The sequence below is a fragment of the Nicotiana sylvestris genome, chromosome 4 (assembly GCF_000393655.2).
Source record: "Nicotiana sylvestris chromosome 4, ASM39365v2, whole genome shotgun sequence".
NCBI classification, from domain to species: Eukaryota; Viridiplantae; Streptophyta; class Magnoliopsida; order Solanales; family Solanaceae; genus Nicotiana; species Nicotiana sylvestris.
The window spans coordinates 34229284-34301372 of NC_091060.1; the positions used below are offsets into that span (position 1 = coordinate 34229284).

The 72089-nt window shown below is 39.4% G+C and overlaps 1 protein-coding gene across 1 annotated transcript; it reads right to left on the bottom strand.

The window, feature by feature from the left end:
• Positions 1 to 28007: 28007 nt before the first annotated feature.
• LOC104230701 (kirola-like) lies at positions 28008 to 29176 on the bottom strand. The gene is made up of 2 exons (XM_009783566.2): positions 28955 to 29176; positions 28008 to 28423 (listed from the first exon to the last, which is right to left on the bottom strand). Exons 1-2 carry the CDS (start codon positions 29139 to 29141, stop codon positions 28164 to 28166), a joined length of 447 nt encoding a protein of 148 aa, XP_009781868.1. The 5' UTR covers positions 29142 to 29176; the 3' UTR covers positions 28008 to 28163.
• Between the last annotated feature and the right edge of the window lie 42913 nt (positions 29177 to 72089).

Consider the following 72089-nt stretch of genomic DNA (forward strand, 5'->3'; position numbering starts at 1 on the left):
GGTGAGTTTGGGGTTGGTTGGTGTAGGTTTCCGTTTGGCTCGAATCTTCAAATGAAGATTCGAGAAGATGGGGGAAGATTCGAACCAAACGAGTAGCATATTTGGAACGGGGGTGGTCAGTTGGTCTTATGGTGTTAAGGTGGTGGCCGATGGCGTTGTTGCCACCGGGTTTTAGGCGAAGAGGATCTAGGGCGGCTAGGGTTTAGGGTCTGTCTCTAAAAGAGACGATGAACAGGAAAGGGGGGTGTTTGGTTGGGGGGGGGGCTGGGGTAGAAGATCAAGTTTATATAGGGGAGGGGTGGATGGATCCTGGCCGTTGGATTAGGTGAGATTGATGGCCAGGATTTCTTCACTTAAGGGAACGCTGTCGTTTTGATTTAGTGGGGATTGGGTCGGTCTCAAATGGGAGTGGGTCGGGTCATGAGGGAAAGTCTGGGAGCCATTGGATCAAAAGAGATGAACGGTCCTGATCTGATCACCTAAAACGGCGTTGTTTCAATTATGCAGGGGCTGAACTGGATCGTTTGATTGAAACAAATCAACGGCCCAGATTTGAGACTCAAAAACGATGTCGTTCGAGTCTTCTGAGGGACTGGCTGAAATAGACTGGGTCTTTTGAATGTTTGGGCCTGATTTTTGGGTCTAAAATTTTGGCCCAGATCCGATTTGCCTTATATTTTTAACTCTTTTCATTTTCTTCTTTTAATTAACAATTTAAAAACAATTCCTAATTAAATTGTAAAATCAAAAATAAAACTACACAAATATTAATTAACACTTACAACAATTAACACACAAATTAAGACCTTAAAAAAATCACACAATGACAACAAATAGAATAAAACGCATATTTTTATGATTTTCCTTTTAGAGCCAATTAATGGTTCAATTAATTCTTAAATGCATAATTAAATCCTAGATATGCATGCAACATGTAATTAATTTTTTTTATTTTTCAATTAACTACAACAAAGTAAATATTTACGGACAAAAACACAAATAATTATCTAAAAATGCCACGCAAATCCTAAAAATTGCACACCAAGAGAATTTTGTTTTATTTTTGATTTCTTTTGGAGTAGTTTTTACGTGAAGCAAAAATCATGTGCTCACATATATAAACCCATTCCCCTTTCCTTTTTGAGACAGACGAAAATCACTAAAACCACTCATTAAAAACTGAGGTTTCTACTCTGTAGTTGTTTACTATTCTGTTTTGTTTGGCTCTTGGCTGGCTGAAAGCCAAGTCCACCGGATTTCTTACTTTTCCGACCTTTCTTGGGTGTGAGCACTGCCCTAGGTTCTTGAAACCCTTGGGAACTTGACATATTTGAGACTCTAGGTCTTGATTGCTGTTTTTTTCTTGTTTATCGAACAATAACTTGTTAGTTTCTGAACCTTCGCAATGTTTATTCTATTATGTTCTAATTAGCATGTTCCCTGAAATTGCATGACTTAATGAACCCCCTAACTCTCTTCATGTGTGATTCTGCCTATAATTTCTAGCCCTAATAATGTGTTTGTATCTAACTTAGGCAATCTGGACAATTCGAAGCATGTTTAGTTTTATATTGATGATAATCTGAGTGTTCTGCCTTGATTGTTTGGCCTAATCCTGTTCTTACTTGATTCTAAACTTCTCTAGTGATTAGTTTATGTCACTAATGTGCCTTAATTTATTTAAGACCTTCACTCTAAATGTATAGTGTGTCCCTATGACTATGATTGTCACTCTATGTATTCCTTCCATATCTAATTTTGTTCCTCTAACAACCTGTTATCTTTTAAACTAATCTTCCTTGACTGATGTCTGATCCTGTTTGTATTATACTGTTTAATCCTTGAGTTTGGTATAATCTGATCCTTTAAGTTCTAAATTGGTTGCATTAATTGTTTTTACTAGTCTAATTCCCTTGCTTGTTAGCTTTGTTCAGGCTCCTTGTCTCTTATTATATGTCACCCTGTCCCAATGTGTTAGTTTGTTTCTTGAGCTCATGTTTATTACGTGATTATCTTATAGTGTTTTCAAATGCTTTTCCAAATCTTTTACTTTATTACTATTTTTCATTGATTGTTTCTTGTTTTGAGTCTGATTCTTGGCCGGCAGAAAGCCAAGGCCCCCTAAATCTCCTCTATTAACCTCCCTAGCGTATGCACTGCTCGGGGTCCATTTTGAGACCCTTGTAAACTCTGATATACTCGGGTCTAAGTTCCTTGGCACTTTGTCCTAACTGCTCCATTCTACCCATTTCTACCTATTGAATAAGCCAATTGGCTTGTGTATATGGTTGTTTTCTGGATCCTATCGATCAACTATGGCTACTAGGTTTTGGCTATTTTGTGTTGGATTGGCTGTGACTTCTAGGCTGTGGTAAAACATGTATGGATACGAAATTGAAGTCCTGGCTGGGTTGGGTATACTTTGGGCCTATTTCAGGCCCACTATAGTTGTTTTGTAACTCTGTAATTTATTTCATTCATTGGGTCTGTAATAATGTTGTAATAACAATTGGGGTGTTAGTAAATTGGGAAAATGGGTCTATTCTAATATTTGCATGAAAAGGGTAGAAATCCTACCTATAAGTATTTAATTCGTTCAGCATGTTCTGCTCCTATGTGTTTATTAGATAAACTGCCTATAGGACCTGAGTGTTTAATTCATCCAACATGTTTTGCGCCTATGTGTTTTATTAGATATCATGCCTATAGGAAATAAAATGGCAATGACCATTCTTTCAATTTGCATAACTGCAGCATATTCATCAGATTCTATGACTATGAGATTATGTTCTACTGATATTCATCTAGAAATCATGCATATAAGTCTTTAATTGATTAATTTGATGTTGTTATTATACTGATCACCTAGAAGATATGCCTATAGGAGTTAAGTATAAAAAATCAGTTTCAATCGTTAATCATTAGAAATCTTGCCTGTAAGATATTACCACTCACTTTAAAGTGTTAATATTGAACTTTCAAACAATCTTTCGTTGCTTACCTATTCCACTATTAGAAAGCATGCCCATAGGATCAAACTGAGTAATTCTCAGTATTTCTAATGGTTACCACTGCCAGCTACTACGTAAATCACCCAGAGATCATGTCTATAGGTTTAATCACATATAATTTGTAATTTCAATAATAAGCATGCAATACTAGATTTCCCTAAACTGAATAGTAGTTTAGAAATCACGTCTATAAGATTGCACCTTGCATCTGAAACTACATGCATGAGGTCACATAGAAACCAAGTCTATAAGGCATAATGACTTTAATTTGGCCCAATTTTGAAACTATCTAACGCTAAATATGAGAATTTGCTCGTGTGCATTTGTTGTCTAAGTGTGGATGTTAACTTGAGCCCTTAATTGATTTTACATGAAGTCCAACTTGTTTTGTGTGTCGCCTAGTTTTATTATTTTTGAGCAACCTAATTTAATTTTAGAACTATCCAAAATAGATGCCCAAACGCCTGTTGGGCCATAGGTATGGGACGAGTAGTGCATGCATAAGACACGATTTAGAATCAATTAGTGCGCTCCAGGTAACAAACTTAAAGATAGTAATCAGGTAGTAGGAAATTATAGTCTGTGCCCGTTGAATAATACGAGTAACACCCCACCTTGAGGGAGTTACGAAGTATTATTTATGTTGCACTGGGTGATCCTTTAGGCTAAAAAAATGTAGGACCCCCCATCTTTTCTTTAAATTAATTACTTGTGTTTACTCAAAGTCTTTAATAATGAATTTTCCCAAACTTCTTGTTTTCTATGTCTTTGTTTGTCTGACTAATTTATATAATTCGAGTTCAGCCGTGATCCACAGTTGTGGACCTTGAAGAGTGCGTAACACCTTCTCTTTGAGGTAATTTGAGCCCTTACCCGATCTTTGGTGACGCAAACTGGTTAAATCAGAGTTATTTGCAAATAGGTGCCCTAACGCACCTCACACCCGTTAGGTGGCGACTCTCTCTTTTAATACCTTCTTTAAAAGAGTTGTCACGTGTCGAAGCCCGATTTTGCGAGAAAAAGGAGCGCGACACCCGGTCTACCCAAAACTCAATCTGAACATACTCTTAAGTCCAAAATTATTATACAAATCCATTGAAATCTTTAAATCATGTTTCTGAGGTCGTTTTGTCAAAGTATTGACCCAAGTCAAACTTGGCCACCTTAGGCAACTATTATTATATTAAGTATTCCGAATTCAATCTGAACCCTTCCAAAACCAGATCAACCATTCTCGGAAGTCATAAAATAGTAAAAGCACATAAGAAAAGTCTTAAATAAGGAAACAAGGATCGAGAAAGTAAAACATGGTTGTAACAATCCAAACGATCCCACTACATCAGGACCCTTTCGACGTTGCACAAAATCAATTACTTTACGTTCAACTATCACTAAAAAGGCTACGCCTAATAGAAGTGGTAGAATTATTTCAAGTATTTCAGCTGAAATAGCTATGTACATTTATTTTTTCTATTCACTCATGATCTGGCATAGTCGACCCGATCATGATATTGAAGGAGGTAAAAAAATGGAGATACAATCTATACCCAAATAAAAATTTATGTTTTCATAAGGAAGTCATCGAAGGATTTCCACAAATTGAGATTTGGCCGTAGAAGGATCGAATCGTATCCGAAGATTATATCCCATTATTCATCAATTCTGTAAGAGTTAAATTCTTCTGAATCAGGATTATATCCAAACTCATTTCTCTCCTTTAAATTGACGATATAGCAATTTTGCTTGGATTTATCAGTCGAAGCAGGAGACAATATACCTTAATATTCTTGATCATTCTTTGATTTAAAGCATCGTTCCATCTCAATTGAAAAAGCAAATAACGTTTCAAGATCAAATCTAGTTCTGCTTCCGTGTTGCTTTTATATTATTTTTTCTTTTTACCCTTCTTTGTGTCTGATTCCGCATAATCCTTTTTAAGAGCATTTTGATGTTTTGAGAGAATACGACCTAGATCATTATAGATAGACTTTGAGATGCTTGAATAGTTGCAGCCTAGCCTTTTCGTTAACTGGGTCTCCTAACTCCACTGTTAATAAGTGGCGGCAGGAATTTAGTTTTGCTTTCTATTACCTTAAGGAATAGTAGGGTTTAATATGAGAGTATAACTAAAATAGGGTTAGAATTGGACTATCACACCCTGTATTCTATCTTATTTTTTGAAATACTCTACCTAGTAGAAAACTTCAGAGTCTAGTTATAAACCAACTCTCTTCCCCTGGAACAAAGGGTAATAAAAATCTTTCTCCACCCGTTCGAGGAAGCAAAAACTAAAGCACATGGTATCAAAGCCAATAAGAGAATTAGGGTGCTAAAAAAGAAGCCAAAACCTGCTTGTTTAATGAATCAAACTGTTCTTTCTTTAAGAGGTCCATATCTTGGCCACCACATCATTTTGAAATATTCAAGGAATGGTCCAATATTGAAGCATGTATCAAATCTATATGATTGTAGTCTTAATTTGAATACCGCTCCGTGGGAATCTCGAAGAACATATTTTTGTAGTCCAAGTAAAAGATAGGCATACATCAAGATCTATGGGTTCGGCTACACAAGAAATGTGTCTGGGTTCATTTTTGAAAGATGGTCCCCAATCTTTCCATGGTATAACCATTCTGACAAAAAGCATAGTTGACAGCACTGATCCCCTCCTACTTACCCACCCACCGTAAATGATTACTAGCAGACTTGGAATACGAATGAGATAAAAAAGGCCATCATTAGGGCAAACGATGCAATAACTTCGATTAGATCAAAGCCCAAAATGGTATAACCAATGGGAATAAACACTAAAACAAGATTTACTCATTCTTCAGTCCTCACGTAGACATGAAGGGGGGGGGGGGCGTAAGACGCCATTAATTCAAGCCGTCCCAATCTTTTTTATTGTTTTTTGATCGGACTTTCTAAATCCATATGGTATGATATGGCTATCAAGCTTCCTAGCCTGGGTTTGTGTGAAGAATGAGAATCTGGTGAAAGGAAAGAGCGGGGTCAGCTATCGATAAAGAAATACCGAACTTTACCCTTGTGAGGCCCCGTATCCAGGGAGAACCATATAATCCGAAGGTTATATTAGAACATCGGTGGAAAAGTCGAGGTTACTAAGTGGAACCAGACCATTAAACTTGCCATTTGCACTCTCCTAGGGTGAGATTGTAGGAAGCTCTATTAGCGAATGCAATTCCCCGCTCGAGAATCCTCGTACTGCCACGAGAGAGCATTCCTTTCTCATATGTTCTTTTCTTTTCTCTCTAATCTATCTAGTTCCTTCTTGTACAATCAATTGATGAAGTCTCATCAAATAGCTCTTCCACTTCCAGTGGTCACATAGTTACAAACCCAAACAAACAATAAAATCTAAATGGAAAAGAATTAAGAAATAGGATTTTAGGGATAAGGAATAAATTAAACAAAAAAACCATGGATAAAGGAGCAAATCTCCCATTTCTTTTGCAAACCAGTGGGGACAACCCCCCCCCCCCCCAAGGAGTTTTCCATGCGGTGATCTTTATTTGAAATATGAGCCGCTAAAATTTTTCCCTTCTCTAGATTTTACTTTAAATGACAATACGGGTGAGTTAAGGAGTAGTATAAGAGTGGTTCGGTCATCGATAAACCTCTCCTAGTAATATATCATCAAATATTCAATATGATTCCACAAGATCTAGTTTTGTTCAAGCAACAGATTCTAGCCAACTGAAAGGATCTTTTGATTAATCCAGAGATCATTTGGATTCCATTAGTAATGAGGATTTAGAATATCACACATTGATTAATCAAAGAGACATTTAACAATGTTTGATTGATCGATTGATTAGATCAAAGTATGAAGGGGTTGATTCAAGTCTGAGATCAGCCCAAGACTAAGGCCGAGCAACTAGCTACTGCAGGATTGGACGTCTATCTATCTCACCATGCTCCCCTACTCCTATAAAGGCCGGTGGAAGGAATACTCTGCTTATCTTTCTTACAGCTCATTACTGTTGCGCTCATTCACCCCTTCGTCTAGCAAATTGCTTACGTAAGAACTAGTTGAAAGAAAGGAATTAAAAAAAAGGTTAAGATCTTCTCCCTTGTTCTTCCCTCTTCCTATGATGAAGACCTGCTAAGGTCTTTATTTACCTTTTTTCATCTCCCCCCCTCAAAACTACAAATTAAAAAACACTATTGGAATCACACAACAGCAATACCATAACAGATATACTTACCGACAAGAGAGAGCGAGACAGACCTACCCAAGAGAGAGAACGCAAGAGTGACTCCCCATGCTCGGTTCCACAATCAATCCCAGATTGATCTATTTGAGGGAGTTCCAATTTCGTGTTCTTCTAATTTCTTAGAAGGGTTCAAGAACCACTTTACATCTAGGGCTCATCAAAGCACTATTCTGGGTATATTCAATAACAGGGATATCAAATGGTCGACTGCAAAACCCATCAAGGTTCAAAAATAGTATACTATTACGATCCGCTCGATTGACGATCATTCAACAGACTACTTTTGCGATGTTTGTCACATGAAGAAGCTCAACAAGCCTTGCAAAAAGACATCTGGATAGGCCTGAGAAAGCCTAGACAAAAGGTGCATGTTACACCCCGCAATATTACGTCAATATAATGTCCCACGATATTATATTACGACAATGCTATGCTCTGCAGTAATATGTTATGATGATGTCATCCTCTGCAGTAATATATTACGATGATGTTACGTCCAACAATATTAAATTACGACAGTGTTCTACCCAGCAGTATTATATTACGGTGGTGTTATGCTTCGCAGTAATAAGTTACGACAGTGTTGCACCCTGCAGTATTGTACGTTGAATTTGTCGTAAGGTAATTGACATCAGTCCAAGGAAAAGATTATTTGGGGAATGTAAGGATCATAAGTGATAAGTAAATTCGTGAAGGTAAGAGGGTAAGTAAAATCAAAGAAAACGAATTTTGTCAAAGTTTGGCATTTTGGGATAAAATATGGCCCGGGCTAAAAATACCTGGTATTTATGGACTAGTGTCATACAAGGTACTACATGGCCATGATAGTAAGGTGTATAAGGTATGTGGAAAGCGAGTAATAATTTAAGTAATTTGTGATAATTTTTAAATTATATGAGTAAATGATTTATTATCGGGTAACAAGACATTATCCAGTTAACTAATAAGTGGATAAAACTTAATTAATTATACTCCAAAAGATATGTGGCAAAACATGAAGTGATTAAGCATTAAAATAACCTAGGAAATGATAATGCATGCACAAGTCTTAGAATTCAAAAACGTTACTTTTTGTTCTTCGAATTCAATAGTTGATAATTATCCTCCTTGCCATGTACAAGTCTTGAATGATGTTTTACTAGGTTACTATAGTCAACTTATGCTTTCAGTGTTCCTTAATTGGTGGAGCTTGTGTATAGCTTTTTCACAATTCGTGGTGTTCACCTAGTTTTTAGGAGAACCTGGGATAAGATTCTCAATATGAAGCTTGGTTTATCATGATTATTTTCTACCATCTTATCAGTTAGATGAATTATGATTGTAAGATTCATAATCTACTAATTACCAATGACAAATGGACAAGAGCTAACCCAGAACACGTTGTTAATAAACTACTTGCATCATCCACACATTTGTAAAAGTTGTTGGTGTCATGAGAAAAATAGTATCAAGTATATGGCCTATATAATGTATACAAATGAAGAGGAGATGGTGAAGGGAATAAGAACTGAAGTAGTAATGTTACTGGTTTCAAAAAGAAATCAAGAAGGATTCCATTCTTACTTTGAAAGGTTGGAAGCTTAATCCGATTTTTGGGTCTAAGTTCAATCTACGAAGGTTTCCAACGGGATAAATATATAGAGTTGTTCCTACTCCAGGTATGTTAAGGCTATCCCTTATTTCTTTTGGCATGATCCATACGATACAAACGAAACGTGCAAATGTACAAATTCCATGAATGACTCTATTCATAGAAGTATTAGAGATATGTATGTTCTTCAATTTCCGTGTTTCATAATATTTTATCTTCTGCTCGGGGGTCTCAGAATAATATGCAGTTGGAAAAAGCTTATCCTGAAGGAATATCGAGATTATTATGTATTTTTCATGCATTTCACTCATTTATATATGTGCATTGACCATGACCAGGTGGCGTTATATACATGTATATATGTAAATATATGTATATTGGATATGGGAAAGGTTATGGTGTTATATATGCACCACCACCTGATCAGCTGGTATATGATGATGATGTTGTCCACAGTGGCTGAAATATGATTCAAATGGAGTTATATACGTGTATATATGTATGTATATGTATGTATATGGGATATGGGAAAGGTTATGACATTATATTCGCACCACCACCTGATCAGCTAGTATACGATGATGATTTTGCCCACAGTGACCGATATGATATGATGGGATGCCCTTAGAGGTTGATGGTATTATGAAACATGTACCTATGCACGACATGACATTCATCCGTATATGCATGACGTTAAAAGTAATTTATGATTTACAAAGTTATTCAGACTTACAGGTTGAGTCATGTACTCTATATTTCCTCCATGTCTCTTATGTATTTATTTATGTGCCTCACATACTCGGTACATTATTCATACGGACATCCTTTTTTGCCTGGCGATGCTGCGTTTCATGCCCGCTGGTCCCGATAGACAGGTCGAGAGCCCTCCAAGTAGACTATCAGCTCAGCGGAAGATGTTGGTGCATTCCATTTGCTTCGGAGTTGCTAGTTTGCTTAGTATGATTTATATGTGTATTGTTTGGGATGAAGGGACTCTGTCCCGACCTGTATGACATTTATGTACTCTTAGAGGCTTGTAGACATATGTCATGTACGTGAAAGATTGTACGGCCTTGTCGGCCTATGTTTTGAGTTTATAAATGATTATGTTGGCCTATTAGGACCGTATGTCATGTATATATGATGATGTAATAAGAAAGATACATTACGTTAGTACTCAATTGAGTAAGGTACCGAGTGCCCATCACGGCCCATCGGTGTCGTGATAAAAGTGGTATCAGCGCAGTTCTGTCCTAGGGAGTCTACAAGTCGTGTCTAGTAGAGTCTTGTTTATGGGTATGTCATGCACCACACTTATAAGCAGAAGGCTACAGGGCATTTAGGATTGTCACTCTTTCTTCTTACTCTAGATCGTGTGGTAGAGCTCACTTATAAGAATTCAAATATCAAAATTCTATTTTATTCGTAATAGGATGATGCCTACATTCAGAAAGACGGTCGATAAGGGATATAGCTATGGAAGTGTTGAGTTAGAGGAACTCGATTTTGCATCTTGCTTATGATGAGTAAATGTGAGATCTTCGGAAGATCATATGTGTACTAAAAGGTGTAAGGTTCTTGATAATGAGCTTTAAGGAAAGAATACTTATCCACTCTTATGGTAAAAAGGAATAACAGAATTGGAAGTGAGACACAAGTTTCAGCAAATAAAAGAAGCAAGGTGAAGAAGGGTATGAGGTACCCAGTTAATAAAGTTTATCATTATTTACCATTCGGGAAGGGAGATATCAACATTTTTAGTTACCTTCAATAGTAACAGATGTACGTACAATCGGCCACACATATCTCAGTCATGCCCTATGGAAACTAACGGATATGGTTTAAGAGAAGGATAGGATAGAAGGATCTGGCTGGGGTTAGAGTAACCCAAAATGATGGATGGATGGTTTGCGCTAATTTACATTTCATTTAAAAAGGTGATAATAGATCTCCTTATGAGATACCTAGATGGTTCACTCTAAAATAGTACAACTAGACATGAGACAGGCACTGGAAGCCTAAAAATGATAAATATTATCTTAGTATGGCTCCCGTCCCTAGTAGAGAGATAATGCTAGGCAACCCAAAGAGCTAGTTGATGGTGCTAAGGGGAACTAAAATCAAAAGAATATCTTGTTGAAGTTTTCATAATAAAGTGATAGACAGAAATGTTTGCAAGAAATAAGAAGAGAGCTAATGAAGCATTAAGAGTAAGATGTGATACATGGATGACAACGGTAGGCCAAAAAGATGACAGTATTCCAGAGTCGATAGTCAAGTAAAGAAAAAGACGAGAAGTGACAGGCCTTGAGATAACAAAAGACTATAGGAAATAAAGTCATATCCTCACTTCGAGAAACAAGTTTGCGACACTAATGGGATTCAGAAGAAAAAGTTAGACCTCAGGGTAATAGAAGTCAGCATGGGCTGGTGGAAAAAGATAAACTAGACATGAATTAGGGACTAAGGGATTTGATGGTGGTCGACATCATGAGAATTTCATATTGCGTTCCGGCGATAATAGAATGGACCACAGAGGAAGATTCATGAGAAACTCAGAGAATGGTTATTCAGGAAGACACTTCCCTAAAGCAAGCAATGTGAGCAAAGTTAAGCTTAAGGGATTGTATGTGCCAGTTACACTAAGTACACCCTTGTGAGTGAGGAATTTTGTTATCCTTAGTATAGAAGGATTGCCGCAAGGCGAGTAAGGGTCATCGATGATTTGAAAAGACACCAAAGATGAAGAGGTAACACATCTATAGGTAGATCCTTGTCGCTTCAACTCTTAATACTCCCCTAAATGGTGGAATATGGAGTGATGTGGTGTTAAGTTAGAATTAAGTGGTTCTAGTAGCTACAAAATGGTAAAGGAAAAATGCAATAAAAATAAGAAAAGGAATGAGATTTCACTATTCAAAGCCTATAGATAGGCTACGATCCTAGAATATTACGCAAACACAACGTCAAGGGGAAGAATTGAGGTGTTCCTACCCGAAATGTTATGGATAAATAAGGAGCCAGTGCGAGACGTAAGTTAAGACAAATGAAATAACTCAAGAAAGATTATGTGGAATATTTATATAAGAATGGGCCAACAAGTAGTTATCAGTTGATTAAGGAAGAGCCTAGTTATGGCTAGACAGGAGGTTATAGACGAATCAACAGATCGTGCAAGATAAACATAGTAAAACCCAATATAGTGAATTCAGCTTCGCAGTAATGTTATTGTAATACATGAAATATATTCAGATAGGAGTTAGGATAGTTAAAGGTTATGTATGAATGTTATAGGAATAAAAGAGAGTGCCACTAGGGAGACAGTCAAAATATCTGTTCAGAAGCAACCCTACAAGCATAAAGGCATGAAGGTAAGCAACTACGGATAATTATAGGCAAGGAAGGACATCAAAAGGTCCATAAAAAGCTCACAACTTTACAGGAATCAATAGTTCTCCCTAAGTACTGTAACGAAAGACTAGCTGAGGAAATAAGGAAGAAGGCTTCAACCTAAGCACAACAACCTAAAGAGGAAAGGGTCGTGTAACAACAGTCTCACAACAATATTGTAATCAGTACAAAGGAAAGTGGCCCCTATCATGGATAATGAATGGGAAGAAAAATTAAAAGTAATATTCGAAGGTCATATGAGTTGCACGAAAACTCTAGCATGCATAAGAACTATGATAAGCTAAGTATATATGCAACAATGGATAAGAAAGACCAGGAAAGGTAATAGCTTACATTGAAAAAAGCTAAGAAGAAACGAAAGAAATTATTCGATTAATGATCCCGAGCTGGCGACGTTATGAACGCACTTAGGAATTTTGAATTTTATACCTACATCATATACAACCGTAGGAGATTCTGGTATATGTTAAAAGAAAGAATTGAGTCCAGGTCATAGATGAAGGATTTAACTGTTAAAGGATTTTATCATAAATATCCCTCAGTGCCTATGAAAGGCTAAAGTAACAACTAATACCAGGAGCCACAGGTCGGAAGATATCTTAAGCCTACATAGAGGCTGATCAGAAAGAAGAGGAGACTAAAGAGTTACATCGCCTAAGCAAAACAGGAGGGACCAAGAGAATTATAGACCTTAGGATCACTCTTAAGTAGCAGAGGTATAAGAAAGATAGTATAGTAGCTATATTTTATAATAGCTCAATGATAAAACCAACTGAAGAGTATCAGCCTCATAAGAAGTCAGTACGAAGCTTCCACCAGATTGTGTATGCACCAGAGGTGTAAGAATTATAATAGAGCTTCAAGTTATGGACATGGAAGGGAGGTCATGAAAGAGATAGAAGATACGATGCGAGATTTTAAGGTAAGTAAGGCAAAGGTGAACAGGTACGAGATACTCAAAGGCAGAATATGTGAATAGTCCATACTTCGTATAAAAGACTAGAAATGCTGGGATTCATTATTCAGGAATGATAGCGGTATAGTCAGTGGCATATCTCATAGCCTATGGTTTCTAGGTATCGAGGAGTCTAATTAAGACAATAAACAAGAGTTAGAAACGTGTGATGTCTCGCTTGATATCGTAGAATAACACAAGGAAATCTATGATGCAAGCAAGTTGAAAGGTTGCAAGTAATATAAATAGAGTTATGTAGGTCGCAAGTGATTGTATGGTGAAGCGACAAGGTTCTAGAAGACAAGAGTAAGGATAAGAAAGGGCGAGTGAGAAGGTAACGAAAATGGATAAGTCCTTAGGATTAAGCCCATGAAAACAAGAAGAGCAGATGGTTTCTCTAAATTATACCAAGCTCACTATAGATTGAATGAACTCAAAGGAGTTTAAGACTAATAGCATTTAGAATGCCACCCTGGTAATAGAATGAGGGTGTAATTGTCATAGATAAAAGATGACGTTTGGGCCTTCGATTGAGTAATGATTCAATGAAGAAAAGAAACGGATCTTATGAATTGGACAGGATTAAAGTACCCACGCAAGGTGAATTGCACTGGGATGTTGTGAGGTATGGTTATGAAAGCAGGGTATCGCCCCAGGTGGATCAATCTAATAATTTCAGACGTTCCTCGATAAAACGCAAATCCTAGCAGCAATATTACATAAAAGGTTAAGTTATCAGTGGTATATTGTAGATCAATATTGAGGTGAATAAACAATGGATGGACAAAAGTTACAAAGTACTCCCTCCGTTTCAATTTATGTGAACCTATTTCCTTTTTATTCCATGCCGAAAAGAATGACCTCTTTCCCTATTTGGAAATAATTTACCTTTATGCAATGATTTATAGCCACACAAAATATATGCGCTTCATTTTACACCACAAGTTCAAAAGTCTTCTCTCATTTTTTAAACTTTGTGCCCAGTCAAATGGGTTCACATAAATTGAAAAGGAGGGAGTATAAGACAAGATTAGGCTGTCATTCTAAAGATGAACAGTAACGAGGAAGCATTAAAGGACTTAAATTTATACATATGGAATGAGCAACGAGAGTAAGCTGTGATTTGGTAGCAGACCTCAGAAATGATAAATTAAAGTAATAGTTATGGTAGTAAATTCATACGGATAGTTAAACGGACCTATACGATTGAATTCAACCAAGTACCGAGCGAAGAACTTCAGTATAATCATAAATGCCCAAAGGGACATCTTATCAAGCTCTACATGTGAAGCCTAGAGATTGGGCACACTTATAAGATCAAATCTATACAGGCTGTATGATGAAAGGTAGCAACAGTTGAGAGATGGGAAGGATTCCGACTACAAGTTGTGGTGTGATAAAGAGGCCTGGATGCCCTAGACTTTGGACATATTTGTAGAACAGTCGCCTAGATGGAAAGGAAAGTTCTAAAGTATTCGGAAGATATAAGTTAAGAAAATGATAAGAGCATTAGTCAACTTTCGAGGATGAATGTTCCAAAAGGGGGAATGATGTTACACCCTGCAATATTACGTCAATATTACGTCCCGCAGTATTATATTACGACAATGTTCTGTAGTAATATGTTATGATGATATCACCCTCTGCAATAATATATTACAATGATGTTACGTCCAGCAGTATTAAGTTACGACAGTGTTCTACCTAGCAGTATTACATTACGGTGATGTTACACTTCGCAGTAATAAGTTACGACAGTGTTGCACCCTGCAGTATTGTACGTTGAATTTGTCGTAAGGCAATTGATATCAGTCCAAGGAAAAGATTATTTGGGGATTGTAAGGATCATAAGTGATGAGCAAATTAGTGAAGGTAAGTGGGAAAGTAAAATCGAAGAAAGCGAATTTTGTCAAAGTTTGGCATTTTGGGATAAAAAATGTCCCGGGCTAAAAATAACCGATATTTATGGACTAGTGTCATACAAGGTACTACATGGGCATGATAGTAAGATGTATAAGGTGTGTGGAATGTGAGTAATATTTTAAGTAATTTGTGATAATTTTTAAATTATGTTATTAATTGATTTATTACCGAGTAACAAGACATTACCCGGTTAACTAATAAGTGGATAAAACTTAATTAATTATACTCCAAAAGACATGTGGCAACACATGAAGTGACTATGTGACGACCCAAAAGGTCATCACTTGCTTTTAAAATGAATTTGTATTCCAAGACCTTGAAAAACTCATTTAGCGTTACCTCGATTTGCGTGCACAGTCCAGGCGTGTAGCCGGAAAGCCTAAATGTGAAAATCTATGAAAAATGATAAGTTTTGACTATAAAAAGAATTAATTTGACTTTGGTCAATGTTTTTGGTAAACGGACCCAAAACCATGATTTTCCGGTCCTGTCGGGTCTGTAAGAAATTATGGGACTTGGGCATATGCCTGGAATCGAATTCTGAAGTCCCAAGCCCGAGAAATGAATTTTTAAAGAAAATTATTTTCTGAAATTGTTTAAAGGATTTTGAAATGAATTTTGATTAGAACATGTTGGTATCGGGCCCGTATTTTTGTTCCGGTGCCCGGTACAGGTCTTATATGTGGTTTAAGATAACTCTATGAAGTTTGGTAAGAAACGGAATCCATTTGATGTGATTCGGACCGTAAAGGCAAAGTTTGATGCTTTAAGAAGTTTTGAAATATTTCATTGATTTTGAGGTTTAATTCGTTGTTATTGAGGTTATTTTGGCAATTTGATCGCACGGATAAGTTTGTATGATGTTATTGAGTTAGTACGTATGTTTGGTTTTGAGCCCCGAGGGCCCGGGTGTGTTTCGGATGGGTTTCGGAAGGTTTTTGGAACTCAAAAGTTGCAGGTTTTTCCAGTTTCTGGTGTGCTGATACTTTCTTCTTCGCGTTCGCTAGAGGACCCTCGCGAACGAGATGTGTTATTTGTTTTGAAGGAAAATTCCTTCTACGCGAACGCGTAACACAGGTCATGAACGCGAAGCATTGGGGGTCTTCCCTTCGCGAACGCGAGCCAGGTATCGCGAACACGAAGGCTTATAGCCTGGGCAAGGGGAGCGGTATTGTACCCTATGCAAACGCGACCACATGGATACGAACACGAAGGCTCGAGAAGTTTCTTCTCCGTGAATGCGAGCCCACTTACACGAACGCGAAGGTCTCTCAGGCCTAATTCAAAGCGAACGCGATGAGCCTGTCGCGAACGTGAAGACCATTTTTGCCCAGTTATTTTAAGTATCAAAAGCAGAACACATTATGAAATTTCCACAATTTTTAATAAACTTCATCTTCTCCACACCTCTTGGACGATTTTTGGAGAACTTCTTCACCATAACCTCTTGGGTAAGTAATCTTTTACTTGTTTTCTTCCATTTTTATCAACACCCACTAGATGTCTAGGCCTAAAACATGTGATTAAGGGTAGAAAATTAGGGATTTGGCTAAAGTTAGGGCTTTTTGATTATTTGGGAATTTGACCTCGTTTTGGGGTCGGATTTGAAAACAAATTATATATTCGGGCTCGTGGGTGAATGGGTGATCGAGTTTTGGTCCGAACCTCTTGTTTTGACCAAGCGGACCCGAGGTCAATTTTTGACTTTTTGGGAAGAATGATTAGAAAGCTATAATTAAGCATTGGAATTGGATTGTTTAGCATTTATTGATGTTATTAAGTCAATTATGTCTAGATACAATTGATTTGGAGCCGAATTCGAAAGGAAAGGCGGTGTTTGAGGCTTGAGTTGGCCGTGAAAATTCGAGGTAACTGTTTGGTCTAACCTTAGCTTGAGGGATTAGGAGTTGTGTCCTATTTGCTATTTGTTTCTTGTTGAGTACGACGTATAGGCATGGTGACGAGTATCTATACGTTGGTGTCGAGCATGACCGTGAGTCTTATATTGTGATTTTCATGACTTCGTTGTATTATTCATGTCTTTGTGAGGATTTCCATTTGTTGTGTAAAATTGTGGAAAGAATTGTGATCTATGAACATTGAGGAGCGTTGGCTCCCATTGTATAATGAATTCTGAAGTATAAGTGATAATTGAACCTCTAGAGCATTGACTCGAGTTGTCAAGTGAATTGTGAAGTAAAAGTCAGAAAGAGAAGAGATCATTATATTGCCCCCTTGCCGGGCTATTGTTGAGTGTTGGTTCCCTTGCATTGTGTTCTTAATTGATATTACAGATGCTTAGGTTGATGACTCTTTGTGTTAGGTAAGGATTACGGTTATTCTCAGGGAACACGTTTGGTTATAGCTGAGGTAGTTAGATATTGGAACAAGTTTGGTTATAGCGGAGGTAGTTAGATGTTGGGACAAGTTTGGTTATAGCTGTTTCTCCCTTGCCGGGACATAATTACTTATGCTATCGAATCCCTTGCCGGAATAGTGTAGACCTTATTGATCCCTCGTCGAGACTCTTGTTATGATTTTTGTTGATTTTATATTGTTTCGGGTTTCATGCCGCAATAATATTATATGTGGATCGGGTTGCACGCCACAATAATATTATATGTGGATCGGGTTGCACACCACAACAATATTATATGTGGATCGGGTTGCACGCTGCAATAATATTATATGTGGATCGGGCTGCACACAGCAACAATATTATATGTGGATCGGGTTGCACACCGCAACATTGTTATATTGGATCGGGTTGCACGCCACAACAATGATATATGTGGATCGGGTTGCACGCCGCAACAATGACAAATGATATGGATCGGGTTGCATGCAGCAACAGTGTTGTTATATATTGGGGTCGGGTTGCACGCCGCAATAATTATTGATACAAGTGTGCTTAGTTTGGATATTAGTTTCTTTTGTTTTGCTGTGGACTCTAAGCTTCCCTTAGACTGTTACTCTGGATTTACTGTTAATACTGGTATACCCCCACAACATGTTTCCGCCTCCTATCTTTTCTTGCTTATTCTTACTTTACTTTCTATTGTATGTTATATAACTGCACAGGTTTATTTGATAGTCTAGTCCTAGCCTCATCACCACTTCACCGAGGTTAGGCTAAGCACTTACCAGCACATGGGGTCGGTTGTGTTGATACTACACTCTGCACTCTTTTGTGCAGACCCCAGTGTTATAGACTTCGGACCGCATTGATATTGCTGACTCTTGTTCATCAGGCAACCCGAGATATCCCTGCTGACGTTCGTAGGCCTTGGCGTCTCCTTTATATTTACCTTCCTGTTTCTTACATGTATTTCCTGAGATAGTGTTGTATTAAATTCTTTCAGACCTTTATTTGTAGTATTCTTAGACCGTCTGTGAAACTGTAACACTAGCTCTGGGTAGTCGAGACATCAAACAGTTGTAATAGATATTCATGTTCAGATGGCTTATTATTTTCTTCCGCTTATATTAAATTCCATTTTTTAAATGTTATTTCTTCATAATTGTTAAAGAGAATAAAATTGGTAAATATGTAGATGGTTCAATAATTGGCTTGCCTAGCTCACATTAGTAGGCACCATCACAACTCTCGAGGGTGGGAAATCTGGGTCGTGACATGTTGGTATCAAAGCTCTAGGTTACATGGGTCTCACAGTTCACAGAAAAGCTTAGTAGAGTCTGAGGGATCGGTACGGAGACGTCTGTATTTATCCTCCAGAGGCTACAGAGTTAGGAAAAAAACCTCACATACATTTTTTCCTGTCGTGCGATTTTGATCTCTCAATGCTAAGTTGAAACCTATACTCTTGTCCTTTTGCAAATAGCGAGGTCATGTACCGCTTCTTCAGCCAAATAGCAGCAGACCAGTTATAGATCAGATACGTCTTTGGAGGCTTCGTGGAGGTTGGATAGGTTTCATCAAGCACTTCACTACCACTTTCAGTGGTGCATCTTCTGAGGATCCCCAGGATTTTCTAGACAGTCGTCACGAGGTTCTTAGGAACATGGGGATAGTTGATACCAATGAGGTCGATTTTACTATTTTTCCCTTGTCTAGATCTACCAAGACTTGGTGGAGAGATTACTGTTTGGCTAGATTAGTTGGATCGCCAGCATTGACTTGGGAGCAGTTTACTCAGCTATTTTTGGAGGAGTTTCTCTCCATCACTCAGAGAGAGGCCTAACGGGCAATTAGAGCATCTCCAGTAGGGTTCTATGACTGTTACTCAGTATGAGATCAGATTTACCGACTTGGCTCGTCATGCTCTTATCATACTTCCAATTGTGATAGAGAGTGAGGAGGTTCATTGAGGGACTCGTCCAGCCCGCTCAGATGCTAGAGGTGGAGGTAGAGATGCTAGAGGTGGAGGTGCAGGTACTGTTGTGGTTTATAGTAGAGAAGCTTCGGTTTTATTTTGCGCCGTATTTGGTCATGCCTAGTCATTCTTTGGGTGCTCCTGTATATGTGTCTACATCGGTAGGTGATTCTGTTGTGGTGGATCATGTCCATCGTTCGTGTATAGTTGTGATTGGGAGTCTTGAGACTCGTGTAGATTTACTTCTTCTGGACATGGTGATTTCGATGTCATATTGGGATGGACTGATTATCACCTTACCACGCTATCTTGGACTGTCATGTCAAAACTCTGACCTTAGCCTTGCCAGGTTCGCCTCATTTAGAGTAGAGGGGTACTCTTGGTCATTCTACCCGTAGTGTTATCTCTTATGTGAAGGCTCGGTGCATGGTCCAGAAGGGGTGTTTGGCTTACTTAGCGTATGTTCATGATTCTACTACTGAGGTTCCTTCTACTGATTCTGTGCCCATTGTTCGTGAGTTTCCTGAGGAATTCCCTTCAGACCTGCCGGGCATGCCACCCGACAAGGATATTGACTTTTGTATTGATTTGGCTCTGGTCACTCAGCCCATTTCTATCCTGTCGTATCGTATGGACCCTCCTGAGTTGAAAGCGTTGAAGGAGCAGTTGCAAGACTTGCTTGAGAAGGGTTTCATTAGATCCAGTGTTTCGCCTTGGGGTGCGCCAGTGTTGTTTGTTAAGAAGAAGAATGGGTCGATGAGAATGTGTATTGATTACCGGCAGTTGAATAAGGTTACAATCAAGAATAAGTATCCATTGCCGAGGATTGATGATTTACTTGATCGACTTCAGGGTGCCAAGGTATTTTCTAAGATTGACTTGAGATCTGGCTACCATCAGTTGAGCATTAGGGCATCTGATGTCCCTAAGGCAGCTTTCCACACTCTTACGGGCATTGTGAGTTCTTGGTTATGTCATTCTGGTTGACAAATGCCCCAGCAACGTTTGGACTCATTCATGATAGTCTTCATTAATGATATTTTGATTTACTCCCGCAGCCGGGAGGAGCACGAGCAGCATCTCAGAGTGGTTCTTCAGACTCTGAGGGATAGTCAGTTATATGCTATGTTCTCGAAATGTGAGTTCTGGTTGAGTTCAGTTGCATTCCTAGGTCATGTTGTATCAGCAGAGGGTATTCATGTTGATCCGAAGAAGATTGAGGCAGTCAAGAACTGGCCTAGACTAGCATCAGCTACGGAGATTTGGAGTTTCTTGGGATTGGCAGGCTACTATCATCGATTCGTGGAGGGGTTCTCATTTATCGCAGCCCCGATGACCAGGTTGACCCAGAAAGGTGCCCAGTTCAGATGGTTGGACGAGTGTGAGGTGAGCTTTCAGAAGCTCAAGACAACCCTGACTATGGACCCGTGTTGGTTTTGTCCACAGGTTCAGGGCCTTATACAGTTTATTGCGATGCATCTCGTATTGGGCTTGGTGCAGTGTTGATGCAGGATTGTAAGGTCATTGCCTATGCTTCGCAGTAGTTGAAGATTCATGAGAAGAACTATCCGGTTCATGATTTGGAGTTGGCAGCCATTGCTCACGCATTAAAGATTTGGAGGCATTATCTGTATTGCATGGCATGTGAGGTGTTCATGGATCACAAGAGTCTTCAGTATTTGTTCAAGCAAAAGGTGTTGAATTTGAGGCATAGGAGGTGGTTGTAGTTGTTAAAAGACTATGATATCACCATCTAATATCATTCGGGAAAGGCCAATGTGGTGGCCGATGCTTTGAGTAGGAAGTCAGCTAGTTGGGCAGTCTTGTTTATATTCCGGTCGGAGAGAGACCGCTTGCTTTGGATGTGCAGCCAATCAGTTTGTGAGGTTGGAAGTTCTGAGCCTAGTCATGTGTTCGCTTGCACAGTCGCTCGTTCTTCATTATTGGAGCGTATTCGATATCGGCAGTATGATGATCCCCATTTGTGTGTCCTTGGAGACACGGTGCAGCACGGAGGTGCCAAGCAGGTTACCTTAGATGATAATGGAGTTTTTAGATTGCAGGGTCGAGTTTGTGTGGCTAATGTGGATGGTCTTCGGGAGTTGATTTTAAAGGAGGCCCATAGCTCCTAGTACTATATTCATCTGGGCACCGCAAAGATGTATCAGGATTTGCAGCAACATTATTGGTGGCGGAGAATGAAGAAGGATATTGTTGCATATGTGGCTCGGTGTTTGAATTGTCAGCAGGTTAAGTACGAGCATCAGAGGCCTGGTGGTTTATTTTAGAGGATTGAGCTTCCCAAATGGAAGTGGGAGCGGGTCACTATGGATTTCATTGTTGGACTCTCCCAGACTCGGAGGAAGTTCGACGCAGTGTGGGTCATTGTTGATAGGCTGACCAAGTCAGCGCATTTCATTCCTATGGCAGTTTCTTATTCATCCGAAAGGTTAGCGAAGATCTATATCTGGGAGATTGTTCGTCTTCGTGGTGTGCCTGTGTATATCATTTCGAACCGAGGTATGCAGTTCACCTCACGTTTCTACAGAGCAGTTCAGCGAGAGTTGGACACACGGGTAAAGTTGAGTATAGCATTTCATCCTCAGACGGACAGATAGTCCGAGCGAACTATTCAGATTTTGGAGGATATGCTCCGAGCTTGTGTCATTGACTTTGGAGGCTCGTGGGATCAGTTTTTGACTTTAGCAGAGATTGCCTTCAACAACAACTACCCGTCGAGTATCCATATGCTTCCTTATGAGGCTTTATATGGTAGGCGGTGTCGGTCTCCGGTTGGATGGTTTGAGCCGGGAGAGGCTCGGTTGTTGGGCACGGATATGGTTTGGGAGGCCTCGGACAAGGTCAGGATTATTCAAGATAGGCTTCGTACAGTTCAGTCCATGCAAAAGAGATATGCCGACTACAAGGTTCGAGATTTGGCTTTCATGGTTGGAGAACGGGTATTGCTTCAAGTGTCGCCTATGAAGGGCATGATGAGATTTGGGAAGAAGGGCAAGCTTAGCCCTAGGTTCATTGGCCCGTTTGAGATTCTTTATCGAGTGGGAGAGGTGTCTAATAGATTGGCACTGCCGTCGAGCTTGTCAGTCGTGCATCCAGTGTTTCATGTGTCCATGCTTTGGAAGTATCACGGCGATCCATCCCACGTGTTAGAGTTTAGCACAGTCCAGTTGGTCAAGGACTTATCTTATGAGGAGGAGCCGGTAGCCATTCTAGACCGGCAGGTTCGTCAGTTGAGATCGAAGAGTTTTCCTTCTGTTCGTGTTTAGTGGAGAGGTCAGCCTCCTGAGGCATCGACCTGGGAGTCCGAGTCCGATATGCGGAGCCGTTATACCCATTTTTCCCTGACTCAGGTACTTCCTTCTTCTGTCTGTTCGAGGATGAACGACTGTTTTAGAGGTGGAGAATGTGATGACCCAAAAGGTCATCACTTGCATTTAAATTGAATTCTGTGTTTCAAGGCCCTGAAAACCTCATTTAACGTCACCTCGATTTGCGTGCACAATCCGGGCGCATAGCCAGAAAATCTAAATGTGAAAATCTGTGAAAAATAATAAGTTTTGACTGTAAAATAAATTAATTTGACTTCGGTCAATGTTTTGGGTAAACGGATCCGGACCCGTGATTTGATGGTCCCGGAGGGTCCGTAGGAAATTATGGGACTTGGGCGTATGCCCAGAATCGAATTCCAAAGTCCCAAGCCCGAGAAATGAATTTTTAAAGAAAATTATTTTCTGAAATTGTTTAAAGGATTTTGAAATGAATTTTTATTGGAACATGTTGGTATCGGGCCCGTATTTTGGTTCTGGCACCTGGTACAGGTCTTATATGTGGTTTAAGATAACTCTGTGAAGTTTGGTATGAAACGGAATCCGTTTGACGTGATTCGGACCATAAATGCAAAGTTTGATGCTTTAAGAAGTTTTGAAATATTTCACTGATTTTAAGGTTTAATTCGTTGTTATTGAGGTTATTTTGGCGATTTGATCGCACAAATAAGTTCGTATGATGTTATTGAGTTAGTAAGTATGGTCTTATTGAGTGCTGATACTACACTCTGCACTCTTTTGTGCAGACCCAAGTGTTGTAGACTTCGGACCGTAGTGAGATTGCTGACTCTTGTTCATTAGGCGACCCGAGATAGCCTTGCAGACATCTGTAGGCCTTGGCATCTCTTTTATTTTTACCTTCCTGTTTCTTACATGTATTTCCAGAGACAGTGTTGTATTAAATTCTTTCAGACCTTTATTTGTAGTATTCTTAGACCGTCTACAAAACTGTGACACCAGTTCTGGGTAGTCGAGACATCAAATAGTCGTAATAGATATTCATGTTTAGATAGGTTATTGTTTTCTTCCGCTTATCTTAAATTCCGTTGGTTAAATCTTATTTCTTTTTAATTGTTAAAGAGAATAAAATTGGTAAAAAGGTAGATGGTTCAATAATTGGCGTGCCTAGCTCACATTAGTAGACGCCATCACGACTTCCGAGGGTGGAAAATCCGGGTCGTGACAGACTAAGTATTAAAATAACCTAGGTGGCAACCTAGGAAATGATAATGCATGCACAAGTCTTAGAATTCAAGAACGTTACTTTTTGTTCTTTGAATTCAATAATTGATAATTATCCTCCATGCCATGTACAAGTCTTGAATGAGGTTTTACTAGCATACTATAGTCAACTTATGCTTTAAGTGTTCCTTAATTGGTGGAGCATGTGTATAGTTTTTTCACAGTTCGTGGTGTTCGCCTGGTTCTTAGGAGAACCTGTGATAAGATTCTCAATATGAAGCTTGGTTTATCATGATTCTTTTATACCATCTCATCAGTTAGATGAATTATGGTTGTAAGATTCATAATCTACTAATTACCAATGACAAATGGACAAGAGCTAACCCAGAACTCGTTGTTAATAAACTACTTGCATCATCCATACATTTGTAAAAGTTGTTGGTGTCATGAGAAAAATAGTATCAATTATATGGCCTATATAATGGATACAAATGAAGAGGAGAGGGTGAAGGGAATAACAGTTGAAGTAGTAACATTACTGGTTTCAAAAAGAAATCAAGAAGGATTCCATTCTTACTTTGAAAGGTTGGAATCTTAATCCGATTTTTGGGTCTAAGTTCAATCCACGAAGGTTCCCAACGGGATAAATATACGGAGTTGTTCCTACTCTAAGTATGTTAAGGCTATCCCTTCTTTCTTTTGGCATGATCCATACGATACGAATGAAACGTGCAAATGCACAAATTCCATGAATGACTCTATTCATAGAAGTATTAGAGATATCTATGTTCTTGATTTCCGTGTGTCATAATATTTTATCTTCTGCTCGTGGGTCTCAGAATAATACGCATTTGGAAAAAGTTTATCCGGAAGGAATATCGAGATTATTATGTATTTTTCATACATTTCACTCATTTATACATGTGCATTGACCCATGACCAGATGGCGTTATATATGCGTATATATGTAAATATATATATATGGGATATGGGAAAAGGTTACGGCATTATATACACACCACCACCTGATCAGCTGGTATATGATGATGATGTTGCCCACAATGACTTAAATATGATTCAAACGGCGTTATATACGCGTATATATATATACATGTGTATATGGGATATGGAAAAGGGTATGACATTATATACGTACCACCACCTTATCAGCTGGTATACAATGATGATTTTGCCCACAGTGGCCGATATGATGTGATGGGATGGCCTCAGAGGCAGATGATATTATGAAACATGTACCTACGCACGACATGACATTCAAACTCCTATGCATGACGTTAAAAGTATTTATGATTTACAAAGTTATTCACACTTACAGGTTGAGTCATGTACTTTATATTTCCTCCATGTCTCTTATGTATTTATTTATGTGCCTCACATACTCGGTACATTATTCGTACTGACGTCCCTTTTTGCTTGGGGATGCTGCATTTCATGCCCGCAGGTCCCGATAGACAGGTCGAGAGCCCTCTAAGTAGACTATTAGCTCAGCGGAAGATGTTGGTGCGCTTCATTTGCTTCGGAGTTGCTCGTTTGGTTAGTATGATTTAGATGTGTATTGTTTGGGATGGTGGGACTCTGTCCTGACCTTTATGACATTTATGTACTCTTAGACGCTCGTAGACATATGTCGTGTACGTTAATGATTGTATGGCCTTGTCGGCCTATGTTTTGAGTTTATAAATAATTATGTTGGCTTATTAGGCCCGTATGTCACGTGTATATGATGATGTAATAAGAAAGATATGTTACGTTGGTACTCTGTTGAGTAAGGTACCTGGTGCTCGTCGCGACCCATCGATTTGGGTCGTAACAGTGCCTAATAGCCTAGCCAGACTCATCGGGTAGGGAATCTCATCCTTAGTGAAGCCAGTAAGCAAGCCCAAGTCCGTGCAAGGAGGCCCACTAGATCTATCCAAATTCAAAGCTCATCAGTCCTATCCGACCCAATCTCAGAACTTAGAACAATCGGCCCATCTGGATGGTAGAATGGGGAGAGGGAGAGTCGTCTTTTGTATCGCATCAAGATAAATGATATAGGTAAGATCATTGCTTAAAGAGTTTCATTGTCAAATTGATCTCGAAATCGGATCCTTAGAGGATTGAGCTTTTTGAGAGCACCGCACTGCGATTGATTGGCAGATTTCAATGATGAAGAGAAAAGTCTAGTTCTCTTTTCATTTGAAAGGGAATGGATGTCTTATTGAGAGTGATTACGGAAGAACATTTTCATAGGGGAGAGAGATAGGCCGGTTTTAAGAGCAAGCTTGAAAAAGTAAACCTTAAGAAAGATGAGCAGAGAGGTTGCTAGTAGGCTTTTCTAAGTCCCTCCATAGTCCAGTCCTTGAGTTCTTTTTTTGGAAGTAGTAAATATGGTAAGATGTGTATAACCATTATTCTTTCCTTTAGTCATGAAACAGTTGTTTCCCCATCTCGAACATAATCCCGTTGTTGGTAATGGCCTTGGTAAATGACTTGCCATGCTTTCTGGGCTTGACTCTTGTGTCATAACCATAAAAAGTATCATTAAAAAGTGTGAGTCGTTATTAAAACATTATAAGGAAAACGAGTGCTTATGTTGTGGTTTTCGTAGTTGCAAGATTTTTTTTTCGATAAAAGGTCCTGTCAAGTCGGTCCACTGATGCTTTATCTAAAGCAAAAAAGAACGTCATATTCTGATAGTGACTTGAAAAAAGAAAGAAAAGAAGGAACTTGGAGTTGGCGCCCACATAACGGATTGCTGAATCTTTATGGCTAAAACCTTTTTTAACCGGTTAAATCGTAAGTTGCATCCTCAACTTCTGGACGGGTTCGAGAGTTTGGTTCGACTGAGACGGATGGCTCATCGGGTTCAGACCACTATTTTTGGTTTTGGATCTTCCAAATCATTCCCGCAGTAAATCCAAACCCTTTTTTTTTCTGATCCTTCGAGAAAAGATTCATTATCTTCATAAAAAATAGGAGGGAGAACCAATAAAGATTTCTTTTTCGATTTACCCCTTGCCTCATTCAAGAATTGTTTTGACTTCTCTGTAATCGAACCTCCCATCAACCCATGTTGATAACCTGTCCTTGTAACTTTCTTATGTATGGTCTCTCCACTAAGCTTTGATCTACACGCACCAGCTTTCTTGGCGACTAATGCCCTTCTGTTGGTCTTTCATCCATTGCCGCAGAACTGGGGCTCGTGTGGAACCTTTTATTCTGATGTAACAGCGGTAGAACGTAACAAAATATTACGGCCGCCTAATCGTTACATTTTTTGACTCGTGGAAAGTGGAAAGGCAGAAGCGTCAGCTAGTCAGTCACAGACTACTTTTTCTGATCGAAAGATATTTTTTGACGCGTTATCACTATAAAGGTTACAACCTAGGCATTCAAAATGAGGATTGTTACATAAAAAAATTACATAAGTGATTAGAGCAATGTCCCTTGCTTTGGAAAGAGTTGACAAATTCTCGCGATATCCGTACATAGTCCTAGTTGGAAGATAGGCGTCATCCTATGAGGCAGATTAGTTTCTTACTAAAAGATAAGGCAAGAAGCAAGAGCGTAGCAGCTGCGCGAAGTTGCTTACTCGGCCTAAGCAAGCCTGACCGAGCACCCGAAAGAAGTTCTTTCTCCATCGAACGGGAATGGACAAAGAACGAGGAGGCATTCTTCATAGAGAAGAGCCCTTAGAAATTTCACGATAATCGAAGAGCGAATGCAGCATTACTACTTTTATAAGACTATAGACATGGAAGGCATTCATAGTTGGGGCATTCCTCCTTCTTTTAAAAGAAGACTAGAGGACGACAGAAATTGTTACAGTTGCGGTATTCATTGTGCATCTGACTACAAGTGATACAAGCTAGTAACAAAAGAATGAGAATACATAGTACACTGAACAAACATTTTAATTTGCTAAAGTTCATAATACGGACATTTGGAAATACATTAAAAAAACAAGCAAATCGATATATTTTTCAACAACACATTATTATTTATTCCACATTCTAAGATTAGCCAATGCATTTGAACATTATTACTTTTTAACACAACATTTTTATTTATTTCACATTCAGGTACGAGCCAATATTGTCCAATGCTCATGACACAAACACACACACATATTATATATGATCAACCATATCAAATGGCATGGGTTCTTCTATTTCTTGACATGATGATCCTCTACATCCTTGATCAGACCCGTGACATATCCCAAGAAAGTTATAGGCTCTGGAGTGTCTTCAGTCTTCTTCTCGTACTCAAGTGTCCATGTAATATAGTGCTGATAGCAGGATATGTTAACAATGAAAGCGTTATACGCTTCCAGGAGGTCTCCTCCTATCAATTTCCATGTGCTTGATTTCTTTTCATCATCAATAACTTCAATGACGACACACTTAGCAATCTTCGCATTTCCATCTATAATCATTATAAAAAGAGATCCAAAAGTATAAAGAGACGCTAATATGAGCTCAACGGTCCACACTTCTTTACAAAAGTTATAACCTTATACATTCTAAAAATTAATATTTTTGGCTTTTAAATTTCTTTTATTTCACAGGAAAAAAGGGACAGAGGAAGGAGAAAGTAGGCAGTAAGATTCCATCACATACTTATCATGTGCGAGACTTTCATCGATATCACTTGACTATGGGCCATGATAATTTTTAATTTTGTTATGTTTCTTCTCACTTTTTTCTTTCTAAAAATTATGTGAAATACTGTATAAATGAAAGTTATACTGAAAAAGAATAACTTTTGAAATATCCAACACACAAGCGACGATATTTTTAAAGGATCCGAGCAACATAAATTTAGAACAATCACATTACTTTTGGAAGTCTTTTTCAAGCACATGATGTGAGACAAATGCAGTATGCAAATATGGCAAGAAAAAGAAGGGAATTCATCAAATTGAATTACATTGAGGAAAAAGTTTTTTGTACTTACCCTCCTTATATTTCCAGGTAACTACAGAACCAACCTCTCCAATTTCACCTTCATGAAGATCAAAACCTGTGACGTTATTGGGGCTTATGTTTGATAGATGATGAGGTTTGGTTTGACAAAGATCATGGAATAAGTGTCCTCCACATTTCACCTCCATTGAAACAACCAACTTGCCTTTCAAACCCATATGTTCTTCTTCGGATCGGAATAACAACAAATAGTGATTAGAAATAAGCAAGTTTGTTAGAAAATATTCAGAACTTATAGCCTTTATATAGAATTAATTAGGCATGAAAAGCTTCTAAATAAAATTGGACAAAGACATATATTTGACAAATGAGTTTTTTTATTACCGTGCTACATAATTTTTATTTTTTACCAATGACTTTTATGTTCATTAACTTATGAAAAAATTACTTTCCCGATTTCTAGAAATACTAGGTTTCTGTTCACAAATGTCATACAAAACCTAAATGGGTGGGCATTTGGAGGATTAATTTCACACATGGTTACTAAATTTTATCTTTTGTATCAATAAAGTCAAATAATTTCACAAATGATCACTAAATTTAAACTTTACCTGTTGTACCGGCAAAATCACAAAATTATTTTTGTTTCATTAAATTCATTGCTCGAAAAATACAACTCATCAGAAGTCAATAAATTCTAAATCTTGATGAATTTCCTAAGAGTCACTATCCAGTTACTCATTTAAATAGGTTCACCAACTTGATACTAAGGTTAACATCCAAATCCAGAATTGCCTTAATCTCCTACTATTACTGCTACTACTACCTTGAATGCGATTAAACTTGTGATGTACGTAAACTAACTTAAACCATTTCACTATTTCTCCGTTAAAATCTAAAGTACTTTTTATTCTAGAAAAATAATTTACATATTGTACTCTATAAGTTTCCAAACTAAAGTTAGTTAGAAGTCGATCGACCAGTGAAGAACTTAAGCTTAAGTACTCAAATATCAACTGTAATAATTGCAAAATTCTTATTAAACCATCAAGAATACGAGGTTCTATTCATTAGGGTCTATGTCCAAGTTGAAATTGCGAATTTGCTAGTCATGGTAAATTGGCATAGATAGTCCGATAGGCTTACTTAGCTAAAAAAAATAAAAAAATTAGATCAATTCTACATTTGAAGTTTTCGATCGTTGAGTCATTTTCTGGTGCCGGAAATTGCATTTCTAATAAATTGCAATTTTCGAGTAACTAGCACATATGTCACGACCCAAGTTTTCCCTCCGTAGGATGTCGTGGCGGCACCTAGTCTCTAAGACTATGTAAGCCTAACAATTACAGAAAAGAATTGAAATAACGACTAAACCTCAACATCAACAGGTAAATATATAACTGAAAAATTGCCTTGGCATGTACAAGTAAAATTTTCAACTCAAAGAAGGACACTCCTAAAATCTGGTAGTTACAAGCCACAAGCTCTAAGGAAGTACTAAATATCTCTATACATCATCGTCTAAGAGAATAAAGAAAAGACAATATAATAAGGATAGAGGGGGACTCTGAGGTTTGCGGATGCTGGCAGATATACCTTGAAGTCTCCAAGCAGTAGCACGAGGCTGATAAGTACCTAAGCCTGCAAAAAATATGTGCAAAAGCGTAGTGTGAGTACATCACAACGGTACCTAGTAAGTGCTAAGCCTAACCTCGGTAGAGTAGTAACGAGGTCAGGTCAGGGCCCGACTGGAATATGAGAAATAAGAAGTCTTCTTTCCTTTCTTGATGGTGAAATAAGACCAAGCTCATGAGCTTATTATCCTAGATCGGAACAAGTTGATAGGACCCCCTTTTTTACGTCCCCATGTTCCCCCCGTGTGGCGATATGGGGGCGAAAAAAAGGCAGAAGGTGAAATGATAGAATAAATGGCAGGTTAATGAAACAATAAGAATGTACGAAAAAACAACATAGAAAACAAGAAGACAATTACAACACATAAGGAAATGAATATCTTACAATTTAAGGAACAAAAACAACCAACATAGCAAATAGAGGAAAACAGTAACCGCACGGCAAGAAACCTCTTGCTCATAACATTCCGCACAAAAGAAATCTCGTGACAACAATATACCGCACGGAATAAACTTCGTGCAAAAAATACTCCGCACGGAAGAAACCTCGTGCCAATAACACTCTACGCGAAAGAAACCTCATGCCAACAACACTCCGCATGAAAAAAAACCTCGTGCCAATCACACTCCGCATGGAAGAAACCTTGTGTCAATCACACTCCGCACGTAAAAAACCTCGTGTCAAACCAAACAGTCATCACAACAAGAATCACGAAAGTCAACACGTAGTAAATGAAATAATGATACTACAAGCAAGGAGTCCTACAGTTACAGAGCAAATATGGAATCAAGGAACAAGGGTAATTCAACTAAGCATGTTGTACAAATTTCAATTAAAGAGATGAAACACGTAGACAAGTAAATTTTGGCTAAACATGATGATTACATGTGCTAGAATAACCCAATTAACGCATAAAAAGGAAATTACTTAGAAAAGACTGGAATTTCAATGTTTAGCCCGTGTACGCCCTCGCCACCTCGCGTACACGACACTCAAATATCACAAATTATTACAACAGTACCAAATCCTAAGAAGATTTTTCCCACACAATGTTAGACAAGTCACTTACCTCAAACCAAGCTCAATTAGTCAATAAGAATGTCTTTCCCTCGACTTTTCAATCCCGAATGACCCAAATCTAGCCAAAAACAATTACATACTATAAATATACCTATAAGAAATTAATCTAAATAATAAATTCATGACATTAACAAGAACTACTAAGAAATTGCACCAAAAAGTCGACCCATGCCTACGTCTCGGAATCAGGTAAAAGTCACAAAATCCAAACATCCATTCAACTACGAGTCCACCCATACCAAAATTAATCAAATCATACCAAAATCTCGATCAAAACCTCAAAATTTGGTCTAAGAACTTTACACATTTTTCTCCCAATTTCTCAACCCAAAACCTTAATTAAATGAAGAAATTAATGATAGATTAGTGATATATAATCAAAAATGAGTCAAGAATTCTTACCCAATTATGTCCTCTGAAAATCTCTCAAATTCTTGCCTCAATCCAAGGTTGGAAGGTCCAAAAATGGATAATAAAATCAAACCCTCGACCTTTCCCCTTTTCTATCCAGTCAATCCGCTTCTGCGGTACCGCTTTTGCAGTGAAATCTCTGCATCTGCAGAACTCACTTAAACTGCCAAATATCGCACCTGCGCACCACCACCCGCATATGCTGAAAAGCTTCTGCACCTACTCGTCTGCTTCTGCGGAAAACCTTGGCCACCTCAGCTCCTTCACTCTCTGCTTCTTCGATCATCCTTCTTCAGGAGAGGCTCCGCTTCTACGGCCTTCATGTCGCACCTGCGACCACTATCCACCCCCTTTAGTTCCTCCTATGCGCTCGCCCTATCACTTCTTCAAGATTGCACCTGCGATCAAACTTGCGCAGGTGCGATTACACCAGAACTGGTGCACCTCATCCATTCTTTAATTCCAAATTCCAATCCGTTAACCATCCAGAATCCACCCGATGCCTCGGGGACCTCAACCAAAAATACCAAGAAGTCCTTAAATATCATACGAGCTTAGTAGAGCCCTCAAATCACATCAAACAACATCAAAAACATGAAGCGTACCCCAATTCAAGCCTATTGAAACTAAGGAATTTTCAACTTCAACAAACGATGTTGAAACCTATCAAATCACGCCCGACGCACCTAAAATTTTGCACACAAGTCACATTTGACATTACGGACCTACTCCAACTTCTGAAATCAGAATTCGACCCCGATATCAAAAAGTACACTCCCGGTCAAACTTCCCAAAAATCCTCCAATTTCCAACTTTCGCCAAATAACGCCGAAATGACATGCGGACCTCCAAATCTACATCCAAACACGCTCCTAAGACCAAAATCTCCGTACGGAGCTACTGGAATTGACGAAACTCCATTCCAGGGTCTACTTCACACATGTCAAACTACGATCAACTCTTACAACTCAAACTTCAAACTTAGGGACTATGTGTCCCATTCCACTCCGAAACTCCCCCGAACCCGGCACCAAGCAACCCGGCAAGTCACGTAAGCATAAAATGAAACAAATGGGACAATAAATAGGGGATTGGGGCTAATAATCTTATAACGATCGGCCGGGTCATTACATCCTCCAATCTTAAAACAATCTTTCGTCGTCAAACGAGCATAGAGATATACCTGAGGTGGTGAAAAGATGAGGATAATGGCTACGCATATCATGCTCAGTCTCCCAAGTTGCCTCCTCGAACGGCTGACCCCTCCATCGAACCTTCACTGAAGCAATGTCCTCCGACCTTAACGTTCGAACCTGTCGGTCTAAAATGGCCACTAGCTCCTCAACATATGACAAATCCTTGTCCAACTGGACTGAGCTAAAATATAACACATGGGACAGATCGACTTGGTACTTCCGGAGCATAGAAACATGGAATACTAGATGAATTATAGCTAGGCTAGGTGGTAGTTCAAGTCTGTAAGCCACCTCTCCAACCCTCTCAAGAATCTCTAAAGGCCCGATATTCGTAGGGCTCAACTTGTCCTTTTTCCCAAACCTCATAACACCCTTCATGGGCGAAACTCAGAGCAAGACCTGCTCCCCAACCATGAATGCAACATCGAGAACCTTCCGATCTGCATAACTCTTCTGTCTGGATTGGGCTGGACAATGTCGATCCAGAATCACTTTAACCTTTTCCAAAGCATTCTGAACTAAGTCCGAACCCAATAGTCTAACCTTGCTCGACTCGAACCAACCCACTGGAGTCCGACACCCCCTACCATACAAAGTCTCATACGGGCCATATGAATGCTTGATTGATAACTGTTGTTGTAGGCAAACTCCGCAAGTGGCAATAACTGATCCTAAGAACCCCTAAACTCTATAACATATGCACGGAGCATATCCTCCAATATCTGAATAGTGCACTCAGATTGTCTGTCCATTTGAGGGTGAAATGTTGTGCTCAACTTTACTCGAGTATCTAACTCATGTTGTACAGCCCTATAGAACCATGATTTAAACGACGTACCCTGGTTAGAAATTATAGATACCAGCAAGACATGAAGCCTGACAATCTCGCAGATATAAACTCAAGCTAGCTGCTTAGAAGAGTAAGTAGTCATCACTGGTATGAAATGAGCCCACTTGGTCAATATATCCACAATCACCAAACTACATCAAACTTCCTCTGAGTCTATGGAAGCCCAACAACAAAATCCGTAGTGATCCACTCTCATTTCCACTCCGAAATCTCTAGCTTTTGAAGCAATCCACCTGGCCGTTGTGATCATACTTCACCTGCTGACAGTTTAGGCACCGAGATACATACTCCACTATGTCCTTCTTCATTCTTCTCCACCAATAATGTTACCTCAACCTCTGATACATCTTTGCATCACCTGTATGAGTGGAGTACTGTGATCTGTAAGCCTCTTGAAGATCAGCTTACGCAAACCATCTATATTGGGCACACATAGCCTGCCCTGCATCCTCAATGCACCATCATCCCCAATAGTGACCTTCTTGGCATGACCGTGTCGAACCGTGTCCTTAAGTACAAGCAGATGGGGGTCATCATACTGAAGCTCCCTGATACGATCAAAAAGAGAAGAATGAGAACCACACAAGCCAAAACTTGACTCGTCTTAGAAACATCTAATCTAACAAATTGATTGGCCAAGGCCTGAACATCAAATGCCAATGGCATCTCTGCTGCTGGTAGATATGCTAGAATGCCCAAACTCTCCGCCCTGCGGCTCAAGGCATCGGCCACCACATTGGCCTTCCCAGGATGATATATAATGGTGATATCATAGTACTTAAGAAACTCTAACCACCTCCGCTGACGCAAGTTAAGATCCTTCTATTTGAACAGACGGTGATCAGTGTATATCTCACAAGGGACACCGTATAAATCGTGCCGCCAAATCTTCAAGGCATGAACAATAGCTACTAACTCTCGTGGACAGGATAGTTCTTCTCATGTACATTCAGTTGTCTAGACACGTTGGCAATCACCCTACCTTCTTGCATCAACAGAGCGCTGAAAGCAATACACGACGTATCCCATTATACAGTATAAGACCCCGAACCTGTAGGCAATACCAATACTGGGGATATAGTCAAAACAGCCTTGAGATTTTGAAAGCTATCCTCACACTCCTCTATCCAACTGAACGGATCACCCTTCTTGGTCAGCCTGGTCATAGATTCTGCAATATATGAGGAACCCTCTACGAATATACGGTAATACCCCCCTAAACAAAGAAAACTCCAGATATCTATAGCTGGGGACGATCTGGGCTACCTCTACACTACTTTGATCTTCTTCGTATCTACCTTGATCCCTTCACTCGACACTACATGACCCAAAAATGCCACTGAATCTTGCCAAAATTCATACTTAGAAATTTCGCATATAACTTTTTTTCTCTCAACGTCTGGAGCACAATCCTCAGGTGATGCTCATAATCCTCCCTACTGCGGGAGTACACTAGAATGTTGTCAATAAACACAATGATGAATGAGTTAAGATAGGGTTGGAATACACTGTGCATTAAGTGCATGAATGTTGCTGGGGCGTCGGTCAGTCCAAATGACATCACAATGAACTCGTAGTGACCATACTGAGTCCTGAAGGCAGTCTTCGGGATATTTGGATCTTCCACTAATGATAGCCTGAACACAAGTCAATCTTGGAGAACACTCTGGCACCCTGTAACTGATCAAATAGGTCATCAATACGAGGTAATGGGTACATAATTTTCACTCTAACTTTGTTCAACTGGCGATAATCAATATACATGCGTATAGAGCCATCCTTCTTCTTCACAAACAAGACTGGAGAACCCCAAGGCGACACACTGGACCAAATGATGCCCTTATCAAGCAACTCCTGCGACTGCTTCTTTAACTCTTTCAACTCTAGTAGAGCCATATGATATGGAGAAATAGAGATGGGCTGAGTGCCCGGTAACAAATCAATACCAAAGTCGATATCCCTATCGGGCGGCATTACCGAATGATCCACTTGAAATACATCTGGATAATCCCTCACTACTCGAACTGACTCAACGGTAGGAGTATCAACACTAGCATCTCTCACATAAGCTAGATACGCGTCACACCCTTTCTCAGCCATTCGATGAGCCTTTAGAAATGAAATAACTCTGCTAGGAGTATAATCTAAGGTAGCTCTTTTCACACCTCCTTTTTACCTACACCCCCGTAAAGAGATGTATAAGGGAGTTTTTCCAATTAAAGGAAATCGAAACGGGATTTATTTATTAAAAGATTCAGAATCTCCACTTGGGGTAATTTTATGGTATCCCAAGTCACCAGTTCAAATCCCGAATTGAGGAAAGGATTGACTCTGTTTTACGGTCCGCAAACACAGAAATCCGGGTAAGGAATTTTGTTAACCCGAGAGAAGGTGTTAGGCATTTCCGAGTTCCGTGGTTCTAGCACGGTCTCTCAACTGTTATTTTTGGCTCAATTATTTAATTTTAAAAACACTTTTAGACCTATATGCATTTTAGCTTTTAACCGCTTTTATTCAATTTTAAAGAAGATTAAACGTCGTTTAAAACACTTCTATGGATCGCACCACATGAAATGCACCCGCAATTCTAAACATATTTTATTCAACATTTTAAGATTTGATTTGGGTCACATGAAATGCACACCCGAGTTTAGGAAGGTAATACTATTAAAATACGCGCCTAAAGCAACTAACGCATTTGCAGCTTTGCGAGGGCCATAAAAATTCGCTAAATGGCACGCCTCGATTCCTTTCAATTCCAAGCTAATGCAACTAAATGGGTTCATGCCGATATAATCAATCCAATATCCCTTTTAATGTGATCCACCACTCACATTTTATGAATAATTTTAGCACGAGTTAAATTGTAAACAGTTTATACAACCTTCACTTCTCTTTAACTTTCCAATTCATTGAGTTCTAAATAAAGAAAAATCCAACAAAAATGAAGATATCATGCTGTCTTCGTTAATTGACAGAACTTCGCTCAAATAGTAACAAATTGTCTATTTACTTTAAACAGCTGAACTTAATAGGATCACCAACACAGAAAGCATCCATTCAACAGCCCAACTAACGATTCAGAATAAGACAGTAATATCGTCAGCTATTAAACGTGGCATTTTGGGAACTAAACTGTTATCGCTAATTTAGGAAATTCCATTCAAATCCATATATAGATTATGACTGGATAATAAGACATAATAGGTGAAAATTTTAAAAGTTCAGATAAGCCTAATATTATATCTACTGCTACTTGATACATGCACACTAGCTAGTTCTAACAACTTTGTGTTTGACATACCAACTTGCCATTTTTTGCTGAATATTCATCAAAATTTTGCTGTCTTATTATGAATTGGAAGAGTGTTCATTCAATCACCAAAACGGAATAAGAAAATAAACAGAGAGACGAACCTGAAACAATCTTGAATAGAATTCTCAACAAACTTCCAAGCAGAAATTCTAGGAGCAAAATCAGAACAGGACGCGGACCGAACTAATCTCGCCATAGACCCTCAATGAACCTCTGACCAGACTGCCTCGCTCTAGCAGCAAACACTCTAAACCAAAATACGGAGAAGTTTTTCGAATGAACTTAGATCGGAACCGTCATCGACAAACTCGGCTAATACTCGTCGAACTCCATCAGAGAAGATGAGCGTGTCCGTGGGGTCTCGTGACTGTTTCGAGGTCTTTTCTACAGCTGGTTTCGCTTCTCGTTTGGGTGAGGGTGAGTTCCTGGGATTCTTGTTAAGAAGATGAAGAAGAGAGGTCAGCTATGTTCTTTTTCGTTCAAGAAAATATGGAAAATGCTCTAGCTTCTCTGTTACTGTTGCTGCATTTTCTTCACTTCTAGCTCTAGATTTTCTGTTGGTTTTGTTCAAGAGGAAGAAGAAAAGTCCCTTGGTGTATTGCGGCTAATCCGATCTCTCTTCAGTGTATTTCAGGCGTTAGGGTTTTGTGTTTGGTTCCATGCTCTCTTGTTCATGAAGAAGAAGAAGCAGCCATGGGTGTGCGGCTAAGCTCTTGTCTGCTTGGAGAAGATGAAAGGTCCCTTAATGTAGAAAAACGGCTGATGGTGTTTTCTTTATGAAGAGTCTAGGTTAAGATTATTATTTTTGTGTATTTTCCAATTAGTCCCTAGGTCTTTTTGTGTTAAGTCCCTAGGCTTAATGGACTAATCTGAATTGGGCTAAGAATTGGGCTCTAAAGCTCTTGAAATTGTGATCCAATACCTTAATTGATTTTTTTTAAAATAAGATAAAACTACTACACAATGCAAAAGCTAACATGAAACTATTATGTATTTTTGTATTTTCAAGATTATGTAAAGATAAAATAAAGGTACTATTTTTGTATATTTTTTATTTAAATTTTTGAAAGATACGTAAGCTAAAAATATTTTTTTTTGTAATTTTCCATTTTTATGACGAAAATAAAATAAAGAAGTCAAAAATAGTTGAAATAGTTATATTAGGCCTAAATTAAATATTTACATGCTAAAATATAAAAAATCTTGGGGAGGGTAAAAAATCACATGTCTACAGCTATCCTTCTTTGACTGGAAACGCGAAGCGTTTTCGGACAAAGAACGACTAGATAGGTATTTTGAACCGACCCTTTTTTAAAGAAACCAAAACTAAGAGAAAAGGGGAATGTGACCGAGCTCTGGTATCTAAGCTGCCTACATATCCTTGGCTATAAAGGAATCAGGCCACGTGTAGTTTAGAGGTGAGTGAGATGATGGAGTATACCGAGGTGGAGAGCCGGTCGAGGTGCCGTTCCGCCGAGGTTCCGGTCTGCGGTCCTAATGTTACATAAAAAATCAAAACATGAAAAAGTCTAGCTAAGCCTGTCAACTACGAGTTACAAGATTCATATCTATAAGTCTTATGAAGCTTGATCTTGAGTCTTGAATGGTTCTTCATGCAGACTTTGAGTTTGAACCTTGACGCTTGTTAGTTGCAGGTGCTAGCTCGTTCTTCTTCAGCTTTTTGGATCAAAACCGGGCATGCAGTGCTTGTGACCTCGCCCCTGTCTTGAGCAGTCCACATCTTTCATCAACTTCTGCATCTGGATTAAATTCTTGCCTTTCTCTTTTTTTCTTTCTTTATTATGACTAACTTCTGTTGATCACCTCGGACTGTTGACTCGCATTCTTGTCGCGAGCTTCTTTCGTTGCTGACTTGAATTGCATTCTGAAGTGAATTCTCTTATTCTCCAGGTAGGCTCCTGATTGCTGAATACTTGCACTGCTTTTCCCTGAAACTGTTTTCCCTTGAAACTTGAATTGTCTTCCCTTGTTCTCCGGTGGGCGCCTGATTGCTGAAACTTGAATGTATTCCCTTGTTCTTCAGGTGTGTTCCTGATTGCTGAAGCTTGAATGTATATTCCCTTGTTCTCCAGGCGGGCGCCTGATTGCTGAACTTGAAATGTATTCCCTTGTTCTCCAGGTGGGCGCCTGATTGCCGAACTCGAAAATGTATTCCCTTGTTCTCCAGGTGGGCGCCTGATTGCTGGACTTGAAAATGTATTCCCTTGTTCTCCAGGTGGGCGCCTGATTGCTGAACTTGAAATGTATTCCCTTGTTCTCCAGGTGGGCGCTTGATTGCTGAAACTTTAAAATGTATTCCCTTGTTCTCCAGGTGGGCGCCTGATTGCTGAACTTGAAATGTATTCCCTTGTTCTCCAGGTGGGCACCTGATTGCTGAACTTGAAATGTATTCCCTTGTTCTTCAGGTGGGTACCTGATTGCTGAAACTTGAAAATGTATTCCCTTGTTCTCCAGGGGGTGCCTGATTGCCACAAAAACGAAGGAAACTTTTGCCCCAGTTTGGTGTTGGGCGCATCTGTGAGTGTTAATTGAATCATTTTACCAAAAAATCTCAAAGAATTTTAAAGCTAGATCCCATTATCCAGGAGGATCCTGAAAACTCCTAGTTATATGACAGTTTTTAAATCTAAGTTATATTTCCTAAAGGTACGACTTCCACTAAATCTTGTTATCTATGAAGACCTTAAAACTAAATCCTATTATCCAGGAGGGTCCTGAAATTTAAAATCAAATCTCATCTTAAGAGTGAAAATTTTAGAGCTAAATTCAACTTCCTAACGGTGAAACTTATGCTAAATCTTAGAATCTAAGGGAGGTATTAAACTAAGTCTCATTATTCATGAGGGTCCTTAAAATTTCAAATTGAATCTTATCCTAAGCATGAAAACTTTAAATCCAAACTTATATTTCCTCAAGGTAGAGCCTAGCTAGATCTTGTTACTCATGAACATTTTGAATATAACTAAGTCTCATTGTCCAGGAGGGTCCTGAGAATTTTTAAGATTAAATTCCATAATCCAGGAGGGCCCTGAAATTTTTAAAATTAAATCTCATTATCCAAGAGGGTCCTGAAAATTTAAAACTAAATCCCATTATCCATGAGGGTCCTAAAAACTTAAAAACTAAATCCCATTATCCAGGAGGGTCCTGAGAACTTTTAAAATTAAATCTCATTATCGAGGAGGGTCCTAAAATTTAAAACTAAATCACATTATCCAGGAGGGTCCTGAAAACTTAAAAACTAAATCCCATTATCCAGGAGGGTCTTGAGAACTTTTAAAATTAAATCCCATTATCTAGGAGGGTCCTGAAAATTTTAAATTAAATCCCATTATCCAGGAGGGTCCTGAGAATTTAAAAACTAAATCCCATTATCCATGAGGGTTCTGAAAACTTAAAAACTAAATCTCATTATCCAGGAGGGTCCTGAGAACTTTTAAAATTAAATCTCATTATCCAGGAGAGTCCTGAAAACTTAAAACTAAATCCTATTATCCAGGAGGGTCCTGAGAACTTTTAAAATTAAATCTCATTATCTAGGAGGGTCCTGAAAATTTAAAACTAAATCCCATTATCCAGGAGGGTCCTGAAAACTTTTAAAATTAAATCCCATTATCCAGGAGGGTCCTGAAAACTTTAAAATTAAATCTCATTATCCAGGAGGGTCCTAAAAACTTAAAAACTAAATTCCATTATCCATGAGGGTTCTGAAAATCAAACATCAAGTTTTATCTTAAGAGTGACAACTTTTATGGCTGAATTATACTACCCTATAACAGAATTTACGCTAAATGTTGTTATCTAATCGAAATCTTAAAGCTAAGTCCCATTATTCAGGAGGGTCCTGAAAACTCCTAATTGAATCCTATCTCGAACATGCAAACTTCTAAGCCAACTTATATTCCTTTGGGATACACTTACGCTAGATTATTCTACTCATGATTGTTTCGAACTTTAAACTAGATCCCATTTTTCAGGAGGGTCCTGAGAACTTCAAATTAAATCCCATTATCCAGGCGGAACCTGAAAATCAAACATCAAACCTGTCTGGTGCTTGCCTTTCCCCTGCGGAGGATTTCTCCGGAACAACCGAACTTTCTGCCCCTGTTTTAAATCAAAGAAAAATCTTGTCAGTTTAAAAAGGTAGTGGTTGGTTTGTGGCCTTGATTTTGATGGCGATTGCTCCTTCACATCCCATGATCACTTTTATTTCCACTCAAAGACCTTGTTTGTTTATTGACTAACCACTAAAATACCTCTTCTCCGTTCAGACCCAATACCCTCTATCTGTTGCATTGCTCATAAACCGACATTTACTAAACCGTTGTGTTTCATATGAATCTCAAATCACGACAATTGCCACCCACTCATCGCACATGTTGTTCTTTCTTGACTTAAACCACTGGCCCTGGCCTTGAGGTCTGTTGCTCCTCCACTTGCCACGATAACTTTGATTTCTGCTCGGAAGACCTCGCTTGTCACTGATTAAACACCTTTTGTCAATCTTACCACAGAAAATACCTTTGATCCGTTCACCAAACACCCTCCATCTTGTTGCATTGTTCATGAATTGATATGTACCAAACCGTCGTGTTTCACCAAAAATACCTTTGATTCATTCACCTAACACCCTCCATATATTGCATTGTTCCTGAATTGATATGTACCAAACCTTTATATTTCATAAGGATCCCAAAGCATGTTGATTATTACCAGCTCAATGCGCTTGTTGTTCTTTTCTGACTTATGACATTTTGATGTGTTAGCCAGACCCCGTTTCGTGCAATTGGACAGCTGGTGGCAAATTTTGAAGTTATTTCTCACTTGTTCTAACCGCACAGACTCAGGAAGAGGAAGTAAACAAGACAAAAGGAACAAAGTAAAGGACAAAGAAAAGAGATGATCCCTAACAATAAAACTACCAAGTAGAAACCTATCAGATGTGGATACCAACTCTAATGACCATGACATGCACACGTGGCCTATTTTATTGAGCAAGTCTGATGTTCAACTCCTGTTATACCCCTAAACCGTGAAACTGGGCTTCAATGCTCCAATTATCCAATCTGATTCACAATCCTTATTCGGCCTGTAGTATCCGAAGGGTTTTCACCATCAAGCCGCTCTCATTTTGTTCTTTCTCTCAACTTACTGTCGCCTTACGGTGCCCGTGAAGGTTTTTACCAATAAGACTCTCTCATTTTTTTATTTCTCTCAGCTTTCCATCGCATTACGGTGCCCGTGAAGGTATTCACTACTAAGACTCTCTCATTTTCAATTTTTCATGCTTGGACCAGAGTGTTGCCCTTGATATGATCCCCTCTACCTACTTGACTCAGCATTTCTCGAAGACTGATCAGAAGGTCGTTCTTTGGACCGTAACGTGGGCTTTTCGAAAGAAAGGGTATAAAAGGCTCAGAACAATTCAAATGGGTTAAAATTACAACTTTCGGAATCAGATTTCTTACAACAACCACAACTTCTGCCCCAGTTTCTTGCTTGGGGACTTTGGATTTTTATTTCGATGAGACCGAACCGTGAGGCTGCCTACATATCCTTAAAAGAATCAGGCCGAACGTAGTTCATGTTACTACTTTGTTTGTTGTGATTTTTCTTTTCTTTTCTCTTCTTTCCTTCTTTTTCTTTTTGTTGTTGTTTTTCTTCTTTCTTTTTTTTCTTTTCTTTTCTTTTTTCCTTTTCTCTTTCTTCTTCTTTTTCTTCTCTCTCTTTTCATTATTTTTCTTTTCTCTTTTTCCTTTACTTATCTTTCACGCTTGCGTTTCTGATCTTTGCTACTAATTTCGAAAGAGGGGTATGAAAGAAAATAGATAAGGCTCGTAGGGGTAACAAAGGATAAAGTGTTTAGATAGCATGAAAAAATGCCTTTGTCATTCCATTCTCCAAAACATGCCAAGTGCAAAATACACAATTAAACAAACCAAGAAAAACCTTTGTACCATCTTTTGATTGCACTAAACTTGATATCATATCCACGCATTCGCCTTCTACATCTGTTAGTTACCAATCCTCATTGGACAACACCCTCACTCTCATTACCACGACCGCCCACTTACAAATTTGGGGCAAAGTTGCCATTATCTTCACCTGATGCAACATGAGGCATTTCAATAGTGTATTTTTATCTTCTACCTGCCCCAGTTTCACACAATTCGGGCTTGAAGTGATCTCAAAATTCCTTTACTTATTTCCCTCAAATGTCCTTACATCTTCAACATTGTTTCATTGCTTCGTGATTAAATTGACTTTTAAAACCAGGCTGAGAGTTACGCGTGCATGTCATGTCACTAGAGTCAACAGGAAAAGAACTATAAAAAGAAAAGAGAACTAAACGAAAATGACTAGAAATCACAAAAAACAGAAAATTACATTAGACAAATGGTGAAAGGGTTTGGACAACAAAACAAACAAAGCAAAATGGGGTTACAAACCTAGAAAAAACCTAGACAACACTAAACGGGATTTTATGACTAAACAAACTAAGCAAAATAAAAGGATAGAAGGGTTTGAGTCACAAGACAATATCTTGATTACAACCCAAAAATAACCCAGATAGCAGAAATGACAACAAAATAAACCACCAAAACTCCTCCCTGGCAAACCAAGAAAAGAGCGTCTTTCCAATCATCAAACTCAACATATTAGCCACTAACTTCTGCATCAACAATGTTAGGACCTTCACCAGCCTCCATCACGTTGTTCTGAACCGATTGTCTTTGGGTTCCCTTTGCCTGCTCATTCTTAGGATCAAACTTTGATAGCGCTGAAAGCTTCGTAGCACGTGGACCTCCAAGGATCCCAGAAGAATTCTCACATTCCTTTTCAAAATAAATCATACCCACCATATGCGTCTCATTATGCACAGGTGATAGACTTTGGCTAGTGTTTGCTGCATCTGGATTTTGCACGACAATGTCGCCTGAATCAATAAGCTTCTGAATTGCGTTCTCGAGATTCCAACACTTCTCTATGTCATGCCCCGGGGCATCCGAGCAATATGCGCACCTTTGAGAAAAATCAAACTTCTTTGGAAGAGGGTCTGACATTTTTATTTGGGTCGGCTTCAACATGTCCAATATCCTTAGCCTCTGGAACAGACTGGCATATGACTCTCTCAATGGAGTGAAGGTCTTCTTCTTCCGTAACCTCTCATTCTTAATGGATTGATTAGGCCGGAAACCTGATCCAGGGGGTTTTTGGTAGGATCGTGGGGATAGATAGGCATTTTGTGGAGCTGGGTACTGGGAGAGTGATGCACGACTTTGGGAGTTCTGTGGAGAGAAGTGGAATTAGGGAGGATCATCTGGTGCATAAGGATATCCACAGGGACGATGTCGAGGCTGGAAGTGTTGATCGGGAAAGCCCATTGGATCATCTTTTCTATTTCTCTTTCTTCCACCCAAGCTTAATGGGATGTTCTGAATGTTTTTTGAACAACTCATGATTTTGCCTGACTTGATTCCCTCTTCTACTAGCTCCCCCATTTTTAACACATCACTGAAAGGCTTCCCCAGGGCCGAGATCAAATGACTGAAGTAGGTGGGCCTCTAGGCTTGTAGGAAAAGCTCAACCATTTCTTCTTCACCAATCGGGATATTGACTCGAGCAGCCCGCTCCCTCAATCTGAGCCCAAACTCTCTAAAGCTTTCCTCCAGCTTCTTTCCCATCCTAGATATGGAGGAGCGGTCTGGGTAATGCCTGATTTGTATTGAAAGTATTGAACAAAATCTTGATCCATGTTACCCAATGTAGGCCACTTACCAATATCTTGACGAGCATGCCAGTCCAAAGCTACCCCAGTCAGGCTCTCACTGAAATACGCCATCATCAAGTCATCTTTCTCTCCAACACCTCTCATTTCACTGCAATAAACCTTCAGGTGGGTTACCGGATCCCCACACCCATCATACAAGTTATATTTTGGCACTTTAAACCCCGCGGGCAGGCGAACGTTAGGGGACATAGATAGTTCCTTGTAAGCCATTCTTCCCTAGTCTCCCGTTCCTTGCTTGTTCTTTAAGGACTGTTCTATGCCTTTCAGCCTCTTAGGTGCCCCATCTTTCCTTTTTCTTCCTGCGAACCTTTCATTTTCAACATGAGGCTCATCCCTTGGGCCCTGTTTGTATGAGTAGGGAACCTTGTGGGCAACCTCAGAGGGGTAATATTGGGCATCATGAGCTCAGAGATAAGAGGGTGGATCTGGAGAGTATGGAGGATCATCTGGCATTGTGTCCGGAGTTTGGGTAAGGGCAACATCTAGGAAGCAAGGTGGTGGCGGGGGTGGTGCCTTCCCAGTCATCCAAGCCTGATACATGTCAGTCATGTGTTATTTTAACATCTTTATCTCTTCAACCAACCCATTGTCATGTTCAACCAGCTGTTTTCGAGCGCCGGTATCAACCAACTCAGTTCTAATGTTTTCTGCCATTGTCTTTGACTTTATGTTGTAGAGAAGAGTTACCACTTTAAAACCACAAACCAACCACCCTTCTGCTATGAATATAACAAAATGAAGCCATCACGTTAGCGTTAGAGCATTTAACATAAGATAATCTCACTTTATGTGCAATGCACCTAGCCACAGTTATCGGTTCTAAAATGACATCGAGGGTACAAAGGACAGTTGGCATCATCCCAATTTGTTCATTTCAACCTCTTTTCTTTGCTTTTCTAGCACTTGCTGGCTTGCCCATTTTCCTTCATTTCTTTTTTTTTAATCATCACCCTGACTTTCTCTCATATCTCACATCCCACAATTTCACTTTTTTTTTCTTTTTATTCCTTTTTTTTCTTTTAATAAAAAAATAATTCGATCGAACCCTATGTAGGTTGTCTACATATCATGACCCCGCATGAATTAGATCTTTGCGTAGTTCTGGCAGAACGGGAATGAAGGAAACAAACTAACATTCTCTTCTTTTTACCTTAATGACTCTGACGAGAAAAGAAAATAAAAGAAACAAATCTCTTTTTTGTTTTTGAATTTTCTAAACTTAATGCTCTATAACCTATTGCAAACTTCAGCTTAACGAGCATATCTTTTTTGCTGTTTTTTTTTGAAACAAACACTCTATGAGAAATTATTAAGAAAAACCCCTAGAAGAGAAAAAAAATATTTTTTGATTCTTTTTTTTAGGAAGAAGATCGAAAGAATAAACCACAGAAAAATATTTTGACTTTTCATTTGATATCCTAACGCATGATTTCGAAGTAAGCAATGAAAAATATAAAATAGAATGTTTTTGGATTTCAATATTGATTGCCTAAAGGAAAAATTCTAATTATAACAAAAGATAAAGTATGCTTTTTTTTCTATGTACAATATTCTAAAGTTCTAATGAAAATAAAAGAATTGTTTTTTCATCTTTCATTAATTTCCCAAAGAAAAACCTCACAAGAATTTTTTTTTGGATTTTGGAATTAATGCCTTAAAGAAAACTTATAAAGAGGTACTAAAAGAAAATTCTCTTCTTTTTTTTTTTTTGAATTTTGGTCCTAATATACTAAGGGAAGTATAAAAGCAATTTTTTAAAAAAATAAATAAATTCTAGATACTAATTTCCTAAAATAAAACCACCTCAAACTTTCTTTCTTTTTCTTCTTGATTTCTAGGAGTAGTATTTCTAAAGAAAATTCTAACGGAAATATAAAAACGCAAAATATACTCAAAACATAAAGTAAAATAAAAATAACAAATATAAAAAAATCTCCTTAATCAACTCCTGAATGTGATGGTCCTGGGGTATGTGTCATGCTCAAACTCCGGTAAGTGGATCCACACCTGTATGAGAAAACTTAAACCAACACTATGTGAGACAATAATATTCCTTACTAGACATATGCAAGACATGATTGAGGCTATTTTTGCAAAATGACTTATTTGGCTAAAAAGTGGTTAGAAGTGCAAAATTTGGCTAAGACCCCGCAAAGCCAAGAACCTAAGATTTACTAGGAAGACCGGACCCTATGTGGGTTGCCTACGTATCGCGCCCCGAAAGACGAGAATCAGGTATGCGTAGTTCGGGCAGATTGGATACGAGTGAGAATAAAAAAAACAACTAATTTAGAGAAAACATTTTTTTTGGAAAAATCATGAAACATATAAATTCTTTTGGATTTTCTTTTTCCTCTTTTTTTTTGATTTTCGGAAAATGATAAAAAAGTGCAAAATCTTTTTGAATTTTTCATGCTTTTTCCTTAATAAAATGTGACAGAAAACATAATCGGGCCCTACTTGCTTTATTTTCACACTTCACCCTCTTTTTTTTCTTTTCCTTTTCTTTCTTTTCATTTGCCCTCAACTATCATTGGTCATCCAAATGATCCTTTTAACCTTGAAGAAATGCAACATGTAGCACATAGGATGCATCAAGATGGTCTTTTCATTTTTGGTGCACCTGTCCTAGACAGACTCAACCCCTGTGTTGATTCTCCAAAGTTAAATGCACATGATGCAAGCAAACGTTCCTACTAGGGATCCGACATGAGGTCTCGTTGTACTAGGTTTAAAACCTAGGTTTATTGTTCTAGACCTGGCTTATCCGAGCGGACAACTCGAGTCGAATGGGGGCAGCGTACCGGAAATACAGAAGCTTCACCGGCTTGGCAACTTGTCCGAACCTCGTTCTAAATTTGGAATATCACTCTAACAGAAAAGAAGTCACACGAAGTGCACACTTCTTCATGATTTAGAAGACTCAGAGAGAAGAGGAATTTTACAACAGTTTATATACAGTTCACGGAATATCAAAGCGGTAAAAGCAATCAATTAGCACATTAGGCCCAAATCATGTAACAAAATCAGATAATGGATAAAGCCAACTATAACAATTATTCTAAGCTCGAATTTTTAAACCCTGAACCAGAGATTCTAGGTTCGATCCCCAGCAGTGTCGCCAGAGCTGTCACTCCTCCTTTTTACCTACACCCCCGTAAAGGGATGTATAATGGAGTTTTTCCATTTAAAGGACAATCGAAACGGGATTTATTTATTAAAAGATTCAGAGTCGCCACTTGGGATAATTTTATGGTGTCCCAAGTCACCGGTTCAAATCCCGAATCGAGGAAAGGATTGACTCTGTTTTACGGTCCGCGAACACAAAAATCCGGGTAAGGAATTCTGTTAACCCGGGAGAAGGTGTTAGGCATTCCCGAGTTCTGTGGTTCTAGCACGGTTGCTCAACTGTTATTTTTTGCTCAATTATTTGATTTTAAAAACACATTTAGACCTATATGCATTTTAGCTTTTAACCGCTTTTATTCAATTTTTAAAAAAGATTAAACGTCGTTTAAAATACGTCTATGGATCGCACCACATGAAATGCACCCGCAATCCTAAACATATTTTATTCAACGTTTTAAGATTTGATTTGGGTCACATGAAATGCACACCCGAGTTTAGGAAGGTAATATTATTAAAATACACGCCTAAAGCAACTAACGCATTTGTAGCTTTGCGAGGGCCATGAAAATTCGCTAAATGGCACGCCTCGATTCCTTTCAATTCCAAGCTAACGCAACTAAATGGGTTCATGCCGATATAATCAATCCAATATCCCTTTTAATGTGATCCAACACTCACATTTTATGAATAATCTTAGCACGAGTTAAATTGTAAACAGTTTATACAACCTTTACTTCTCTTTAACTTTCCAATTCATTGAGTTCTAAATAAAGAAAAATCCAACAAAAATGAAGATATCATGCTGTCTTCGTTAATCGACAGAACTTCGCTAAAATAGTAACAAATTGTCTATTTACTTTAAACAACTGAACTTAACAGGATCACCAATATAGAATGCATCCATTCAACAGCCCAACTAACGATTCAGAATAAGACAGCAATATCGTCAGCTATTAAACGTGGCATTTTGGGAACTAAACTGTTATCGCTAATTTAGGAAATTCCATTCAAATCCATATATAGATTATGACTGGATAATAAGACATAATAGGTGAAAATTTTAAAAGTTCAGATAAGCCTAATATTATATCTACTGCTACTTGATACATGCACACTAGCTAGTTCTAACAACTTTGTGTTTGACATACCAACTTGCCATTTTTTGCTGAATATTCATCAAAATTTTGCTGTCTTATTATGAATTGGAAGAGTGTTCATTGAATCACCAAAACGGAATAAGATAATAAACAGAGAGACGAACCTGAAACAATCTTGAATAGAATTCTTAACAAACTTCCAGACAGAAATTCTAGGAGCAAAATCAAAACAGGACGCGGACCGAACTAATCTCGTCGTAGACCCTCAGTGAACGTCTAACCGGACTGCCTCGCTCTAGCAGCAAACACTCTAAACCAAAATACATAGAAGTTTTTCGAATGAACTGAGATCGGAACCGTCATCGACAAATTTGTACGACACCTCGGCTAATACTTGTCGAACTCCATCAGAGAAGATGAGCGTGTCTGTGGGGTTTCGTGACTGTTTCGAGGTCCTTTCTATAGTTGGTTTCACTTCTCGTTTGGGTGAGGGTGAGTTCCTGGGGTTCTTGTTAAGAAGATGAAGAAGAGAGGTCAGCTATGTTCTTTTTCGTTCAAGAAAATATGGAAAATGCTCTAGCTTCTCTGTTACTGTTGCTGCGTTTTCTTCACTTCCAGCTCTAGGTTTTCTGTTGTTTTTGTTCAAGAGAAAGAAGAAAAGTCCCTTGGTGTATTGCGGCTAATCCAATCTCTCTTCAGTGTATTTCAGGCTTTAGGGTTTTGTGTTTGGTTCCATGCTCTCTTGTTCAAGAAGAAGACGAAGCAGCCATGGGTGTGCGGCTAACCTCTTGTCTGCTTGGAGAAGATGAAAGGTCCCTCAATGTAGAAAAACGGCTGATGGTGTTTTCTTTATGAAGAGTCTAGGTTAAGGTTATTATTTTTGTGTATTTTCCAATTAGTCCCTAGGTCTTTTTGTGTTAAGTCCTTAAGGGTTTTTTTATTTATTTTTGGTTTCAAAGAAGAGTCTAGAAGGGTCTCTAGGCTTAATGGACTAATCTGAATTGGGCCAAGAATTGGGCTCTAAAGCTCTTGAAATTGTGATCCAACACTTTAATTGATTTCTTTTAAAATAAGATAATAATACTACACAATGCAAAAGCTAACATGAAACTATTATGTATTTTTGTATTTTCAATATTATGTAAACATAAAATAAAGGTACTATTTTTGTATATTTTTTATTTAAATTTATGAAAGATACGTAAGCTAAAATTTTTTTTTGTAATTTTCCATTTTTATGACGAAAATAAAGTAAAGAAGTCAAAAATAGTTGAAATAGCTATATTAGGCCTAAATTAAATATTTATATGCTAAATATAAAAAAAATTGGGGAGGGTTAAAAATCACATGTCTACACCTCTCAACTCTAACCGTGGTAATTCTGGCATAGCCAGCATCAGGGTCTTGGCGTGACAATCAAGAATAGCATAATAGGGCGACAACTAGTTCATGCACAAAATAATATCAAATTCTACCATACTAAGCAATAATAAATTAGCTCTAGTCTCTAAACCACTAAGAACAACCAAACCGATATACACGGTCAACAACAATAGAGTGTCACATATGTGTAGATATATAGATAGGAGAACTCAAAGAATCATGGGATACACCCAAATACGGAGCGCAATAAGATGACATATAGGAATAAGTGGAGCTTGGATCGAATAATACTGATGCATCTCTATGACAGACTGAGACAATACATGTAATGATAGAGTCGGAGGCAACTGCCTTCGTTCGAGCAGAAAGACCATAATATCTGGCTTAGCCTCCCCCACTAGGGCAACCTCTACCTGCCCGACCTCCACCTCGAGCTAGATGAGCAGGTGGAGTGGTAGCTGGTGCTGTAACCATAGCCTGAGGACCCGGTAGGGCACGTGGTTCCTGAGTAGCCTACGGAGATGCACCCCTTCTAAGTCTGGGGAGATCCCTCACCATATTACAGTGTCACCATACTCAAAATAAGTTCTCGGAGGATGTGGCTGTCGTGACTTGGTCGGGACTAATCGGCTAGACTGACTGCTGAAAAATACCTCATGCAGGAAGTGCGCTAGATGTTGGCGGTGCATAATAGGGAGCCTGGGCGCTAGGAGTGTCCGGAATACCGCTGGCGGCTAGAAGTGCTGAATGAATAGGCCGACTCAAATAGCCCCTACCCTGATGAGCTGCAGATGAGGCACGAGTACCACTATATGTGTCTGACTCTCGAGACCTTTTAGCATCTCTCTCCTCTCTCTCCCGAGATAGCATACCCTACAATCTCCTAGAAATCCCCACTACCAGCTAGTACGCGATATCCATCTCTAAATCTCGAGCCATGCTAAATCTGATGTTGGGGTTGAGCCCATCGATAAATTGACGGACCGCTCTCTAACAATACAAACCAAGGTTGGGGCATGTCTAGCCAAATCACTAAACCGGACTACATACTCCGACTTATAGAATCCTAGTGGAACTGCTCAAAGTCTGCATGTCATGCATCCCTTATCTGAGGAACATACTCCCTCAAGAACATATCCGAGAATTGAGTCCAAGTGAGTGAAGTTACCTCGGCCAAGCTGCCCAACCCATATGCATGCCACCACTGATAAGACGCTCCCCTAAGCTGGAATGCAGTGAAAGAAACCCCATTAGACTCCGCTACACCCATAGTACGGAGGATACAGTGGCATTCCTCAAGAAAACTCTAGGCATCCTCTAACGCCAAGCCACTGAAAGTAGAAGGGTGGTACTTCTTGTACTTCTCGAGCATGCATTGCTCCTCATCAGAAACTGCTGCCCTAACCTCGGGATGGACTGGGGCTATCGACTTTACTTGTATGACCTTTGGAACCTGGTCGACCTGAACTCGCTACTCTAGGGTACAGGCTGCGGGAGTCTGCACTCCTCCCCCATCCCGACCATGCTCACAAATAGGGTGAGGGTCTCTTGAAGAGATGGTGCAGTAACAGGCGTCTCAGGTGCATGTGCTCCTACTGGAGCTACTAGAGGCTCCTCTATAGCAGCTCGTGTGGGTTCTCTGGCTGCACCATGTGGACGTCCTCGGCCTCCAACATAGCCCTAGCCTCTCGCAACTGTAGTAGGGGTGCGGGTGTCTGGTCATCTGATCCGGTTGTACATGTCGTCCCCATATGTGAGAGAATAGAATGATAGAAGTTTAGAATCCTAAAGTCAACAATTTTGCACGACAAGGAAACAAATAAGTGAAATTGTATTTCCTAATAGTTCCATAGCCTCCCGAAGATAAGTACAGATGTCTCCGTACCAATCCGCGAGACTCTACTAAACCTGTTTGTGACTCATAACACCTATGAACCTAGAGCTCTGATATCAACTTATCACGACCCAATATTTCCCTAGGATGTCGTGGTGGTACCTAGTCTCTAATACTAGGTAAGCCTAAAAATTGCAATTGAAATAAAGACTAAATCTCAATATCAATAGGTAAATATATAACTGAAAAACTACAGCTCGGTATGTACAAGTAAAATTTTCAACTCACAGAAGGACACTCCCAAAACTTGGTAGTTATAAGCCACAAGCTCTAAGAAAGTACTAAATATCTCAATACATCAGCGTTTAAGAGAATAAAGAAAAGATAATATAATAAGGATAGATGGGGACTCCGAGGTCTACGGACGCTGGTATATATACCTTGAAGTCTCCTAGAAGCAACACACACTACTATCGAAGTTGATAAGATATACCTGGATTTGCACAAAATATATGCAGAAGCGTAGTATGAGTACATCATAACGGTACCCAGTAAGTGTCAGGCCTCACCTGAGTAGAGTAATGATGAGGTTAGTTCAGGGCCCTACCGGAATATGAGAAACAAGGAAAAAGGTGAAACGATAAAATAAATGGCAGGTTAATGAAACAATAAGAATGTACGGAAAATCAACAACACATAAAAATAAGAAGACAGTTACAACACGTAAGAAAAAGAACATCTTACAAGTTAAGGAACAACAACCAACACAACAAATAGAGGAAAACAGTAACCGCATGGCAGAAAACCTCATGCCATTAACACTCCCACGGAAGAAACCTCGTGCCAACAACACACCGAACTGAAGAAAACTCGTTCCAATAATACTCCACATAGAAGAAACCTCGTGCAAATAACACTATACAGGGAAGAAACCTCGGGCCAACAACACTCCGTACAGAATAAACCTCGTGCCAATAGTACTCTGCACAGAAGAAACCTCGTGCCAATCACACTCCATACAGAAAAAACCTCGTGCGAATCACACTTCGCACAGAAGAAATCTCGTGTCAATCATACCCAGCACGGAAGAAACCTCGTGCCAAACCAAACAGTCATCACAACAAGAATCATGAAAGTCAACACATAGTAAATGAAACAATAATACTACAAGCAAGGAGTCCTACAGTTAAAGAGCAAATATGGAATCAAGGAACAAGGGTAATTCAACTAAGCATGTTGTACAAATTTCAATTAAAGAGATGAAACATGTAGACATGTATATTTAGGCTAAATATGATGACTACATGGGCTAGAATAACTCAATTAAGGCATAAAAGGAAATTACTTAGCAATGACCGGAATTTCAAAATTTAGCTCATGTATGCACTCGTCACCTCGCGTACACGACAATCAAATATCACAAATTGTTACAACAGTACCAAATCCTAAGGGGATTTCCCCCACACAAGGCTATAAAAATCAATTACCTCAAACAAAGCTCAATCAGTCAATAAGAATACCTTTCTGTCGACTATCCAACTCCGAAAGACCCAAATCTAGTCAAAAGTAATTACATACTATAAATATAACTATTAGAAACTAATCAAAATAATGAAATCATGATTTAACAATAAACTAGAAAATCGCCCCAAAAGGCCGACCCGAGCCCACGTCTCAGAATCGGGTAAAAGTCATAAAATCCGAACACTCGTTCAACCATGAGTCCACCCATACCAAAATTACTCAAATATGATACCAAAACCTTGATCAAAACATCAAAATTAGCTCTAAGAACTTTGCTCCTTTTTTCCACAATTTCTCAACCCAAAATCTTAATTAAATGAAGAAATTAATGATAGATTAGTAGAATATAATAAAAAATGAGTCAAGAATACTTACCCAAAAGTTTCCTCTAAAAATCCCTCAAATTCTCGCCTCAATCCGAGCTCACAGGGTCCAAAAATGGATAGTGAAATCAAACTCTCGACCTTTCCCTTTTTCTATCCAGTCAAACTGCATATGCGGTCCAAAACTCCACTATGGGGTACCGCCTTTGTGGTGAAATTGCCGCATCTGCGGAGCTCAGTTAAACTCCTAGATATCGCCCATGTGCACCGCCATCCGTATTTGCAGAAACGCTTCTGCGCCTACTCATCCACTTCTGCGGAACCTCAGCTCCTTCACTATCCGTTTCTGCAATCATCCTTCCGCAAGAGCTGCTTCGCTTCTGCGGCCTTCACATTGCACCTATGGCTAGTACCTGTGACCACTGGCCACCCCCTTTAGTTCCTCTTATGCGTTAGCCCTTATGCTTACGCGAGCTCGCACCTGTGATCAAACTTGTGTAGGTGCGATTACACTAAAACTGGTGCACCTCAGCCATTCTTCAAGTCCAAATTCCAATCCGTTAGCCATCCGGAATCCACCCGAGGCCCCCGGGACCTCAACCAAAAATACTAACAAGTCCTAAAATATCATACGAACTTAGTCGAGCCCTCAAATCAGATCAAGCAACATCAAAAACACGAATCGTATCCCAATTCAAGCCTATTGAAACTAAGGAATTTCCAACTTCAACAAACGATGCCGAAACTAATCAAATCATGTCCGACGGACCTTATATTTTGAACGAAAGTCACATTTGACATTACAGACCTACTCAACTTTTGAAATCAGAATCCGACCCCGATATCAAAAAGTCCACTACCGGTCAAACTTCCTAAAAATCCTCCAATTTCCATCTTTCGCCAAATAACACCGAACCTCCAAATCGACATTTGAACACGCTTCTAAGACCAAAATCACCATACAGAGCTATTAGAACTGACGAAAATCCATTCCGGAGTTGTCTTCACACATGTCAAACTACGATCAACTCTTACAATTCAAACTTCAAACTTAGGGACTATGTGTCCCATTCCACTCTGAAACTCTTCCGAACCCTGCACCAAGCACCCCGGTAAGTCAAGTAAGCATAAAATGAAATAGAGGGAACAATAAATAAGGGATTGGGATAATACTCTCAAAACGAGGGATCGGGATAATACTCTCAAAACGACCAGCCAGATCATTACAACATAATTCAATTATTTTAATAAGATTAAAGACAGTTTTATGACTTTATTAATTATACAATAAGTAAAATGTAAATACTTTAATGAGATAAAAATAATTTTAAAAGTTTAGTGGTCATGTGTAAAATTAATCCGCACATGGACGGCCCACCCCATAAACTCTATAAACGTAGCAAATATTATTTTTAGCCCACAATCGAAACAATTCACATCTGTTAGTTGTAAAACTGTATAAAATTTGTCTTTTTTCACATGTAAAATATAAAAATATACATATCTAAAAAAATTGGTAATAATTTTGAGAGCGGTTGGACGGTGTAAATGCTTTGTGCATTGGGTGATGTCTTAAGACATCTTCTTAAATTTCCTTTTTACTTTTATTTGTACGATCCATTTGTGTCACTTATTGTAGTTTCCATGCTTTTCCAATATCTTACTTTTACTTTTATTTGTATTATAAAAACAAATTCGTGGAATTTACATTCAATGCGTTCTAGCTAGCACTCTTCACCATATATAACAGGTGAAATGTAACACCTCTTACTCTGCCTTTACAAAATTTAAAAATAAAAGTTCATAATTAATGTTATGTGGCGCCTTCCTAAGGTTATTTGGAAGGGCGACGTAAGCCTAAAAAACCGATGTCAGCGCGATTGTTGTCCGCCAACTAAGGTCCCCTCCGTATGCTAGATGACATTGCCAGTGTTGTAGGAGAAAACCAATGTAAAGAGCAATTGCGGAAGCTAAAATGAGAATTGAGAATGAAACCTTGATTGCATTAATGAATGAAAGTTATTACAAAAGGCTACGCGGTGTCGAGGGGGAGAAACACCAGTATAGAGAAATGTTTGCTTGCTTGAATATTTTATTACTTGATCCCCTCTAATAGTGATTAAAAAAATAAACCAAAGTTACAAGACTTGACCTAACTAAGCTAGATACATAATGGAAGCACATTTATTAAAACTACTCTGTATTTACAATGAAAAGGACTTAGTTTTCTACAAGGTAGAAATAGGTCTATTGGAAGCAACTTTGTCTTTCGCATTAGGGTCTGCATGCGCGGTGCTGTTGGCATGTGCGACACTATTTACATTGGCATGTGGTTGGGCGCTGGCACTTGGCATCAGGTTTTGTGTGCGCGGCATTGTTGGTGCACGCAACGTTGTTGGAATCTGCTTGCGGTTGGGTGCTGGCGAGGCATCAGAATCTGTGGGCACGGCATTGTCTGTGCGGATAACGTTGTCTGTGCGTGTGGCGCTATTGGCATCATCATGAACTATGCGCACTGTATTGTCTGTGCGCGCGGCACTGTTAGCATCTGCTCTCCGCTGGACGCTGGCATGGGCTATCGGTGGGGCAACAGAGGCACATGCGTGTTTTTCACCTGACGCTTCCAAGACCACGGGGCCGACCATGGCGCTAGACTTTGGGAGGCTTGCCAGGATTCCATGGGGTGCATCCAATGGGTTATGGGGCATGGATGGAAAGTAGCCCATGATATTCTCCCCGACCTGAGTTAGCGACGTCCTCGGAGCCTTACCTGTAAGGTGATGATTGATCAGGCTCTTGTTGGTTGGGAGGTTTGTTCCCCTATGTCATGAGTTGGCTTTGTGAATGATGTTCCATGGCTTTCCGAAAAGATCTCAAGCGGGTGACATGGAAGAGTGGATGGTTCTTTCACTCGGATAGGATGTTCACCTGGTATGTGGCTTTTCCAATGTGTCTTTCATTGGACAAGGGTCTGATGTGTTTTTGCAGTAAGCGAGGGTCATGGGTCCTCTCTGCAAACAAGTACCGCCTTGGGATGTCTAGCATAACTTTGTCTCCTGCTTGGTGTTGGACAAAGCGAAGATTTTGATCGGCAAACCTTTTCGCCCGCTCTTGGGCTCTGATAAGATAGCTCTACACTATCTCTAAATTGCGCTCCCATTCCCTCGATAAGTTGGAAGCTCAAGGAGATTTTGGCATGGTTAATGCATTCACCATTTGTGAGAGAAGCGGTTGTTGTCTGGTAACAATTTCAAAAGCGCTTTTGTTTGTATTAGGGCTCTTTTGAGAATTGAAATATAGTTGAGCAGCATCCAAAAGCTTCACCCAATGCTTTTATGATCCAGTTGCAAAGTGGCAGAGATATTTCTCAAGCATGTCATTGAACCGTTCCATCTGACCATTTAATGGTGGATGGAAGTTTGATTTGTGACTCGAATCACTTAAAGAGATGGGTCCAAAAGTTGCTAGTGAAGCGTGAGTCGCGGTCACTAACATTGTCTTTGAGCAGGCCCCAATATATGACAATGTGCGAAAAGAAGAGTCGAGTTGTATCTTCTGTTGATATGTTTTCTGGGGCTGCTATGAATGTTGCATAATTGTAAAACCGATCTACTACAACCAAGATGGATGCAAGATTTCCGACTTTGGGCAATCCTGTGATGAAGTTAAGGGAAACATTTTCTCAAGGTCTTTCTGGGGCATGTAGTGGCTCTAAGAGTCCCGTTTGTGATGAGCGGTCCGACTTGCCCTTGTGGCCTACTTGATGAGTCTTCACACACTGAGGGGCGTCATCAGTCATCTGAGCCTATGATATGATTTTTGATTCTTGTCGCAAAGGGTAGCCAGAACCATAGGTTCATTTCTTTTGACTCCCTTCTTCAACTACATGGCCGAGATGTTTTCAGCGGCCATCTTTATGGGCATGCATGGCATGATTTGGGGCTTGTCCCCATTTTCTCCCATCATCAGGAGCATGTTGGCATATGGTGCGGGTATGGTATTGGTTTTCCTCAGGAATTCCAATCCCACCACCAGTTCGAAGTCATCTATGATTGTGACGTGTAGGTTGAATCTTCCTTCGTAAGGTCCAAGCTTCATGGGAACTTCTTTTGCTATTCCACTCACTAGTTGGGGTGGTGAGTTGATAGCCTTGACACAACCCTTACTCTTTTGCACAACTAGATTAAGGCGCTCCACCTGAGTCAAGGATAAGTAATTATGGGTAGCACACATGTCTATCATTGTCGTCGATTACTTTTATTTTGATGAACATTAAGGTCCTCGCTTGTGTAGGAGGAGGCCTCTCATCCGCCTTCTTTTTTCCTTTCTTGGCGATTGGGCATGAGTCCTTCTTAGGACTACTAACAGTGGTTCCCACTAATGTATCAGGGATGGATCCAACAATTGCATTGAAGGAACCTACTTGTTCTACATCATCTGAGTCGTCATTTGATCCATCCTCAACAGTCTGATGAGCGTTGATCTGTATATGTGGGCATTTATTGTTCCAATGTGTCTAGCCGCAATGATGGCATTCTGAATGGGGTTTCCTCCCCTGATTGTTGTTGGCGGAAGCAGCACTGTTTCTGCTTGAGGGATGAGTCTTGGATTTGGTTGCACTCCGATCTCCCTCATTTCTGTTAAGGCCACCATTGCTAGGTTGGCTCCCGTTGTAACCCCCTCGGACAGGCAGCTGAGGCTTATCATTCTGGTATCCATATGATACTCCCCAACGCTTTCAGCAGCTTGGATCACCTTGGGGAGGGTATCTACTCTTTGTCTTTGAAGTTCCATACGGGCATGAGGTTTCAAGCCTTTTAGGAATGTGAAGAGTTTGTTTTTGTCACCCATATCCCATATGTTTAGCATAAGCGTGGGGAATTCCCACATGTAATCCTGAACTGACTTGGTTAGATAGAGCTCCCGTAGCTTTCTCCGTGCATTGTACTCCACATTTTCGGGGAAGAACTGCAGGTGTATGGCTACCTTTAGTTCCGTCCATGTCTTGAGAGTATCTTCCCCGGCCCTGATGGCTTCATCATTACTAAAAACGGCTAATTTCCGACCGAAATTTGCGACGAAAAATAGTAGTTGGAAATTTCTGACGAAATCGGTCGGAATATTCATAAAAATATATTTTTCAATTTTTAATAATACTTACGACTAATATTCCGTCTATGTCCGTCGTAAATTTGGCGGAAAATTCCGCGTCATTTTTAGCGACCAATTCGGTCGAAAATAATTTTAAAAAAAATAAATAAAAAAAATAGCGACCGATTCGGTTGGAAATGTTTAGTAAAATGAGGCTGACTAATTTTGACCAAATTACCGACCGAATCAGTCGGAGAGTTTTTTAAAAAACCCTCAGCGGCTTCCTCTCTTTTACTTTTCCTCGTTTCTTCCTTCTCTCTTCTCTCTCTCACTTAAACTTCTCCCCACCTAAAACCGCCTCTTCCATCAACGAGCAGCTCTCTCCGGAGTCGCTGCAAGTCCATCGAGATCTTCCACTGCCAGGTAAGTTTCCCCCACCCAAACCCTCCGCTGCGTACATATTATTTTTCCTGCCTAGATGAATTATATATACTGTAAAAGGCATTAAGCCTCTTCTGGAACAACTCTGTGATCATCTTTTCTCTTTGGTAATTGGATTATTGGAATTGTTTGAGAGGAAGGGGTGAAGTAAAGTGGGGAGTCAGAAAACAAGTATGGCTTGATTGATTTCTGGGGTTTTAAGCTAGTGCCTAAAACATTTTCTGGGGTTTTAAGCTAGTGCCTAAATTTTTTTAAAAAAAGGGCCAAAGTTTAAAGAATAAAGATGAACAAAGAAAATAAGGTGTAAAATAAGCATACCCTTTTTCTTTACAAACTCAAATCCTGCAATTTTCACCACCATAACCAAGACTAAAAGAAAAGCCAAAATGCAGCCATCAATTTACAGTGTATTTTGAAACGTTTCTTTCCATTAATATATATTACATTGTTGTGTGTATATATAGATTTGTGTCAATATAGGACTTCATTTTTTTAATGTCAAATATAGGAATTTAATGTAAGGGTAAGGGACTCAGGGGTGATTTTCTTAGGTTGGGGGGGGGACTGTAGACTGTAAAGATGAACTTCACATGGTCAGTTTTGAGATTGGATTGACACTATTTTCGAGTTAAAAGAGAGTAGAATGAGGTCCACAATTAATGTATGTTGATACCCAATTTTTTTCTGTATATTTTATAGGCAAAATACTTTCAAAATAGCACATGTATGCATATATAAGTATTTACAAATATTTTTATTATTTTTCCTTAATTTTAAAGGCTTTTAAAATCAATTTTATTGCCTTATTTTATCAAGAAAAACCCAATAAGTGCTCCCAAAATTGGCATTTTGGTAATTCATTTATTTAATTCTCATGTTTATACTAAAATATAGCTAAGGTAATTTTCGCACATTTTTTACAAATTTATTTAGTATTTTAAAAGCTAAATTGCATATAATTGCATTATTAGCCTATTTTAGATTTAATTATGTTTATAATTACAAAATTGATTCCAGTATTTAGTTTAATATTTATATATTATTAATTAATTTAGTACCTTTAATTTTTTTCCAGAAATTAATTTGCTATTTTTTATAAAATAAATGGGGAAAAGTGGCTATTTAAAACCTAGCCAGATTTCATTTTCAATTTCAGCCTAATTTGCACCCCTAATCCAACCCAATTTCAACTTCCAAATCACCCAGCCCAATTCCTAAAACTACTCGGCCCAACTCGGATCAGATCTTGGCCGTTGTTCAATTTTGATCAATGGTCTAGATCCGCCCTTACCTTTTTAAATCAAACGACCCCCCCAATACCCCTTATTTCCCCTCACTCGTCTCTATCTCTCTAACCCCTAGTTCTCTCTAGAACCTTCCCTCATCCCTCCTCTCCGATGAATCCTTTTCACCTTCTCCGGCCACCCTCTAACCTAGATCCATGGTGGTTTTACCACTCACCAAGCCACATATGGCTCCTTACGCCTGGTTAACTGAAGCTCCATGACTCGACCATGAAGGGTTGTGTCCAGACCCCTGTCGATTCGAGTTCCACGGTCATCTCCGGCCTTGCTTCGGCGTACCATGGTTGTGTGAGCCTGATTATGGCCTCTCCGACTCTAATCGGTGACTTTTCAAAGCCTTTCTCATTTTTAGGGTTCTTCTAAAACCCTAACCCTTCAAGGTTTCTCCGATTCCTTTAGACTGTTGTGTATCTATGCTTTCCTTGAGTTTTCAAACGATTTTCCTGACTCTTCTTTCAAAAAAAATACTTTTAAAATCTTTCTTTTCCGATCTAAGGTTTTTCTGAAATTGTGTAAGTGTTTTTCCGACTTTCTTTGTCTTTCATGTGTATTTGCCTCTACTGTGTTCTTGTATTTTTTCTTACCATGTTCTTGTATGCTTTTCCTACTATGTTCTCGTATTTGCCTCTACTGTGTTCTTGTATTTTCTTCTACCATGTTCTTGTATGCATCTCTTACTGTGTTTTCCTATACTATGTTTTCGTATGCTTATACTGTGTTCTGGTATTTTCTTCTACCATGTTTTGGTATGTTCTCCTACTATATTTTTTCTACTGTGTTCTTAAGTGTTCTTACTATTTTCCTTCTACTAAGTTCTGTTTAAGTTTCTTCTAAAAGATCTTCTTAATCATGCTTCTTCTACAGTTCTTATCAGTCTTTCTCATTATGCTTCGAATTAATTTCTTCACTCTGTTTGCTTTGAACCTTTCTAATGTGTTTGCATGTTACTCATGAGTTCTGTTGCTGAAAGAAGCATGTTGGAAGTTTCAGTTCTTTTCTGAAATCTCTAAACATGTTTCGATTCAATTGCTTGCCCTCTTATCTCTGTTTCGTGGTTTGCTTGACTAGGGTCTTATTTTAAAAAACTCCTAATTCTTTCAGATTAACTTCGAGTCTCTGAAGTGAGTTTGGACATCTTTGTTTTCATACAATTCTGGCTTTTTACTAAACTCTTATACACTGGATTTTCCTACTGATTTCACAATGACACGATAATCTCTTTTTTTCTTTTCTTTCTTTCATGATTAACATGCTCATATGCTCCTTATATATGATGCACTTCCCTCTTAAGTGACTTTCAAATTTGCAATTAGTTCAAACTTCCTTCTGAATATGGCTTGATTGATTTCTTTCCATTGTTTCTTGATTTTCTCTGTGACTCGGCTAAGTTAAAACCCTTCTTCATCTTTTCTGACTTGGTTCATTCATGGATCAGTAATTACAAGATCCCTGACCATTTGATATACTGACTACTGATTGATTTTCTTACCTTATTTGTACAACCGTGTACTTCAAAACCCTGTCCTTAAAATAACCTTATATGTATTTGCCCCTAATTGCATGTTGTGCACAAAGTGCTTACTCAATTTCTTTCCTTAAATGGTTTTTACCCATTTGAGTCTGAATCCCTTAATTAAGGAAAGTCTTGTGTAATTGATTCTTAATTGACAATCAGTTCCTCAACTATTTTCTTACCTTATTTCTGCCTGATTTTGCACTATAAGAGGCACGACCCCCTTTACAGACACAACACACTTTCAGAATCTTTCGGAACTCATACTCTCTCATACTAATATTCTCTTGTTGTCTGCACTATGGCCTGTTTTACAAGACCTACTACTTTTCTTTACTTGTTTCCTTAAAAACTGGTATGTACGGGTTTAATTCTTAGCATCATCACAACGTGTTCATTTACAGCTTTTATATCCATGTCTACTGTACTGTTTCTGTAAAGTTCAATATTTAAGTTAGTATGCTCATATCTTTCTAATTGTTTTTACTGTGAATCCTTGCTCTCTACCCCCATTACCCCTATGTGTTTTAGAGTTGTGACTTAAGGCATAGCAATGTGAGTTGTTGCCCATGAATTAAGTTCTAACCAATAGTGTCTTAGCCTCTAAGTAAACAGGATGGAGGGTGTGCCAGCATCTCTCATTGCTGGATGTGCCCATCAGCCTACTTTTCTTTTGCTCTTGCAAATTCCCCCATTCCCCTACACCCTTATGTGTACTGATTTTTAAGTTATTCCCATTTTCCCTTTCCCCTATCAGAATTCTACTTTTGCACTTGCACTCTCTCTTAGTTCATAAGTTCAGCCCCCCTCTGGTTAGCCTTGCCTTGGGACCTTGAGTTCCCTCTAAACTTAGACACCTAAGGGTTGGCCCTTCCACACTGCACTATGTACTAATCTGGTGATACATTTGGGTGTAAGCACTGCACGGAGTTCTTATGAAATTCTTAGGGAACTCCGACACATCCAAATGGGAGAAAGGCTTTTAAATATGATCTCTTGGAGTTGATTTACTTCATATTTCAGACAGGAAGACTGAATCAGGCTCTCATTGGTTGTACCTTTTAATTTCTGATGTATTTTTCTTTTTTCTGGGTTGTAATAATTTTGTAATAAACTTTTGGGGATGGCTAGTGAAAAGGGGGGATAACTATGTGAAGGGTAGATATCCTGTCTATAAGTGTATTTCTGAATTTCTGTACCCTCATATAGATATCCTTCCTATAGGTGTATTTCTAAATTTCTGCACTCTCATATAAATATCCTGCCTATAGGTTATTTTTGAATTTCTGTGCTCTCTTATAGATATCCTGCCTATAGGTTACTTCTTGAATTCTGCATTTCTCATATAGATACCATGTCTGTAGGAATTCTACATTCTCTCATATAGATACCATGTCTATAATTACCTGGAAATCTGAATCCTGCATACGCATATAGAAAATATGCTTATAGGTCTTTCGGAATCTTGCATATACATTCTTCATTAGGTAATCATGTTTATAGGTCTTAATCAATCAGTCACAATTAGATATCATGTTCATAGGCCTTAAATGAAATTCAGCACCTAGATATCATGTTTATAGGGTTTCCGCATTTTACCATGTCTGTTAAAAGGGGTTTAAAATCAACAACGCGTAGAAAGCATGCTTATAGGATCTATTAATCAAGTCTGAATCGTTTCAATCGCTTATAAGTCTAAAACCAGTAATAGTGACACATGCTCTTTTGCTAAAACTCGTCTTTCTTTAATAATAGATGATTTTTCTTAAACCAGTATGTATTCATGTTTACTTCATTGTTTCTGGAATCAGTAGATATCATGTCTTTAGGTCTTCGTCCAGCACTTAGGCAAGCCATAGGGTAAACTTATAAACTAAATCAGACTTTTTATCAGCTACAACCAGCAGGCAGGCCTGATTCGGGCTTCTTATCTGAACTATGTAATAAATCAGTCTGCCTCGGCCCTTTAAGTTTTAATCAGACCTTAAACAGTACATGCAAGTCATGCTACATTATGTGCTTTCTTTGGTTTAAAGGAGGTCTGTTTGAGCCCTTTTTATTTGTTTATATGCTTCCCCAAACTTTCTATATGTGTTTCGTTTGTCGCCTTAGCATTTTACCTTTTTAAACCACAAATAAGCCCAATACCTCCTTCCTTTAGGATTAGTAGTCCCAAGTACCTCCGGGGCTGATAGGATTGGGGTGGGTAATAGCATGCAATAAGTAAATGAGACCATTCTGCGCTTTAATACCTTAACAGGGTGGGAAATGGTAGATATGGATATGATGACCACGCAATAACATCACGTGTATCCCCTCACTAAGGAGTGATTACCGGATGTTGTGTGGGGTAATTCATATTATTAATAAACCTAGGACCTCCATTTCCTTTATTTTCTTTGTTTCTTTTAAATCTTTTTAAACCGTTTCTTTCAAGAACATCAACTCTTTTTAGTTCCTTTTTCTTACTTTTGTTTATTTGCAACCATTACGTGAAAATCCCCTCTAATCTGAAGCCTTTATTTGCCTATGTGCATTTAATTCACAACAATAGTTTGGCCAGGAACCACACTAGTGGATCCTGATGGGTGCCTAACACCTTCCTCTTGGGATAATTTCAAGCTCTTACCCAATCTCTGGTTACTCAAAACAAATCCCTCCTAGTGTCCTAATGCACTTTAATCATTAGGTGGCGACTCTTCAATTCAAACCCAATTCCCGAAAGGGAACGAGTTGTCCTCCCAAATGTCATAAACCTGATTTCGCGAGAAAAAAGGGGGCGCGACAGCGTGGCAACTCTACTGGGGAAATTCTTTTAGGCTTTTACCATTTCAAGCTATTACTGTGACTCTACATTCTTATGTGCCTTTATTTGTTTAATACCTTTAAGTATTTAATTCCCTCTTCTACTGCAAAAACTGATTTGTCTCTTGTTTCTTTCCCTTATTTCTTTACTACTTTCCTTTACTGCACTCCTTTATTACTGTTTTAAATTATTGTATTTAATACTTTATGAACGTGCAAATACGTTACAACTTGTTTTAATTATTGCAACTGCATGTTTTTAACATCATATTCCACTCGTGCCAAACAAATTACCATAGCAACGCTTATAATGAGTGGTTGCGCTCTTCTGATATTATCACCCCGTAAATCCGGAAAATGTGTATTTGCGGTAAAACCAGTCGATCAACGGTGTAGTAGACGGTTCCGTGCCTTCCCCCTTGAGTTGTCTGCTCAAGGGTACTAGTCTAAAACCCCATAGAAACCTTACTCTGTTTAATTGTGCATGCATCATGGTCAAACCTAGCCGAGTCAGTTATGTTGTCCGCATAATGACTCTTGAAGATAGCCTTGTCTAAAGTCCATTGGGTTTCCCTAAAACCCAAATGGACATCACCACGTTCTGTGCATTTATTTGGAGAACAAAATGCTTCATGCTAGTTGTTGATGTTAAATAGTCGAGTCTGGCGGGGGTAAGGGCCTAACCCTTTTGTCTTGTAGAAACATGAGGCACGAAGTCCCCAGATTCGGCATGGTCACCAACATCCACCCAAAATTGCTAAGCTGGTGGGAGGATCTTCATTCCAGTGATCAGACTCTTGTCCGGAAATACCTAGGAAATCTAGCTTCCCTCCTGGAGGTCCAACCTAACAACAAGATCATAGAAGCTGCTACTCTGTTTTGGGATTGTGATAGGTTCGTATTCCTCTTCGGGGCCATTGAGATGACACCCCTGCTAGAGGAAATAGGAGGATTAGCTGGTATACCATGGGAAACTCCGGGTCTGTTAATGCCGGAAAATCGCAAGGGTGGAGGTTTTCTCAAAATGATGGGCCTAAAGAAGAATCCAGTCTTGACATGTTTGAAGGAGTCCTACATTCCCTTTGATTATTTGTATGATAGGAACGGTCACAACAAATCCTACCATACTTATCCGGATGAGTTCGCCCTTACATCGTTGCGGCATATTCATCAAAGGGTCTTTGTCTTCATGTTCTGCATCTTGGGGATGATAGTGTTTCCAATGAATAAAGCAAGGATCCATACCAGGCTAGCTATAGTATCCAAAACTCTAATAGAGGGAATTGGGGGGCAACCATTCAGCATTGTGCCCATGATTATTGCGGAGATATACCGAGCCTTGGAAAAGTGTCAACGAGGAGCCGAACGCTTCGAAGGCTGCAATTTGCTACTTCAGCTTTAGATCATGGAACATCTCCAAAGGGGTGAATACCGACAGGAAATGTAGTGAAGAGACTTAGACGATCATATCGCCTTCCACCATCCGAAATGAATGAACTACATGCCCAACATGTTCGCCCAGCCAGAAGACGCCAAGGGATGGTTGAGCTGTTTGAAAATCTAACTAAGGATCAAGTACAATGGATGTTCGAGCGGTTCCCTACAGAGGAGTTCATCGTCCGATCTAGGGATGTTCCATTTATGATACTAATCGGTCTGAGAGGAACCTACCCTTATGTCCCTCTCTGAGTTATGAGACAGGCTGGTAGAAAGCAGGTTATACCAAGGGTAGACAAGATGAGTCACTTCCAGGCTGACTTCCAAGATGATGACAGTCCTTATAAGTGCCAAGCTCAGCATATGTGGCATTGCAAGATCATTATGTGAATATACACTATCGAACTAGACAAATACCATGATGGTTGTACTCCATACTATTCAGGCTGGTTGGAATCTAATCACGATGGTTTGGTTCAGCCAGGACTTACTAGGGGACATAGGATCATAGATGAAAGGGCTGAGGCATAGATCAAATACAATCAACTGCGCAAGAGGATCCAAGAATGTGAAAGCGAGCATCGTGAGATACAAGAAGCCAACCAAAAACTGATCAAGGAGTGGAAAGACATGGCTATCAGTGCTAACAAGCGACTGGGACATTTGGAGCGAGGCATAGTGGAGCTAGAAAGGAAGTTACTAAAGAGGATCGAGGATTTCCAAAATGATGAGGGAAATGAGGGCGGACATCTAGCCAGAGCCTACCTATTGCTGGGACTTCGCGAGCTGGGAAAGCTGTTCGATGATGCCGAGTCTAGGGAAGGCCCTTCTAGGACCAAATAGATAGGAACCTTTTCTTTTCGCTTTAAAAAATGTAATAAGGCCAATGGCCACCAGTGACATTTTATTCCTTGTTATTTAGTGTCGTTTTGGGATTCGTCTACTTTTATCAATAAAATGAGGCATTTAGCATTCTAAGTTCTCCAAATCAATTTGTCACTAGTCCTACCTCGGGCACAACGAGGCTCTCAAATTAGGACACGATTTACATTCTTACACTATGCGTTTAAATATCGCAACATCTTTTCCTTATAATCCTCACTAACTTGTTACCTCTGTTTTATTTTTCATTTTTATTCCTCTCCCCAAAGGTTAGTTCGTGCTCTCTGGCATCATCATCATATTCCACAAGATCAAAGGGCCCTCCACCTACTCCTCCTCCTAGTCCTATCAGAAGTAGGAACAAAGGAAAGATGGAAGATTTGAACAACACCATAAACGAAAACTCAACTGAACGGGTAGAGGTCACTCATGGTACTCAGGTCTCCAAAGAAAGTGCGTCCCAATTCAAGCAAAAGTTATTGAAATTTAAAAAGGAACTTGATCAGGTTAGGAATCTGGCAAACTTGTCATTTTCCCTCACCACTCCAAATATCAATTTTCCAAATGCTCAGAACCCCACAGCTCCACAAAATACCCCAAAACCACAAAACCATCCCACTCCTCACCACCACTGCAATACTTGCCACACATCCAACAATACTGCACTGCTCATCTCTGAACCTTTGAACTCCACAAATGACCATTTCCACGCTCACCATAACACCCACATCTATGTGGAGACCGTGCCACACTCTACCCAACCCATCTCAAGCACACCCGAGTCTGATGATAAAGACTCACTCATCAAGAACCTGGTTGAAGAACTCAAGAAATTGACTAGCCGAATTCAGGGCGTCGAAAGAAGTAAGGGGATTGAAGGGTTGAACTACGAACATCTTTGCATACAATCGGATGTCGAACTGCCCGAGGGGTACAAACCTCCTAAGTTCTAGATGTTTGATAGTACATGGGATCCGAGAGTCCACTTGAGAAAATACTGCAACAAGCTGGTTGGAGTAGGGATGGATGAAAGGATTCACATGAAACTTTTTATGAGGAGTCTGAGAGGAGATGCTCTATCTTGGTACATTAGCCAAGACCGAAGAAATGGTCGAATTGGGTGAGTATGGCGTCTGACTTTATGGACAGGTTCAGGTTCAACACAGAAAATGCGCCAAATGTGTTCTACATCCAGAATTTAAAGAAGAAGCGCACAGAAACATTCCGCGAGTACGCTACTCATTGGAGATCAGAAGCTACTAAGGTCAGACTGGTTTTAGAAGAGGAAAAAATGAACAAGTGTTTTATCCAGGCTCAAGACCCGTAGTACTATGAAAGGCTGATGTTGATTGAGAGCCAGAAATTTTTCGACATCATCAAGCTAGGGGAAAGGATCGAGGAAGGCATCAAAAGTGGTATGGTCACAAACTTCGAAGCTTTGCAAGCTACCAATAAGGCTTTACAGTCTAGTGGTACGTCCAAGAAAATGGACGTAGGTGCCGTAATGGTTGCACAAAGAGCCAAATCCCCTATCAAATACCATGTTTATCTGATACCTCTACTCGCATATCATCCTACCCCGAATTACCAAGCACCCTCACCCTCTTACCAAACTCCACCACCTACTTACCAATCACCCCACCTCCTACATATCAGCCTACTTCACCTAGATATTCCCAACCCGCACATGTCTACCAAGCCTACAATGCTCAGCCATCCCACTATCAATCACCTCCCACATGTCAAAACTTTCCCAGACCTCGACCAAAGTTTGACCGCAGACCTCCCAAACAGTATACCACCATTGCTGAACCAATTGACCAGTTGTACGAAAGGCTCAAAGCTGCTGGTTATGTCACCCTTATCCCTGCTATAACCCCTGAAAACCCTTCTCAATAGGGCAATCCAAATAAATCCTGTGCATACCATTCCGACATGAAAGGGCATACCATTGATGAATGTCGCTCTCTGAAAGATAAGATCTAAACTCTGATTGATAACATATCATTGTGGCAAAAGAGCCTACTCCGAATATTCGCAACAACCCTCTATCGGACCATAAGGGTGGAGGTGTTCACATGATTGAAATAGAAGATGATTAGGACCCCAAAGGATCGATCGGTTTAATCATAGAAGGTGACGAACCAAAAAAAACAATAGTCACCCTTAATCCGGTTGTAGTACAGAATCAGCCTTCTGGGGATACTGAGGTAAACATGTCCATACCACTTGAGTTTGAAGCACCATCCTCGTAAAATACGCCAGCACCGATTGACGTTGAGTTTGGGTCTCCAGCAAATGCACCTTACTATTTGAAGTTGTTGTGTTACCTTCCAAAGTACATGCTCCGTTCGGAGCAAAGGTGCCCATGCCGATTCCGGTAGCAATGTTGGCTGTAATACCATTCCATACAAATGCCATACCTTGGGATTACACAGCCGAGGCGAGAAGTAAAGGGAAAGCCAAGTTCGGGGAAACAGTTGCGGCATAGGGTATGACAAGAACCGGTAGGGTCCGGAGCATTTAGCTGAGCCGAGTAAGTAGGCCTCTGGTCGGCCGACCATCACAGAAACCGGGCCCGATGATCTCTGGAGAAGGATACAAGCCAAGGAATACTCAGTCAATGATCAGCTGAACAAAACACCGGCACATGCTTCTATCCTAACTTTGCTGCAAAGTTCCGATGCACATAAGAATGCCTTGTTATAGGTGTTGAGTGAGGCATATGAACCAAGAAACATCACTAGAGGAGAAATGGCAAACATGGTAGGGAAAGTATTGGAAAGTCACAAGATTACTTTTCATGAAGATGAGTTGCCACCAGAAGGGTTGAGTCACAACAAAGCGTTGCACATCACCGTGCAATGCGATGATTATTTTATCACTAGGATCCTGATTGATGGAGGGTCCAGCATAAATATTTGTCCGTTGGTAACACTCAAAACATTGGGAAAGGGGCTGCATGAGATCAAGGATGGGGCCATCAACGTCAAAGCTTTCGATGGTTCCCAAAGGTCCACTATTGGGGAAATTAGTTTGTGCTTGTAAATGGGGCCTACTTGGTTCGATGTCAATTTCCAAGTAATAGATGTGTCAGCATCTTACAACTTGCTGTTGGGACGACCGTGGATTCATGTCACTGGGGCTGTAGCATCAATACTACATCAGGCAGTGAAGTTTGAGTGGAAATCACCAAGAGGTGATCATTTACGGCGACGGTAGTAATCCCAAATACAGTTAGCAAACCATCCCAGCGATCAGAGGAATAAGAAATATAGGTGGGGGAACCTATCACCACATCGAGTGAGTCAACGCCGTTGATAAAGACAAATGGTGGGACAACAAAATTGAAAGCATATTGAACTGGAGCGGATATGAACTTGGCAAGGGACTTGGCAAGAACCTCCAAGGAATCTCCAAGTCTATCAAACTGAAGAAACATGACACCACTTTCAGTCTAGGATACGAGTATACTTGGGAGGAATTCAACAACTGGTCGCCACCATGGCGCGGGCCATACTACCCGCTGGAGCAGCCAATACCACATTTGGAGCAGACTTTCCAGCTGGCCGATGTTATCTATGGGTCAGAAGAAGAAGAAGCACAGGCAGTAGTAAGGAATTTGTTCCTAGAAGATGATGACATGGATTGTTGTGTCATCTTCAAGGAGGAGGGGGAGGAAGGCCCTTCTATACAGGCCGTAAGCCGAGGAGCATGCCTCAATAATTGGACCATCAGAACCACCAAAGCCTGGAAAACCTCAGGGTAGCAAGGCCCTCTTCCTGCATTTGCGTAGCACAAATCAATCTGCCGCCCAAAAGTTTTCTACGCGAACGTGATTCCTTGCTGACCCCTTGCTTCGCGAATGCGATACCCCCTTCCGCAAATGTGTAGATCGAACGCGTGGGGTCCCAGCTTCCTCTTCTCCTCTTCACGAACGCGGTTATGCCCACACGTTCTTGATGCACTGCCTGGCCAACCTACGCGATCATTTAACTCATTTCGCGAATGCATAGAGTAAAAGTCACCAGCCTCAAACAAGCCTACGCGATCGCGGTCAACTCTCGGAACCCTAAAGTCAACTCTTGGTCAAACTTCAAAA

What these genes read in the sequence shown, in the direction of transcription:
- LOC104230701 (XM_009783566.2), bottom strand. Translation starts at nt 29,141, where the DNA reads ATGGGTTTGAAAGGCAAGTTGGTTGTTTCAATGGAGGTGAAATGTGGA. An exon ending in TACCTGGAAATATAAGGAGG is followed by an intron (nt 28,424 to 28,954) that starts GTAAGTACAAAA and finishes TAATGATTATAG; the next exon opens with ATGGAAATGCGAAGATTGCT.